The sequence below is a fragment of the Sorghum bicolor genome, chromosome 3 (assembly GCF_000003195.3).
Source record: "Sorghum bicolor cultivar BTx623 chromosome 3, Sorghum_bicolor_NCBIv3, whole genome shotgun sequence".
In the NCBI taxonomy this organism is placed as follows: domain Eukaryota; kingdom Viridiplantae; phylum Streptophyta; class Magnoliopsida; order Poales; family Poaceae; genus Sorghum; species Sorghum bicolor.
In genome coordinates, this window is record NC_012872.2 from 69,735,787 (window position 1) to 69,804,825 (window position 69,039).

Genomic DNA, 69,039 nt, shown 5'->3' on the forward strand with positions numbered 1-69,039 from the left:
ATGTATTACCAAATAGTAAATCCGGTATTTGCACGCTCAGGTTTCTGATTGAAAAAAGGCTTTTTCACTATATATGTCGGCGCCATGTGCTTTCCATCACAGAAGATATCTTTGGCTCTGGAGGCCGTCACTTTGATTCTCTCAAGTATCATCTACACCATGTACATGATCACAAATTTTTACTTTATATAAAAGAGAGAGATGCAGAGCTTTATTTGCTGATCACATAGTTAACTGAAGGTCAAACCTTGGAAGTAGATCCTGAACCTGAATGCACGCAGAAGTTGTTGCCATGGCCTTCAGAAACGATTGTCACTTGACAGTACCAGAATGTGTTGGTAGACAGCATGGAAGGAAGTTGCTGTCTGTGATGAGAAGGGTTGAGCAACTAGACTGCTCACCAACCCAACTGAATGGAGCCTCTCTGGTATCAACTGAAAGGTCACAATAGTCTCTAATTCTGCCAGGAAATTATGAGCTTTCAGGTTCATAGAGAGAGAGGGACTGATCTTAATCAAAGGCGTGCCAAGGTGATTGGGAAGAAATTGCAAGTGCTACTGAAATCAAATGGCGTACTTCAAAAGGAAAAGATGCAGGCAGTGATTGATCATGATCACTTAATGGAAAATTATTGTTCAGACATTCATATTCATAAAGGATTAGTAATCTTTATATAAATAAAGTTAGTAGCATCAGAATGGTAAAAACAAATGGCAGTTGACACAGTAAGCAGATAACATCAAAATACTACAGTAATTTTTTTTCATGAGTAATTTCCTGGACATACGGAAGGCAAACACATGAGCCATATTTGCGGCATAAGATCCGAAATATTTACCAAGAAGCAAACCAGTAAATCACAACGGAGATATATGACTAGCAATGATAGGGCTGTTCGCTGGTCTGAAAAGTCATGACTGAAATTACTGTTGGCAACTAGCATAAAAAGTACGACTGAAAAAAGAAGCGAACAAATTCATTATCTCTTACATTGCCCAGGACTAGATCATAGAACCCATGTGATCCAAGCTACTCGATGTCTAGTTGTTGCATCAGCCTGCTTGCCTTGTGCTTGGGGGGGTGGGGGGGCACGCTTCAGGCAGTTGCAGCATCAAGCCATCAAGGTCGCATCATGGCGGGTCGGCAGGCCGGGCCGAGCAGGAGCAGCGCATAGCATAAGCTGCCATGGGCCCATGGACGTGAGTATTGGGTACTTGGGCCCGCTCGATTGGACTACTACTGCCCACACAAACTTGGCGTGATTCCCTAAAAAAAGCGCGGGAGAACAACACGAGTGTTGTGTGAAAACGCCCGTTCAGTAAACAAACAAAAGGAAACTGTGAAACCTGATAATTGCTGCAATTTGGCCTTTTATTATCCTTAATTTATGTATTTTATTTTTCACTTGGCAATTGGGAAGCTCAAAAATCCACTTACAAGAACTGAAAGAGCGTCTACTGTAGTCTCAAGATAAACAAAAGGTAAGGGTTCTTTGGATAAGAACCGCGCCAAAACAATTATGGGATGGTGGAGGAAACAAAGACTCCCGTAAATCTCAGCTCGATCCAATGTTGGTCATAAAGAAGACGAAGCCAGCTCAGAGCTACTGACTGCTGCATGTGGGGTTGCACGGGTACTTGCAGTCGATCTGTTTCACCACTCGCCTTCTGCCGAAGTACCAGTCCCCAACAGCCTCTGCAACAGTCTGCTCCACACACAAATTTGAAATCAGAAGATGCCAGTCATCAGTCCAAGCAAAGGACGAGGCTGCACCAGACGCTGTTACAGTACGGTTCACTAGTTCAGTGATTAATTAAAATCTCACCTGATTACCAAGCCTTGGGGAGGTGGGCGAATGCCACCTGTCGCTCGATTGAGTCTGGCAGTGGGTGAAGCATGAATCGATGAACAACCCCCAGCCCCTTTCACCTTCAGCAACCTTCAGATCCCTGATGAATTCCCTCCTGAATCCTGCAGGAGCACACGGTACATTTCGCGTCGTCACAGAGATCAGGACGGTCGCCTAGATGAAACCCGAAGGAAAAGAGATTGGCAAGGTAGGCTAACCATGGAGCACATCGATCTGCTTGGAACTGCAGTTCTGAATATTAGCTCTGCAGTTGGACCATGTGTCTCCAGGATACGATCCGTCTGGCGCAACAACATTTGCAATCTGTAGAGGAGCATATCATCATATTTACAAGCTTACAGCAGTTGGGATGTTACCAAGATGGCCAGCAGAAGGAGTAATTAATAAGATTGTAATCACCTCACCTGCCAAGAATCATATTCTGAGTTCACAATAAACGTCGGGGTGCTGATGCTCTTGACAAGTTCAGCCGGGAAGAAACACTGGGAGCAGAGTAAGAAGACATGTTAGCAAATGAGCTTGGCAGCGTATGCCGTATCAAGGAGAACTGAATTCCGTAGAGAGTGAACAGCTACGTACCTCTGTTGGATCCTTCTTTGCCAGACAGTCCTTGGGCAAAACTTTGCTAACATTCTGCAAATAAATAAATAAATAAATAAATAAAATAAAATTCAATCACCATTTAGTGACCGAGCTGCACAGTGTGAAACAGTTCGATCTCATAGATCCTAAAACTAAAAATGGCAGAAACTGAGGAACTCCAGTCCACAACTAACCTGAAGCTGAACAACTCCACTGAACATCGACCTCATATGCCTTTCTCCTGATAAATCCTTTCTGGTGAGGAAAACACAGCTTCGTTTAGTTCAAGTACAGTGTTTATTTCGCTAGTGGGGTACTAACGCTAACCTCCATAGACTTACATATCAAGAAAGAATCCACCATCAGGAAGGCATTTGACCGGAACCTCCTGAGGAAATCTCGCACGAAAATTATCGCAGTGCACTAGTGTAGCTAGACCACCAGCAGAACAACCTGCAAGTAAGGCCTGAAAAGTGCGCGACAAAATGGGGTTGGCCATGATGGCTCTGATGATTGATCACACAATTCACAACTAGTGGTTGTCATGCCAGAAGGCGGCGCTTTTACCGAAATATGAGAAATCAGTAGTTAAATTAACCTGCTTAGCAGTGTCCATTCCTTTTCCCATGAGTTCATCGACGACTGCATCCCAGATGCGTGATCCTCTGAAGAACAGTTTAGTTCCATCCTACGTCAATCAAAGCCAGGGTCAGTTTCAAGAATTTATATTAGATACGCAGCTCAAACTACAAATCTAGAAAAGTCACCTGTGCTTCACCCTCCGCGTCCCCAGAAAATGATGCCCCATCGCAATACCTTACAAAGACTTTATTCCAGTTGTAGAAATCTGATCACAGTTCACACGCTAGCTAAATTAGTGAAAAAGACACGTTGAGCCCTCCGGGCATTGTATTAAGAAGAAGACATTCTCATGCAGGTCGAAAAAACTTTTGAACCCCTGTCTCATCCATAAATGAGGAGATTTTTTTAACATTAACCTCAAAATTCACTCCGACGAGAAGTCAAACCCAGGACCTAAGGAGTGTCCCGGGTTTCTCGGGTCTTGTTTACTTCCACTTTAAAATCTAAAATTTTTCAAGATTCTCTGTCACATCGAATCTTTAGACGCATGCATGGAGTATTAAAAACAGACGAAAATAAAAACTAATTGCACAATTTGGTCGAAATGTACAAGACAAATCTTTTGAGCATAGTTAATCTATGGTTGGACAATAATTATCACAAACAAACGAAAATATTACGGTGTCGCGAAGAAAGTAAACAGGGCCCAAGGCCCTTTGGCACACCCAGTAGTTTCGCCGAAACGAATATACTATGGGCCGGCATGGAAACTGGAAAACTATCTAGCTGTCTAGTAGTGCACTACTGCACTTTCATTTGATGGAGGGCTACACTTACCGGGATTTTGTGGCTGCTGGTCGCTGAATATCCCATCAAAGGTTATTGCTTCCATAAGCTTGGACGAACCATTGGAGGTCATTTTACGCTGAGAACAAGTTTGTGTGGTGTTATTACTGCACCAAGCTCCTCCCTGAGTTCCATCAATGTAAAACATCAGATTCTTTCACGAAATCTATTCTAAACATCTCATCGTGCAAGAGTGAACCCGTCTGGATCTGGCTGCAACAGTGAGTACGTGGACAATTTTTTTTTCTCGATTGCGCGTTTTTGTATTAAGAGGAAGGGTAAAAGTTTTTACATTGCGGTCGGGTTTAGAATATGAAGCAACAAACACCGGCCTGACCCCCAACACTAGAAACACTGCATTAAACTCCCAAGACCCTTGACACCGGCTTGCACCCAGAGTTTGGCTTGGTGCTTGATGGAGGCTATTAGCTGTGTGAGTTGTGTCACGGCGCCGCGGAAGAGCAGGGCATTCCTCTCTTTCTAGATCTCCCATGCCACGAGAGCGAAGATGGACTCTGCCCCTTGCTTGGACTCTCCCGCCCAGAGGCCGCACCAAACCTCCCACCAGTCCAGGACATTGTCACATTGCCGCATTGTGCTTGTCCCGTTTAGTGCTGCCTTGATGTTCCACCAGATTTGTTTGGCGTATGAACAGGTGACGACAATGTGGTCGATGGTCTCCAGATCTTGGTCGCAGAGAAGGCAGTTGGCATGTATGTCCAGGCCGTGGCGACGCCTGCGGTCCGCTATCCAGTGCCTCCGCCTGAAGGCTAGCCAGAGGAACAGCTTCGTCTTGAGTGGTGCCTAGGTGTCCCAAAGAAATGTCGCCCATCGCATCGCTTGCGAGGGTAAGTGCAGCGCATCATAGGCTGAGTGAACGGAGAACGCCCCATCCGAGGTCCATCTCCACCTCAGGCTATCAGGCGTGTCCCAGAGTTGGATGTCCCCCACGGTGTGCCAAAGGTATATGAAATCAGCCATTGCTGAGTACGTGGACAATATAACTAGCACCTATTTAGGTCTTGTTTAGTTCCAAATTTTTTTAGTTTTGGGTATTGTAGTATTTTGTTTTTATTTGGCAATTATTGTCTAATTATGGACTAACAAGGCTCAAAAGATTTGTCTCGCGATTTACAGACAAACTGTGTAATCAGTTTTTATTTTCAACTATATTTAGTGTTTCATATATGTGCCGTAAGATTTGGTGTGACGGAAAATCTTGAAAAGTTTTTGGTTTTTGAGGTAAACTAAACAAGGCCAAGCCACAACGAGTTTTATCTGTATAAGTAAGTCTATCTGTATGTTTGCTTGAAGAAATCAGTATCAGGATTCAGGAACCGTGCAGAACATCAGATTTTTTTGGAGTAGCAAATTGCAGCTGAAAAAGGAAAATGGATGGGTCAGTCAGTCTCAGTCACCTGAAGAAATACGATCCAGCTGTGAGATCCGGAGCCGAAACCTCTCTGAAAGTGGTAACCCGGCGGGCTTCCATCCAAGCACACTGCATATATACAACGCATGAATATATGTAAATAAACCATCAATAAATGAAAAAAATAAAAAAATAAGGAGGCGATCGAGCTCAATATATATAAACCTGCGCCCTTCTCCTTCGCGCCGGTGAGGAGCGTCAGCTCGATGAGCTCCGGAGAAGAGTCCGCCGCCGCCATTGCCACAGGTGGTGAGCGACCGAAGGCGGCCAGCAGGGCCAGGAACATTGCCGCCATGACCGTGCCCCATCCGGCAGGTCGATGCTGCCGGACAGGCAACGACGACGACGACGTGTGCTCGGCAGTCGCCATGTATGGCTGATGTGTTGCTCGCACGGACGCACGCGGTTGCAGGCTTGCAGCAGCTACGAGCCGAAAGTACGGTGGGCTGTTGCCCCGTTGGCGTCGTCCTTGAGTGTATATACTATAAACCCGCGTGATGGATCGATCATGCATGGGATCGGAACTTCGTAAGAAAAGCATGTGGAACCCGGCAAGGGGATACATAGTTCCAGATATATGAACAATAGAGTAGGACGATCGAGGCAACTATGTTTTTTGAACAGGTCGCAGCAACGACAGCGATCGAGCAACTACCTACTTTCAAATGCCGATCGAGTCGTCTATAGAGACCGGAGACTTGACGCAGACTCTGCCGTGCCGCTCCTCCGATCCACCGTGTAGTACAGACTACAGTTGACGACGACGAGGGTCGGCAGCTGCTCGTGACCGCGTGTCGTGGGCCGTGGCCGAAACGTTTCGCGTTCCTGTTCCACACGCTCCCATGATGCATCTTGCCTAAAAATTTGCCCAAGATGGGCACCACGCAGGCATGCACCGCTTTGAAGCTTTGAAACTATGGTCGGATCTCGGCACAACGATGACCGCTGCCATGAAGATTGTGGAGAAAATTTCTCCTCTGCAATTGAAACTTTTTTTTTGTAGATAATGGAAATAAGGGGATATTTACTTCTCTTTTTATCTAAAATATTTTGGGTTTTGATCCATCATTTTGCATATAATGAAACTAATTAAACACCATGCAAAAATTTTGGTAAAAATAATAGTCATTCTCTATTTTAACTTTTGGCCTCAAAAGGCAAAAAAAAAGCCCAAAAAAGGCTCAAAAGGCCATAATAAGAGCAATAAATTCTGCATTTTAGATGAAACTAAATATAATTCTGAAAATTTTAATATTTTGTATTTTGTTTTTCCAAAGTAGTTGACATTTTGCATTCTGTGAGAAACTAAACAGGTCCAAAATCTGGCGTGTGCCATATAGATATCTCACTCAAAACTCAATTCTAACATTATAAAGTCATTGAAAAAAGAAAGAAAAAAAGTTACTGTCGCGGCCACTAGTATTTGGCAGACTTTGAGGACGCGTTGCTTGTCGACTTCACCGGTTCACGCCGCTATAATTTTTTTTTTGCGAGCACGCCGCTATAATTGTGCCCTTTGATGTATAGTAACATATAACCTGTAAAAAAATTGGTCGTCATTTGTTAAAAACAATTTTATTCTTTATAAACGTCACTCTTTTTTGGGACGGAGAGAGTAGTCTTCAATTTGATGTTGATGATGCCATTGGCCTTGTTGAGCGGGTCAGGGTTGCGGGTGAGGTACGGCTGTCAGAGGTGTTCATTGACCTTACAAAGCTTTCTGGAGTAATCAGAAGCTATTCTTCAGTTGGAGTGGTTTCTAGTGTAAAAAGTCTGATTTAGGAGGAACTTTTTTTTTTGAGGGGATGATTTAGGAGCAACTTAGATAAACGTAGGAGAATATTCGGTAAAGCTCGGCCCAGCCCACATTCTGGCCAATGTGAGAAACGGGCTCGGACCTGGGAGGCCTCTTCAACATGGCATGTGGGCTTGGGCTGGTCGGAAGGCCTGTTGGTGCGAGTGAGCCCAGAGCCCCACGGTTTCGCTGTCCCCGCACACCTCGGCGAGTCCGGTGCCGGCGGCGATGATCAGGAGAGCAGCAATGCAAATATGCAATGGCGAGGGGAACTGGAGGAGGACGGGTACGCGAGGGCACAGGGAGGCACGATGAAGCCGATGGACGCGGGGTGGAGGTGAGTTCTCGAGTCCTTAAGTTTGTGGAGGGGATTTCTTTGGTTAATTAGGGTTTGACTTGGTGCCTGGTTCAGAGTAATCGGGCGGATTTAGCAGGCCTTATAAGCTTAAATTGTTGTGTTTTCATGCGAATTAGTGATTTTGGAAGAGGCCAAGTGGTGGGCTCTACTGGAATTTGTTTGCTCAATTGCGCATTTTTGCATTTGTGCCTACAAATCACATCACATCCATATGGCAATGGCATCAGTCCTCTAAAAATTTAGTCCTTCTTATCTTTATCCTTGTCGCCTGGAACCAGATTTGCGTTATCCTGGCTTGTCGCTAATATGGCAACAACTACCGGGCTACAAAGTTCTGGACATGTCGCACTCGCCAGTTTGAGATTTGGGGTCTGCAGAGCTGAATAGGATCATTATCAACTATTCAACTGTACAGTTTCCATGTCGTACTGCAGGCGTGGCTATTATAATCAATCGACTATTGATCTGCAACCTTTCATTTGTGACAGTTCATCCAAGAAATTAGAGATGATTGCTTTAGAGATCTCAAATAATGGGTGGAAGCATCTATATTGTTTGCTTTAGTGTCCTCCTCTATGTTAAAGACCCTGGCTTTCTCATGTTTTTTGGTGATCCGAGACTTTGTAATAATTGGCTGTTTACATCTTTGGATGTGGAGGCCGGATATTGTTTTATATCCCTTATCTAAAAAAAATCTTTCCTCAGATATCTTGTTAATGCCTCAAATTCAGAGGTTCATGCGAGATGTTGTAACATGCTGAATCTCACAATATATAACTTCCATGCTCTTTTTTCCCCAAAATTCCCAATGTCCCATGTTGAAAACTAACTCTGATGTACATTTGAAGTTCAGAACATTCACTGATTGTACTTCTCAGAAACACAATTTTGAAATTCCTGAGTTTGGAAGCAGCTCGAGGCCTTTGAATGTGGAAGTTACAAGGCACACAGTTCCTGAAAGTTTGGTGCTTAACGGTTCTGAAATATAAGTGATGTTGATGGAACTACAACTACTACAAGTCGTGTTTAGTTAATTGCAGGCCTTACCAATAAGTCAAAGTTTCTTTTTGAATTCTCACCAAAACAAATTTGAAAATGACGAAAGACTGGTGATATCAGCAGTGCTGTGTGAATCAAGCAGTAGGCAGAAGACTGCTGCATGTAGGGTTGCATGGGTACTCGCAGTCGATCAGTTTCACGTCTTGCCTTCTACCAAAGTACCAATCCCCAACAGCCTCTGCAATAGACTGCTATGCAAACAACAGAAGGAATTTAGAAAATATCAGTCCCAGTGAAGACATAGAAAACCAACTGTATGCTATTTCAGTGTACAGTTCACATGATTTAAACCTCACCTTGTCACCAAGTCTTGGTGAGATCGGTGAGTGCCATGTGATATTGAATGGTGTTTGACAGTGGGTAAAGCATGAATCAATGAACAGCCCCCAGTCATTGTTATCTTCCGCAACCTTCAGTTCACTGACTAATTTCTTCTTGAATCCTGCAATACGAGGAATGAAAATCTACAGCATCAACGAAAACAGGATCATCACCAATGGATGTAGAAAGCAAAGAGATTCAGAAGCTTGACTGACCATGTAGTACATCAATTTGTGTGCAGCTGCAGTTCCGGATATCTGCTTTGCAACTAGACCATGCCTGACCAGGATAGGATCCATTTGGTGCGAGAATGTTTCGAATCTAGAATGAAGAAGTAGTTACGGATTTAACCATTGGATAACTGGGAAGAAACATAAAGATTGTAGTTACCTGCCAAGAATCGTAATCGGAGTTCAGAATAAATGTGGGGGTGATGATGCTCTTAATCAGTTCAGCAGGAAAGAAACACTGGGAGCAACAAAATGTCAGCAAAATGAGTTGCTTAAGAGAATTCAATTAGATAATGTGAACATACCTCTGCTGGATCCTTCTTTTGGAGGCAGTTGTTGGGTAGAACTTCTCTAACATTCTGGAAGAAATTCATCAAAGCAATTCAATTAACATATACTACCAAACTGTGTATAGTTTTGTCATGCATCCCAGAACAGGATCTCTTGAAAATGATTGATTGTGTTCTAGGACTAACCTGAAGGTGAACTACTCCACTGATGAGCGACCGCATGGACCTTTCACCAGATAAATCCTTCCTGTGGCAGAGAAATGTACTTAATTTAGTAAAGTACAATGCTAATTGGCTATGCTAATTTTTAGGGACTTACTCGTCAATAAAAAATCCAGCATCAGAAAGGCATTTAACTGAAACTTCATGAGGAAACTGTCCACGAAAATTATCACAGTGCAGTAGCGCAGCTAGAGAACCAGCAGAACAGCCTGTAAGCAAGGCCTGGAAAGCAGGGGAAAATAAAGTTGGACATGACTCTTGGTTAGGACTTGTGGTCAAGCTTTGTGCAATTATTGGACAAACTATACAGAATGAATGAAAACCTGTTTAGCAGCGTCCATTCCTTTTACCATGAGTTCATCCACAACTGCTTCCCAGATGCGCAATCCTCTGAAGAAAAGTTTGGTTCCATCCTATACATATGCCAGTACTGCATCAGTTTGAGAAATTAAGATCGGCAGTTCAGATCAGAATTCAAAAAATTCACCAGATCTTCACCCTCTGCATCCCCAGCAAATGATCCTCCGTCGCAGTACCTTATAACAGCTATATTCCAGTTGTAGAAATCTGATGATGACTAACAAAAATTAGTGCAAAGACACATTTATTAGGTAGTAGGATCACAACTCAATTCAAAATATTTATAATAGGAAAAAGACTAATACAAAGCGTCTGCATGTTCACTTGAGCTTATCTGCCAGTCATTCAGCAGTGTTTTTCTCTCACAACAAATCAGCGAACAGTACTTTCAGCCATGGCTTAAACGATAGCAGACTAGTAGGTGCTCCATTAAACAACCATGTTGATGGAGACTAATATAGCATTAGGAAATTCATCCATGACAGAGCCAACTTTTTTATACCAGGGTTTTCTATGTGGTCATTGCTGAGTATCCCATTGAGGTTTACTGCTGTCATATATTTAGATGAACCGAAGTTGGTCATTTTGCGCTAGGAACAACTCTGTGTGGTGTTGCACCAACCTCCTCCCTGAGATATATCAGTGGAAAATCAGTAAGCCTACTAGACATCTCATCCCATTATGCTGGAAAGAACTCATTTATGCTCAAACCAAAATTTTCACCTCGGTTTACTATCTCAAAATCTTAGCAACTTTCCCATAATTTTAAATCTTTTTTTGGCAGATTTCAGTCACTAAAGTTCTTTAAATCATCAGATGATCATTTGTTGAGCTTAAATGATTTTCTGTGACAGTTTATGTAATTGGCATGCAGGTTATACATAACAATTTATACAATTGGGAGAACACTCGGTCACCTCAAGAAAGACGAGCCAGCTGTGAGCTCCGGAACCAAATCCTCTCCGCAGGTGGTAACCAGGCGGGCTACCATCCAAGCACACTGCAATGCCATGATTCCATGGCGATTAGTATCCAGCTCCAGACGTGTTGACGTTGAAAGAAAAGCAGGCTACAGTTTGTTGACTGAATGAATACCCGCTCCCTTCTCCTGAGCGCCGGCGAGGAGTATCAGGTCGACGAGCTCCGGCGAGCTCTCGGACACGGGTGCCGCCACCGGAGAGCGGGAGAAGAAGACAACGGCCAGGAGGAGCGCGAGTAGGGGCGCGGCCACGACGACAGCGAGGGCCCCTTGACGCTGCGGGAGGAGCGGCGACAGCAGCTCGGTCGCCATGGCCGTCGCGCGCGGGAGCAGCTAGAGGAAAACTGTGGTATGCTTCAAAGGCCGAGCCCACCTACCTGCTCACAGGTTGAGGAGTGGTTCTAAACAATGCAGCATAGCATAGCACTTGTCCAAATTCAAAGGATAACGAAGTTTATTATTTGTTTGACTTTGACGGAACGTCGGAACTTCATTGGTGTGCCAATCGAGAGCAACTAATTACGACTCGGTACGCTCCGTTTTCAGACATGCCCTTCTGATCTTTCTTACCAGTTACCACTTTAGGCGTTCCCCACCCAAAAAATTTTCATCCATCCCATCAAATCTTTGAACACATGTATGGGATATTAAATATAGGCCTTGTTTACTTCTAAAAAATTTTGCAAAATAGGAATAGTAGTACTTTCGTTTGTATTTGACAAATATTATTCAATTATGGACTAACTAGGCTCAAAAGATTCGTCTCGTCAATTTTGATCAAATTGTGCAATTAGTTTTTATTTTTATCTATATTTAATACTTCATGCATACGTCTAAAGATTCGATGTGACGGGAAATCTGAAAAATTTTGCAAAATTTTTGGGAAACTAAACAAGGCCATAGATAAAAAATAAACTAATTACACAGTTTGGTTAAAAATCGCGAGACGAATCTTTTAAGCCTAATTAGTCTATAATTAGCTTTAAGTGCTACATAACCCACATGTGCTAATGACAGATTAATTATGCTTAATAGATTTGGACGAGCTATATAATTTTTTTTTGTTAGTTTATAAAACCCTTTCCGACATCCTTACCACGTATGCGATGTGATACCTATAAATTTTCCGTCTCCAAGGCCTACCAGATGGATTCTTGTCGCTATCCTCACGAGTGGTCACATGGCCGACTGCACAAAACTCCATCGGAAAGCAGTTCTTTTCCACCGAAGGTAACCTGTCACTACGCAACGTACAGTTGGATCTTCGTTGAGATTCTTATATATTTACCGAGGTATAGTTGTTTGAGAAGAATTCAGCTTTTTTTTTAATGTACAGTTTAGCCGTTAGGCGTTAGTGTGTCTGCCATTTGCTGTTTTTCCAGGTAGATTGTTAAATACCTTAGCCGACGATTTAAAACACTGATGTTTACACATGACCACAGGTGGCTGCTGTGATATCTGAGAAATTCATAGAACCCTATCTCTTTTGGATTTGGCCTTTTCTGTATCATTTCTGATTTGGAATAGCGAAGATCACTCATTATTACAGGTCGAGCTGACTGCTACAGGTGGGGTTGATGCATGGATACCCGCAGTCAATCTCCTTCACTCCATGGTATTTACTGACATACCAATTCGCAACAGCTTCAGCGATCGTCTGTTCAGCAGGAGAGGAAGAGGGGAAAAAGAAGGAATTGAGACTAAACTATATCAATTCCAATTAATATGCAGCTTACGGTGAAGTGACTCTGAACCTCACCTTGTTACCAAGTCTCAGGGAGATCGGGGACTGCCATGTGATTCTGAATGGCGTTTGGCAGTGGTTGAAGCACGAATCGATGAACAACCCCCAGCCCTTCTTCTCTTGAGCAACCTTCAAATCCTCAACCATTTTCTCCCGGAATCCTAAAGTACGGAGAAGGAAAATTCACATGAAACTAGTCGCCAGATGATGATAGACAACACATAAGAGACTGAAAAATTAGGCTAACCATTCAGTGCCTCAATTTGTGTGGAAGTACAGTTTCGAATATCAGCTTTGCAGATAGCCCATGATTGTCCCGGATCAGATCCGCCTGGCGCCACAACATTTCCTACCTAAAGAGCAGAGCAGTTCGCCAGCTCGTATTTTAGCCATGAAATGTACAGGTAGAAGGGAAAACAAAGATTGTAATTGGTCACCTGATACGAATCATAACCAGAGTTCCGAATAAATGACGGGGTGCTGATGCTCTTAATAAGCTCAGGAGGAAAGAAACACTGCAGCAAAGAATTTTCCTTTTTTAAGAAAACGAAACATCGCAGCTTGTAGTATATACCAAGGTAAACTGAATTTCCCAAGAGAATGAGCGGTTAACCACCTCTGTTGGGTCCTTCTTTGCAAGACAGTCCTTGGGCAAAACTTTTCTCACATTCTAGAAAAAAGATTGAGAAAAGCTAACTCAATATTAATTGTTGCCAAGCTGCGTAAACGAAACACTCTTTTTGTTGCAATGCATTCCAAAACAAGAAGAAAAAAGAGCCTGAAATTGAGGGAATTAGTGATTTTTTTAACTGTATTGGCGAATTATTGAAGCTAACCTGAAGGTGAACAACTCCACTGAAGATGGACCGCATAAACCTTTGGCCTGATAAATCCTTTCTGTAGCAAAATGACAACCAGTACTTAATTCAGATAACTAGAATTCTACTAGGGATACAAGTTTCCGAAGCTTTTTTAGTTAAGAAATTACACCCAACCAAGGATGCCCAGAGCTATACACATCAATAAAGAATCCAGCATCCGAAAGGCATTTTACTGGAACATCCGGATGGAAACGTGCACGAAAATTATCGCAGTGCAGTAGTGCAGCAAGACCCCCAGCAGAACAACCTGCAAGCAAGACCTGAAAATTTCGACATGGCTCTGCTCAGATGCTGTTGTAAGATTATGACAAGTGACGCCATATATACAAACATCAATAGCTCAATTGACCTGTTTAGCAGTGTCCATTCCTTTTCCCATGAGTTCGTCAACGACTGCTTCCCAGATGCGCAATCCTCTGTAGAAAAGTTTGGTTCCGTTCTACATGAACGCCACTACATCATCAGATGAGGAATGAAGCTAGGCAAATGGCCCAAATGAGAATTCTCAGAATAATCAATCACCCGATCTTCGCCCTCTGCATCCCCAGCAAATGATCCCCCATCGCAGTACCTTATGTCAACTATATTCCAGTTGTAGAAATCTGATCACATGCATGCACCAGTCGAAGTTTAAGAGTCAATCTTCAGTCAAAAAAAGTTTAAGAGTCAATCCAACGCGTTAAATCTTAATAGGGGATCATATTCGTATCCATGAAAAAATAAAGTTCATTTACGTACAGGGATTTTCCGAGCAATTGTTGCTGAGGATCCCTTCAAACTCTATTGGTTTCATGAACTTAGACGAACCAAGGTCGGTCAGGCTGCGGCTGGAGCAATCTTCTGCGGTGTTGCACCATGCTCCTCCCTGAATTCATTCATCCATAGAGAATCAGTGACGCAGCAGCACTGAGTGAATGTCGTTGCAGTTTCCAGATTTGCATTCAACACATGAACACTGAAAAAAAAATGGATCGTCGATCACCTCAAGATTGACGAGCCAGCTGCGTGATCCAGAGCCGAAGCCTCTCCGGAGCTGGTAAGCCGGCGGGCTGCCATCCAAGCAGACTGTAACGAGCAACGGAGCAAGAATACGCAATCAGGATTCAGGAGGCAGCCCCAGGACAGACGCTAGTGCAAAATGAACGCAAGGAATTGAAGAAGGTTAGCTGAATACCCGCGCCCTTCTCCCGAGCGTTTGCGAGGAGGGTGAGCTCGACGAGCTCCGCCGCCGCCGGTCGGGACAATAAGGCTGACACGGCCAGGAGCGTCATCGTGATGAGCCGGGGCGCGGCCGCCATGGCCTTCGTGCCGGCGGCGTGCCTACCTGCTGCTGCGAATTTTTTTTTATTTTTAGCCTAAATTTGAAACATATTTCAAATTTGATCCGCTTTTGAAAGTATTTTCAAAACTAGGCCGTTTGGACCCGCCACCATGCATGGCGGGGCAAATGCACAGAACCCCGCCATACATGGCGGCGGGGTACTACTGCTGACGTGACATGGTTTAGGGGGACACCTGCTGACGTGGCTAATACGTGGCGAGGTACGTGGCAAATAGTACCCCGCCACGCATCATGGCGGGATGCAACCCCGCCGCACATCATGGCGGGGTGCTCCCTCTCTGACAAAATGCCCACCCTCTACTTTCTCTGTGTTCCCTGGTGGCACTTTCGTTCATTTGTGTTAATTATTGTCTGTAATTGCACTAATTGTACAGTTTACCTGTAAATCACGAGATGAATTTTTTAAGCCTAGTTACTTTATAATTAGATATTTTTTATTAAATAAAAATAAAATTACTACAGTGTTAAAATTTAAAAAGTTTTTGAATGTAAACAAGACCGGCTATAGTGTGTATGCAGAGAGGGGTCAGGCTTGCCATCAAGCTGCGTGGGAGGCAAAGCGACAGTAGTCTGTGTTGGGCCTTGTTTAGTTCCTAAAAGATTTTACAAAATTTTTCAGATTTCCCGTCACATTAAATCTTTAGACGTATATTTTTAACTTCAAATAAATTTATTCAAAAATTAGATTTAAATATCTATCTAATGATACTAATTTTATATTATAAATATTAATATTTTTAATAAATATTTAATCAAAGTTATTTTCAGAAGAAAATAACAGACATTTAGGAACGAGAAAACTACAGTAACGGGTACAGTGCTGCTGCTGTACAATGCTGTACGTGCTGCTGCTGGCAGCACGCGCGCAGTGCTGTGCGCACGCACATTTCCAATTTTTCATATGAAAAATAACTTTGATTAAATATTTATTAAAAATATTAATATTTATAATATAAAATTAGTATCATTAGATAGATATTGAAATTTAATTTTTGAATAAATTTATTTGTAATTAAAAATATACGTTTAAAGATTTGATGTGACGGGGAATCTAAAAATTTTTGTAAAACTTTTTGGGAACTAAATTAACAAAGCCCAACACCCTAGACTACTGTCGCTTTGCCTCTCACATCAGCAGCTTTATGGGCAAGCCTGAACCCTCTCTCTCTCCAGGTATAACTAATCTTGTTTAGATCCAAAAACTTTTTAGATTTTAACACTATATCAATTTCGTTTTTATTTAATAAAAAATATCTAATTATAAAGTAACTAGGCTTAAAAATTCGTCTCGTGATTTACAGGTAAACTGTACAATTAGTGCAATTTACAGACAATAATTAACACAAATGAACGAAAGTGCCACTAGGGAACACAGAGAAAGCAGAGGGTGGACATTTTGTCAGACAGGGAGCACCCCGCCATGATGCGCGGCGGGGTTGCATCCCGCCATGATGCGTGGCGGGGTACTATTTGCCACGTACCCCGCCACGTGTTAGCCACGTCAGCAGGTGTCTCCCTAAACCATGCCACGTCAGCAGTAGTACCCCGCCGCCATGCATGGCGGGGTTCTGTGCATTTGCCCCGCCATGCATGGTGGCGGATCCAAACGGCCTAGTTTTGAAAATACTTTCAAAAGCGGATCAAATTTGAAATATGTTTCAAATTTGGGCTAAAAATAAAAAAAAATTCGCTGCTGCCAAGACCCAAGAGGCAAACAACCCCGGGGGTGGTTGTGGTGTGGCGTCGTGGAAAGTGCAAACTTTTGTCAAACCGCGGAATGGAATGGTATGTTCGCCAAGGCCTCAACTGCAGCAGACATGACATGAGACATCGCCCTAACTTTTTACAATTTAACCATTTTTTTTAAAAAAAATTACATTTGGCCTCTTAAAAAAACATATACTCATCTTTGGACCCAGAGGGTCGGCGCCAGAACTCGTGGCTCTGAGATAACACGTCTCGGCGCCATAGATCTTGGCTCCGAGGTGTCTACCCACATACAATCTGGCATCCTAAGTGGCGCTGACGTGGCTGGTACCTCGGAGCCATAAATCTTGACGCCGAGTTCGGAGCCATAGATCTTGGCGCTGAGAGTAATAGCTATAACTTTATGTCTCAATCGTGGAGGATGACCGAGGCGACAGGCGTGGGTCCTCTCCTCCTCACTGCGCCGCCCACTCCCTGGCTGGCTTGCGGATGACCGAGGCTACACGTTGCGTGCGTAGGAGTCCTAAGCTGCTAGTTCGTGGGTGACGGCTAAAGGCCTGGTTTAGCGGGCGATTTTTTTATTTTAACTACTTATAGCACTTTTATTTATATTTAATAATTATTATTTAATTATAAATTAATTAAACTTAAAAGAATCGTCTCGTAAATTATAGATAAATAATATAATCAATTTTTATTTTCATTTATATTTAATATTTTATGTATACGATTTACTAAGCAATCTTAAAAAATTTCGTGAATTAAATCAGGCCATAATACTGCTCACGACTGACAGTAGCATGCATAACTCATGAGTAGCATTAGTTTGACCTTATTAGTACATCAGTTTTACTATGAATTTAAAATATTGATGCCTTTTATCTAGATTTACTTTGAAATAAAATATTAATGTCTTTTATAGTCTACTACTCTCTTCGGATAACTTTATATGGCGTAGTTAAATATATCATGATCACCTAAATTACAAGTTCACCATTCATTTATCCTATGATATTTTTTTTATGATTATCAGGTTTATATTGTAGTAGCAAATATAGTTGGAGCCTATATGTATATTTATTTATAAATTTTAAGTATATTCATTCAAGATTATTTTATATTATAAATCTTCTATATATAAATACTTATTTAAAATATTCTCAAGCATTTGAGGACGTCGCCTTTTTTATTGTGCTCTGACGTAGTTTTTTCTTTGTGTTATTATACTATCATAGCTACCTGCTATAGCTACTCTATGCTAGCTTTGAGGCCTAGGCTAGTGCCAGTGTATAGCATGCATGAGCTAGCGCGGCGCGGACTGCTTGCCTGCAACAGCACTAAGACATGTCTTGTCGTGTTGCTCGGCGCCAAGATTTGTGAGGTACCAGCCACGTCAGCGCCACCTAAGATGCCATGCTGCAGGTGGGTAGACACCTCGGAGCCAAGATCTATGGCGCCGAGACGTGTTATCTCAGAGCCATGAGTTCTGGCGCCGACCTCATGGGTCCAAAGATGAGTATATGTTTTTTAAGGGGCCAAATGTAATTTTTTTTTTAAAAAAAGCTAAATTGTAAAAAATTAGGTCTGAGACATCGCTAGCTGCGAGTGTTCGTACTACGCCCAGATTTGAACTGAGACATTGTTCTGCACGGAAGGTAGGCGTCTGGTTTTTTTTTTCCCCTCAAGGAAAACCCCAACTGTTTTGTGTGAATTATAGTTAATCCAAATACAGTTATAAACTCCACACAGATTAAGGGCCTATTTGAATCACGTTTGGATACAATGGTGATCAAAACACTTCAGATTAGGTTGAGTTATAATAATTCAACAAACAGTTCTGACAGTTCTGATTTAAACCTGCTTGGATGAATTTGGCCGGCATCCCTCGGCAGGTGCCATATCTGAATCTGTCTGACATCACCATCCAAATCCCCAATGCGGCAAGTGACGTCCTCGAACTACCGCCAGGTCCAGGGAGGCCGCCGGCCCATATCGACGCGAATAGGAGGTGGCTCGTGGGCCGTGGGCCGTCTCACGTTATCGTTTGGCCCACCGCAGATGCCGTTAGTAAAGTGCGTGTTGAGATCCAGATTTGGTGCGCCGTTGAAGCTGTGTGGGGGCCGGCCCGCTCCTGCCCTGCCGCCCCTGCCGCCGCTGTTGCAACAAGGACGCCCCTGCCGCCGCCGGCGCCACCGTGTCGGCTCCCGAATCTCTCTGTGTCCTGACGGCTGACGTGCCAGAGCCGTTGAATCGGACGCGCCTGCTGGTGTGCGTCGGCGTACAGCTGCGCTTCCACGCGGCCGGGCATGCATCAGCACTTGAGCACCGCGTCGGCCCGTCGGCAGCGACACGCTCATCTCATCTGTGCTGTGCACTGCACTCTTACTGTGGTACCCATTGTTATCGCAACTAATAACGCGAAGGGGGAAAAAAAGAAGAGAAATATAATTCTGCCACGCTATCATGAATTCATGGTGTCATCTCACTTGATCTCGGAGCATTTTCCGGGAAACCCTCGTTGCATTGGAAAATCCCAGGAATCAAGGACAAGCAACACTGTCAGCACCAGTTGAAAACTAAACAGGAGAATCCTGCCTGCACGTGCAGTTGCGTCATGAATCATGACGTAGGAGTAGCACTACTCGTATACATCTCCTCTCCCTAGCCGTCTCCTACATACGTACAATACATACATATATACATACACAAATGCTGCAGTGTCCGGCACGACGGCTTCCCTTGCTCACTTGCTGCACGAGAACAGCCTTTTTGAGCTGTCCAGCGTGTAGAGCACGGGTGTCCAATTCAAGATTACGACGAATTGATGATTGGTTGGCGCCATGGCCATGCCATGACTTGGTCAATTGGTCGTCGACGAAGACCAGTTGGAGCGCTAAAAAAGCAGGGCCATCTGGACACACGGACTGCGACGTGGCATCGATCGTTTGCCCCTGTACTGTAACGGAACGCGGGGACGTCGTCTTCCCGATCCGCGCTTGTGCTCGTGCCCCCATCACAGACGCGTATATGTGGTGGACAACTGGAGAGGCGGCGTTGATTAGCCGTCGCTGTCTGCGTGACAAGAGCCTGCCTGAGAGGCAACAGCGAATTAATCAGCGATGCAATTCGTTCGACCCCCCTCTGCTTTAATGTGTGTCCTCGATGTCAGCGTCGAATCGAACTGTAAAATTGTCCACCCGAAAGTTTTGTTTTTGGAGACATTTTTAACACTTTACGGTGGCAGCGACATGTTCGCCAGCCACAAGAAATTTAATTAAGAACTAGTAGTTCACGCCTTAAGACCTGATCAAGGTTCGAAAAGTTTGTTTCGGGAGGAACTTGGCACTTTGTTATCGAATTATCAAGGTTTCTTCTAAAACAGGAAATGGCATTAATTTTGTTCCCCTAAAACTATAAAACGTTAGGATACGTGTAGTGTCGGCTTTATGCCGAATAAATTGGATGGTGTTTCCGAAATTTTGTGCAAGGATCAAATTTTTTTTCTATGAGAATGTGCAAGGATCATTGTCTAGCTATTAATTACTCTCTCAATTTGAAATTATAAACCATTCTAGTTTTATTGAAAGTTAAAGCATTTAAAGTTTGATCAAAATTAATTATAAAAAATTAAAAAGATTTATGATATCAAATATATACTATAAAAACATAATTAATAAAGAATCTAATAATACTTTTGGTACCATAAATATTATTATTTTATTATGTATATTTGATCAAAATTGAGATTGTTTAACTTTCAAAAAATTAGAACGACTTATAATTTACATGATAGTAACTTGACTTTCAAATATATATGTATACTATGTGAAAAAGTGTGGTACGTACCTCAATCTTCAAGTTGCTGGTCCGTTAGTGTTTCGGCTTCAATATAATTCGTGAGAACAACACAGATTCCGTTCTCAAAAAAAAAGATATTTATTTTCGACCACAAAAGGAAATGGAAACTACCATTTTAGAAATAAGAACCTCTTCTCATTTCCCCTTTTTACTCTCTTCAACAAAATGTAAGATGTTTTAGTTTTGCTCTACGTCAAAGTTATATACACCATTCCCCAAAAAACAAAATTATATATATCTCCGACAAGGTGTATAAAAAATATATTAACACCTACAATACCAAAATAAATGTATTAGTAGGACATATTTGATGATGAGTTTAATAAGACTAATTTTATGTTGGTGTATTTTTTTTTATAAATTTGATGATTTTTTTTGAAAAAAAAACTTAGACCAAAACCAAAACACTATATATTTTTTCTTTTAATTGGGGAGTGAGAAAAAAATTGAAAATAGTTAGGCTTAAGTTAAGAAGCCTTTTCAACCTGCCAAACATACAGTAAAATCAGGTCAAAGATCACTAATCCAAACATCCGTCGAACTCTATTCTGTCACACTCAGACATCCGAGCTGGTGACAACCCTCGTTCCCCTACTCTATTTCGGCTACCATTCCTGACTGTGACAGTTACAATTATTCCCAACGGTATTTTTCAAATAAAACGCGGCAAAAGACTCCCAAGTTACCCGCCTTTATAAGCGTAAACTAACTTTAGCTTTCCTTCGCCGCCCGGGAAGCGAGCGAGGCCTTTCCGCTCTTCACTCTCCTCCGCTCGCCGTCTCCTCTTTCTTCTCTTCTCCTCTCCTCGCTCACGAGGCCCAAGCTTACCGCCAAGGTCTCGATCTCCGCGGGGCTCTCCGTCGCACTTTCTCGTGCCTCGGGGACCCCGATCCGCCATCGAGATCCCGTTAATTTCCCCGGATGCACTGATCGAACTCGTACCTCAAGAGACTGCTTGAATCGGACATGGCGGCAGCGAACGGCATGAAGGTGGCGCTGCACCGGCAGGTCTCCGGGGGCTCGATGAAGCACAACGCCGAGCTCCGGCGGCAGGCGTCGCTCGAGTCCCCGCGGACGGGGCGGGCCACCAGCCGGTTCCTGTTCGGGCGGCAGTCATCCATGGACCCGAACCGGCGGCGCGGCCGGAGCCAGAGCCCCGTGGGGTCGGGCACGCCGGCGGAGGACCTGAGCGTGCCGGAAAACCTCGACGCCACCATGCAGCTGCTCTTCTTCGCGTGCCAGGGCGACGCGCTGGGCGTCGAGGGCCTGCTGCGGAGCGGCGTCGACGTCAACAGCATCAACCTCGACGGCCGCACCGCGCTGCACATCGCCGCCTGCGAGGGCCACCGCGACGTCGTCAGGATTCTGCTCAGCTGGAAGGCCAACATCGACGCGCGCGACCGCTGGGGAAGCACGGTGGGTGAGCGGCGCGCCCGGTTAACCGGCGGCCATTGCCATCCTCACGTCACGCCTGCATCAGAGTTTTCTTTGCCAGCGATTCATTCTGCCTGCGTCATCAGTCAGATGATGATCTCATTCATTCGCTTCTCCGATCATAGGCAGTAGCTGATGCCAAGTTTTACGGCCACTCCAAGGTCTACGAACTCTTGAAAATTCATGGTGCAAAGGTTCCGGTATGTTTAATTTCTAGGCACTTGAACTGAAACTTTTATCTTGTTTGTTGACTGATACCTGATCGTTTCTGCAGAGAACCAAGAGGACACCAATGATGGTCTCGGTCCCAGGCGAGATACCAGAGTACGAGTTGAACCCCGGAGAGGTCCAATTCCGGCGAGGCTGTGATATTACACCGGTGCAATTTTCTTTTCAATATGCAGCTTTATTTGTTTCACAAACATTTTGTTCAAGAATGGAATGCCAGTGAGGTACGGAAAATGGGGCTAATGTTGGTAGGCAAATCGAACAGGGCATGTACCATATCGCGAAATGGAATGGCACCAAGGTTTCTGTAAAAATACTTGACAGAGACGGTTGCTCCGATCAAGAAGCCGCGTAAGATGCAAATATCTGTGGTCAAACTTTTCAAAGGAATACCTGTATTCGGTTACCAATAATGTTTTTTCGTCTATATGAAAAATTGTTTCAGAAACTCTTTTAGGCATGAACTGACTGTACTGGAGAAAGTCCGACACCCTAATGTCGTTCAGTTCGTCGGAGCCGTCACTCAGAGCATACCTATGATGATTGTTTCTGAACTTCATGAAGAGGTAATATTAGCACCATGTCTTTTTCCCCAGGAAAACAAAGTTTCTGTAATCTTCCCACCAAAAGTAAATCTGAGTATGCCACTGTTTATATATATAGTGTATACGAAAATTGTCCTCTGATGGGTTGACTTCATTCATTTTCTGTAAAACTCAGAAAGACTTATCAGTCTGTATCCAGAAGAAAGGAAAGTTACATGCTCACAAGGTGCTAAGATATGGCCTTGATATTGCCAGGTACTCCTAGGTTCTGATCCCAACAACAGCTGAAGAATCCAATATACACCATATAGTCTATACGAGTTGACATTTTCAGAAAAAAAAAAAAAAGATAACAATGTGAAGTATGCTTGCTAACAATGTTTCTTGCTGTTGCCTTCACCTTGTGTACGTGTAGGGGCATGACCTATCTCCATCAGTGCAAACCGGACCCCATCATCCACTGCGACCTAAAGCCAAAGTAAGATGAGGAAATGAAGCAGCCCGAGCCATGCATGCTGTTCTCTTGTTGCATTCTTGGCACTGGCACACAAATTGCTGTTTTCTTTCACGGTTGTGCCGTACTTTACTATTTGAATCTTGGTAAGGTGCCAGACATATCTTCCTGGATAGTGGAGGCAACCTGAAAATTGCGGGATTCGGAGTGATAAGGGTGTCAAAGATCGGGCCCGACAAAGTGAGACTGATCAACCATGGTGCTCTCGTTGATAGCTTCAGTAAGTATCAGACCATGCCATTTCTGATCCATTTTGTACTTTCCCAGACAAGTACGGTCCATATGACAACCTTCCAATCCCTCTGTTTAAATTAGGCTACCACACTGCACCTGAGCTGTACAGAAACGACGCGTTCGACTCCAGCGTCGATGCCTACTCATTCGGCTTCATCCTCTATGAGGTCAGTAAATTTCTGTTCGTTCCAGATGCAGAAACAACAGGGTCGGAGAAGAAGAATATTGGTGGTTGGGGACGTTTCAGTTTCAGATCGTAGCGTACCTATAGCCAGTCATTCATCCTTTTGTGGTGTGTGTAATCATCAGATGGTTGAAGGATCAGTGAGGACGCCAGAGGATTCAGGACACACGATCCGGTTCGAGGGGATGCGGCCACCACTCAAGGGCAAGCTCAAGGGCTATCCTCCAGACTTCAAAGCGTGAGTTTCTGAACTCAAACAACAAGGGCCCTTTCATGGCATTGACACCTCATGAGTGCCACATTTCTTGTGTTCTCCAACCCTTCTTGTTCCCCGGTTCTGTGCGTGCAGGCTGGTGGAGGAATGCTGGCACCCGCAGGCCATGGCTCGGCCGACATTCTCGGAGATCATCATCCGGCTGGACAAGATCTACAGCCACTGCGACAGCAAAGGGAGCTGGAAGGAGTCGCTCAAGCTTTGGTGTGTATCCTCCCGTAGTTCTAAGCGAATTACTAAGTGTCGCTCCGTGAAGAGCAGAATCCACACTGAGCCATGCATGAACAATAATGTTCAGGGAAAAAAAGATCTTTGCATTCGGTGACTGAATACTTTATTTTTTACCCTATTCGAAATTAAACACACTGAAAGTTTTCTCTCTGTGTTGTCCCATGTTTTTACAGGAAATGATCGACATCGCTTGCTCGCCTTCGTCTATGTGTACATATCGCTGCAAACGCGTCTCTTTCCAGGGAAGCTTGAGTGCTGTTATAAGGTGGAGGATCACGCGGCATGTTGATTGTTTTTTTTGTACGAAATTGTAACAGAATGTGAGTAAAATTGGAAAGAACAACACGTATATATATATATACGTCCTTTTTTCCCGGCTGCAGTGTCAAACAGAATGCACATATGTTGTTTGTTTTCTACCGGAGTCGTAGTAGTAATATAAGGTCTTGTTTAGTTCACCCAAAAACCAAAAACTTTTTAAGATTCTCCGTCACATCAAATCTTACGGTACATGTATGAAATATTAAATATAAATGAAAACAAAAACTAATTGCGCAGTTTGCCTATAAATCGCGAGATGAATCTTTTAAGCCTAGTTACTCTATGATTGGACAATGTTTATCAAATAAAAACGAAAATACTACAGTATCGAAATTCAAAAAAAAAATCGAATCTAAACAAGGCCTAAGATCCATGAAATTTGGATAATCGCACGTGGGCACTACTGCTTTCCAGTAGGCTAAATCATTGTGGGAGGTGTAGCCTCGAAAGGGGAAGATGAAACCTTGGGCCCAACAGGCAATAGCCCATCAGTGTGGGCTGACTGGCCGGCCCAAAATTACCACCCTTCTAAACACAGTTCTTCTATCCTCAAAGGCACATGCTTTCATAGTTTCATCCTCCTAGCCAATCCCTGTAGATTGTGTGTTACTTTTTCAGTTTTTAGTGTAAGTGAATTCCTTAGGGTTAGTCATCCGGGTTGTTATGTTTATTTTTTTCACCGTTTCTTCTTTTTTTTTTAAATAAACCGTGCGACCATGAGCTTTTTAATGTTCCTTATAAACTTGGTAACTTCATTTGTATCTATTGTGAATTGCACAATTTCCATCCCCATTACGGAGGTTGCTTTGAACAAAACATTTTGGGAGTTAGAGGGATCACCATGTATAAGCTTACTAGCTTAGGGCCTTTTTGATCACCGAAATAAAGTTTAGTCTGTCATTGAATAATAGCCTAGATGTGGACTAATTAAAATTTTCTTTTTTTAATAAATTCTACTCATCAACTAGCATCTATAAATTTTTATTAATTAGATCATAATAAATTAACGTTCAGGCCTTCTAATTGACATCCAAAACATGGATTATTATGTGCTCCTTGCCTTCAAGTCCTTTCTCTGTACCATGGACGCTGCCAATTTGTTAAAGTTAAACTATGCAGCGATAGTTTCAAACCTTTTATTTTGCAAATCACATAGTATAACATAGACACTTATAATATACGCGTACTTCCCCCTAAAAACGTTCTCCCCACTTCCTCTGTCGGTTTGTCCTACTCCTAGGCCTTGTTTAGTTCGTAAAAATTTTCAAGATTTCCTGTCACATCGAATCTTTGGTCGCATGCATGGAGTATTAAATATAGATAAAAATAAAAACTATTTACATAGTTTATCTGTAATTTGTGAGATGAATCTTTTGAGCCTAGTTACTTCTTGTTTAGACAATGTTTGTCAAATAAAAACGAAAGTGCTATAGTAATCAAAAACGAATTTTTTTGCGAACTAAAGGACTATGTGGAGTGCTATCGACACCGTTGACGGTGCCCTGACACGGAATAGCGACTGCTCTAGCGAAAGACGAAACGCTATCGACGTGTTTGCTTTGCCTCGTCGCAGCAAGACGCTGGCCTAGCCTACACAGCTGTTGGGTTCGCGGAGCGAGACTAGAGACGACGTCGTCTCATCCGCCATCAAAGAGTGCTGTAGTCGCCTGTGTCCATTGCTATTCCTGCAGGCTATACCCAGGAACTTAGAGCGGTCCATTGCTCGGAAAAATGCTGGACGGCGCGGCGGCGGAATGGCTACGCAATACGCATCCGGTCGGCTCCTCTTCCGAAAACTGCTCGGTTTTTTTCACTTGGGTCCTGTTTACATGCGAAAAGATTTTGGATTTAGCTACTATAGTACTTTCGTTTGTTTGTGACAAATATTATCCAATCATAGACTAACTAGGATCAAAAGATTTGTCTCGCGATTTACAGGTAAACTATGCAATTAATTTTTATTTTTGTTTATATTTAATGCTTCATGCATATGATGAAAGATTCGATGTAACGGAGAATCTTGAAAACTTTTTGGTTGAAAATTTTTTGGTTTTTGAATGAAACAAGGCCTTGCCAGCGAGCCGCCGGCCTCGACATGGACATGGACAATTGTGACAAGTCTCCCTCAAAGAGTGGCACCTGTGTCATGGATGACATCGGCGGTGCTGCTGTTCAGCTCTTGTCGTGGAAGGGAACACGACAAGAAAGGTCGGTACCCACCACCCTCTTGCACGGAAGAAACAACACCCAGCACGGAAGGAAAGGTGGAAGAAAAGGGAACCAAAGGCCAGGGTTTTGTTTAATTTCTAAAAATTTTTGCAAAAATTTTTAGATTTTCCGTCACATCGAATCTTGCGGCATATACATAGAGCATTAAATATAAATAAAATAAATAACTAATTACACCGTCTGCCTATAATTTGCAAGATGAATCTTTTAAGTCTAGTATGTGGTTGGACAATATTTATCAAATACAGACGAAAGTGCTATAGTGTCTACTTTGCCAAAAAAAATTGAAACTTTGGTTACCAAAACCTTTTTCTCATTCTGTAATTTCTGTGGCCTGGACGAGTAGTATTTTTCTAGTCTAGGAAAATGATATTCTCTCCTTTTTTCCATAGAAGGAAGAATTGGGATAATGTGCGGTGGTCCTATTGCTCCGAGTTTTGACTGTCTCCTGTAGTTGCAGATCCAAGGACGGTCAATTCATTGGTTCCTGTTCACTTTCATCCGCTGCGGCAGAGGGCAGTCCAGGCAGACCGTACTGTATGTAGACCATACACCCTTTCGGCCAGTGGGCCCACCGCCACACCCCACTGGTCAGTAGGGCCTTGTTTAGTTCCGAAAAGTGAAAAGTTTTCGGTACTGTAGCATTTTCGTTTTTTGTGACAAATATTATTCAATTATGGACTAACTAGGATTAAAAGATTCGTCTCGTGATTTACAGTTAAACTGTGTAATTAGTTTTTGTTTTCGTCTATATTTAATATTTCATGCATGTGCCACAAGATTCGACGTGACGAAGAATCTTGAAAACTTTTTGGTTTTAAGAGTGAACTAAACAAGTCCTAGACCTCCAAGGCAGGATTGAGAAGCAGCTCTCCCTCAGCCTGGGACCACCGTGCAGGCGCCGTGCCCTCTTGTCCACCGGCACCTCGACACGTGGCGCGCTCCTAGTGGCCCGGCCGGCGTCGCGTCCTTTCCACGTGAACGACACGAGAGAGTCGGCGGCCACGTCCGGCTACTTGCCGATTCTTCTGTTTTCTGTGATGGCCGCCACTTTTCCGTGCCTGTCTCTGTGCCTCTCCTCCTCGTCTCGCCTCCGCCTGCCCTCCCCTCCCCGGCCTTGGTTCTTGCGTGGGATCCCACCCCGTGCTTCTTGCCACTGCCACTGTCATGTGGGGCAGTCCATTTTGTAGGGGAACACTTGTCAGGCGCCTTGGCGTGAGTTGGCATAGGAAGAGCGGAAGAGGAAGGCTAAAAAAAAAGTTTCTTGTGGACTGACGACGACGCGGTGGTGAGTGGTGGTGAACAAGCTCCCTTCTCGTTCTCGCCTCTCGCCCTCACTCTCTTTACAGAGAGAGAGGCTTTCGCAGTTTGCGCTCCAGAGGCCAGAGCCTTAGACTGATTTCAGGTGAGCACGCTCGTGCGGTTTCTTGAATACAGTTTTCGATTTGATTCTTTCCTCTGCTACCTTAATCTTCTCTCTGATAGCACAAAGAATCGCAATCGAATGGCTCTTCTTTTTCCGGGATTTGGGTAGTAAAGGTTTTCAGACGAACGGAGTTCTCAGATTTCATAAACATCGATCATTAATTTTCCCCTTTAGACGCCATGCGGAAAAAGCATCAACGAAATCATGTGTAATATCTTTCTTTCAGCTCGTTGTTGGTCGTGGTGGAACGCACTAGGAATCCATATTTCTTCAGTGTCGCTGAGATTTTTTTTTGAGGGATCTGTCGCTGAGATTTTCAGAATCAGAAAGCATCTTAGCTGCTTTAAAGAACAGTGCAATAACCAGCACACAGGAATATCAAATACTCCTGTATTTAGAGACGAATTTATTCGCCTCTACTTTTGCTTTCTCTCTCTTGTGGTAGTTATTTATTTGGAAATTTATTTCAGCTCTTGTTAATAAAAATTATTTCAGCTTGTACTCTCTGAACGTAACTGCTGTAAAGTAAGTTATGTATTTTTCAGTTAACTTTTCCCCTTTCACGATCAAAGCAGGGGGAGCATAGTCGATGGAATGCCTTGAGTTTGATTGTTCTGATTTATTCCTGGATGGCGATGCGATCGACTTCCCATTGGAAATCCATCTTGAGTCCAACAGTTCAGCAGGCGCCAAAGCTGCGCCGGATCATAGGCGGCATGCTCAGCTTCATCGCAGCAAGGCCCCTGATCCGCCACCGTTGCCTGGAACCTCTTATGACGCGTGGAGAATTTCTAGGAAGGCAAAGGCTTGTCGCCGCGTCCCTGAAGGCGTCGTCGATTCCTGGGACAGGTTGTTCTTGCAGGGATACCAATCTGATCTCCGTGTTTGGACAGACGATGACACTGAAATTCTTTCACATTCCTGTGTTCTTGTGAGTACATCAGCTTCTCTGAATATTTTCATATGATTGGCCCTCGTGTTCCTGGAACATAGCAGCTTTGGCCTTATGTTTATGTAAGGCCTTCGTGTTTTCCTCTTCTGCAGGGTGTCAAATCTCCTGTTCTGAGAGCTATGTTGGAGGAAGCCAAATTGAAAGATGGTTTTCGGTGTATTCGTATTTCTGGCGCGCCTTCAGAAGCAGTCTGTGTTTTCATCAGATTTCTTTACTCTTCACGGTATGGTTGGTATTTTGTATAGATAATTCACTGTTCTCTAAAGATCAGCTTTCGGCCGAAACAGTTTGCAGTGACTGAAGCTGAAGACAGTGCAGATTGTTTTCCTCTGATGTGTGCAGTTTTCAGTAAGAAACAAACGCTCTGATTTATATTTTTTTTGTTTGGTGAAGTTTTGAGCAGGAACAGATGAAGAAGCACGTTCTGCATTTGCTTGTACTCTCCCATGTTTTCTCGGTGCCATCTCTGAAGACGGTCTGCATCGACCAACTCGAGAGGAATTTCCTTGCTCCTGACAACGTGGTAGACATGCTGCAACTTGCCAGATTGTGTGACGCGCCTCGGCTCTCGCTCGTCTGCACCCGGATGATCATCGGGGATTTCAAGACCATCTCTCTGACGGATGGGTGGAAAGTAATGAGACGGGTCAATCCTACTATGGAACAGGAGTTGCTCGAGTCTCTTGTCGAAACCGATACAGTGAGTTGTCGTAATGGTTATATTAGTATTGTTTGATCATTTCCAACCCTGCCTTGCTAGTTCTTAGTATTCAGTAGCTAGAAGGGAAGGAAAGGAAACGCCCTTAGTGATTCAGAGTTTCAGTCTGTCCGCTTAGAGTTTTTTTTCTTTAGAAAGGATGGCAAAAGATTTGCCGGTATTTTTATTAGACGAGAAAAAAACAAAAAGAAAGAGAAAAAAACAAACTACAAAAGCAGCCCCCTTATTATTTGCCCCGTCTCCATCACACCGAACATACAACTTAGAGGCCCTTGTCTGAACTTAGAGGCAAAAGGTCTGCTTAGAGTTTCAGACAGTTCAATTCATAGTTTGTCTGAACTTGCACACACCGCAGAAACAATCAAATAACTAAACACTTGCACGCTTCTGCAGTTCCAATGCTTGTAGTGGTTTGAAACCTATGTTTGATAGTCTGAATTGATGCAGAAAAGGCAGGAAAGAGCTAAAAGGATGGAAGAAAAGAAGGTCTATCTGCAATTGCACGAAGCAATGGAGGCCCTTGTCCACATATGCCGAGACGGATGCAGGACGATCGGGCCTCGAGATCAAGCGCTCAAGGGCAGTCTAGCAGCTGCCTGCAAGTTTCCGGCCTGCAAGGGCATCGAGCTGCTCGTGCGCCACTTCTCGACCTGCAGAGTTCGGGTGCCTGGTGGCTGTGCCAACTGCAAGCGAATGTGGCAGCTCCTCGAGCTGCATTCCCGCATGTGTTTCATCCCGGACACCTGCAAGGTTCCTCTCTGCAGGTGAGCGCGGCAAATCTTTTGTTATTGTGTTTGGTTCTACCAAACAGTAGCAAATTTACCAGAGAGAAACTGGGGAGAGAATGCTCTGACGTTTCTTGCTTTCATATAACAGAAGACATGTTTTATAGCAATTTTACAATTTGCAGGCATTTTAAGGAGAAAATGCGGAATCTGGGGAGGAAGGAAGAGACCAAATGGAACCTTTTGGTGTGCAAGGTACTGGAGAGCAGAGGAACCATGGCTTTTATGCCAGAAAGGAGAAAAAAATTATCAATCCTAACACCAGCTGGGAGTTGCCACGTGGCTCCTCTTGTAGGACCTATTTGAAACACCGAAAGTTCGCAGGGGTTTTATGTAAGACGGGAAGGGGATCAGGAGGAGCTGGAACAAAAAAAAAACCGTCAGAACAGTTGTTGCGTGACGATACTTAAAAAAGAGAAACAAATATATATTTTTGACCATCCATCTATAGTTTGAGGAAATTTTGTACCACCAATTACTATTAGTAATGGAAAATTTAAATTTGTCCATCTAACTAGTATCAAAAGTGGTTTTATAGTTTAGTTTCTGAAAATAATAAAAACCAGTTTATTTTCTAAAAAAATATAACTAATTTACTTATTTTATAAAAATACAGAACCAGTACAAAACATATTTCTAATCTAAGAATATAATAATGTGTCTATTGGCGCTAGATTAGAGTTATTTATATCTCATTTGTCATTGTTACTAGTGCTTTTTTTATAGTCGTGCTCGTTATTTATATAAATTATCATGTTGTGCATCATTAAAGTTATAGATAGACTAAGAGAGTCCATACTTAAAATAGACTACCAAATATGCTCAATTGAATTAAATAAATTATTTTGGTATAGGGCTAGCGATCTCATACAATTGCAATGGCTAAATATGATCAATATGCGGTAGAAAATGGCAGCTGCGAGGTTGGTAGTGTCTTCTAGATCTGTTTACTCTCATAGTATCTTATGGATTCCCTTGGTAAAATAAATTCACAAATGGAAGAAGTCGTGAAAAGGAGAGGAGAGGCGTGAGGAAGTAGAGCAAGCCGGTGTACATAGTAAGGAGGAGGTTCGTATCGTAGTTGGCTGTCCACCTAATATAGGATGTGTGCACCTGTGAGAAGGGCCGGAGGTAGTAGCCTTTAGAATTGTAGTGGACAACACATGCGAGCGAGTTATGGTGGAGGGGCATAGGGCCAACAGAGGAGATAGAGCAGCAAGGATGAAGAGGAGAGGAGAGGTGTGGAGTGAAACCAAGGGATGGGGAAGGGTGGTGCCAGTGGTGGCATGGTGCGGAGAGGGCCAGTGCAGGAAAGGGCTAAAAGGAGACGATTATACAACAAAGAGCAATGGTACAAATTGCAGACTAAGGTAAATAAGACATTTTTTGAGGCATATATATGAAATTCATGTTTTTAGAGTCAGATAATGAGGTAGACGATATTTGATGAAATCAATTAGTTATATCAATACTCCAGCTGCGACACTACAAAACCGCCATAGCGGAATCGAAGGTGCCTAGAAAGCATTGCTTCAGAGGCTCCTCCTAGAAGCCGAAGAAGTCAATCGGATGGAGCCCTGCCAAAGCAAACTTTGCTATACAAATGTATAAAGACAGAGTCTGTTTGCTTGAACTTATTTGTCAAATCTGCCAGTTATTTAATAGTGTTTTTCTTTCACAATAAATTAGCAAACAGTACTTTCAGTCATAGCTAACAAATTCAGGGGAAGATCCCTGCATGGCCTTTGTTAGTAAGGATTGAGAAAGAAAAAATATAAAAAAGTTGTTTGAAGACAATTTTATTGTTTTTATATATCCACATGCATCATGGAACTTCGTACAACACTGTCAATGCCATATGGATATATAAGAGTAGGGATGAAAGCAGACAAAAAATCTTGTCTTATCTTTTTTTTTTTACTTTTGTCTCGGTCATTTACATATTTACCATCATGTTTCATATTTATGAAAACGGAAGAATATTTCTTCGGCTGTTTTCTTGGAATCTTGCTTTCATATAGAATGAACCCGTTTTCATTCTATGCAGCATATGCCTAACAATTACACATCCTTATGTTATATTAATACATCTATTAATCACCAATTATACTTGTTAACGCGTTAACACCTATGGCATGCAAGTTAATACTAGACCAATCTTCATACATGTATATTATTTTTGTTTAATTTTATACATGCTATACTCGAAGAATTTTAGATCGGGTGTTTAACTTAAAAGTCTCCAATTCCGTTGCATGAAAACTTTTTTCCCTAAATGACTAGCTATTTCTTACTAATGACGGTATTCATAGGGGTAGGTTGTGTGTGTTTATAGGGACTAGTATAGTGCCCGTGCTAACGCTACGGAAAACAATACTTATAATTGATTAGATAAAAGTTATATATAAGAAGAAATTCACAATTTCCTTTAATAAAGTGTACATTTTAATAAAAATATACCAGAGAGTATTATGGCAAAAGCACACATGAATCACTTATAGATGCAAATGCAAATAATGGCAAAGAACATTCCTTGAAAATAAAAATAAAATTTTCTTTCTTCTAAAGTGGTATTTTGGCATATTGGCAAACTTCCACTGTGCTTTCTTAATAGCAGGAGGTAACAAAAGAAAATGGCATAAGAAAGATCAAATTATTACAAACATTGATGGCTAGCTGCCTAGGAGCCTTTCCTCCAATGAAATTGCTAGAAGTTTACTCTAGCATGACTTCTGTCACACAGTAATGGACCACATTTCAAATATATTAAAAACAAACCTGCAACACAGGAAAGTATTTTTAATCAATTAAAACATCAAAAGACCCTCATGAACAAGAAGAGTGAATTTTGAGTCACTTATTCTAGTAACCAGTTTGAAGATGTACTGTAGTGTAATCCTCTATGGAAGACAACAATGATCTTTACTTTATGTCCATGTAGCCCTAAGGGCTAAGGAACATATTCCGGCTAGTTACAACTGCCAATATGTAGTAGAGCATAAACATAGAAATGTAAAATGAGAAGCAACTTAGAACTGTCTTTCTAATATTATAAGTATCTAAATTACATTCTGCCTAACTCCTTAATCGTGCATTGCAGATCTTCAGGGATGCTATCGAAACATTCATTTGCATGACTCGTCAAAACGTCTGCCAAGAATTCTATCCTCAATGAAGTTGAGAGCTGTGCACGGTATGCATAATATAATAATAAGTTATTATTTATATATATAGTGTACATTATATATTTAGAAACTATATATGCTTACATTGTTGATCTGTGATAATCTTTCGCCGTCCCACAACTTCATGAAATTGTATACAAGAAAGTCTCCTAGTTTCCTGGACAAGATCATGTTTATTTGATGATATACATAAATGAAATAACTATTTTTTGTGATTTAATAGGTGACATGTATTTTAACTTATTTATTATGTGTAACCTTTGTTACACATGTAGGGTATTCTCTCTTTTAATTATAAATAATATTGCCGTTCCACTTAGAATTAGTCAGCCCCATGGCAAGACAGAATATTCTAGCAATAGTGTGAAATGTAGGTACATATGCCATTCTTTGATCATAACCCTTCAAACATACACATCTTTAAGGGGGTCCATAATATACACGGTTTTGTTTACCATGTCTATTATGAATAAAGTGTACAATCCGCTTTGATAATATGGTAGTAGAATTGAAAAACAAACATAGCGAATATAAGTGCTAAACAAAATAAATTAATTTTGTACAGTACTATACATAACATAATTTACGTTGTTATAATCTTTAACTTTGTACTCCATGTCTGGCCAACACTCAAGTACTTTTCTTAACGACACTTTTCAGTCAAAGCAGCAGAAGTGCTACTATTTTGGGTTGCGACCTTCTTCTGTTGTCGGTATTCATGTTGTTTCTTATTAATCTCTTCCCTTTGTTCGATTTTCTTATTAATCTCTTCCCTTTGTTCCATGGACATATCAGCTCGATGTTTCGCTGCTGCATATTCCTTTCATCCCTCTTACGCGAGGCCTCATCTAAAGTGGGCGTGTTTGGACGATACTTTTACTCCAATTAGTATGGCATTGCGTAAAGTGCAGTATACGAAAATATTATAAGCATACATGTGACGTTGGTGATATCGCTTAGTGCTCCGCGTGTATCTCTCGACGTAGACATTTCGCTCTGTGCTCGGCATATATATCTCGGCATAGACATATCGCTTTTTGCTCCACGTAGATCTCTCGGCATAGACATATCGGCTTAGTTGGTTGGAGTTTTCTGCTCAAATAATTTGGGTATAGAAAACACTCAAAAATCATATTACAATATCCAAATAAATGCAGCTGGTCAAATTCCTTTTGTACAACGCTCTTTAAATTCATTATTCGTACTACTGCATACAGTGTGGTTGCTTACCTAGCGAGTGAAATCACGGAAGAATTTCAGGCATTGTTGCTATAATCTAGTCATGTCGTCTATTCTACTCTGTCCTCAGCCGTGGCCAATGATATTGTCTCGTCGATTGGCTCGGCAGCTGGCTTGATCTCTGTGACAGCGGTGGCAAGATGATCTATCTCGTTGTCTCCTCAACTCAATCTAGATGGAACTTGGACACCGATCTACTGGTATGGTAGATTGCAGTTTGACAGACCTACGCTTGCAAGAGTGCCCTCACAGCTAGTTAAAAACCTTGCCTGTCATTAATGATTGGATGAGATAACTGAATTAAATATACAATGACGGAAAGAATTGTGCCGCTGCTGCACATGAGATAACTGAAATTAAATAAACATTAATGAACTCTTGAATTGTCAAATCATTGAGATGAGAGTAGTTTCATAGTTTGTGTCGTTGTTGCTAATCGCAGGGCTAGCTGCGCCTGCTGCCTGCAGCCAAGAAACTGGAACGATAATTTATTAATCCTTTCCACCACGGTGAACTAATGAACTAAAATCCATCGATCGCTTAACGGCAAATTATTAATGCTTTCCACCACTGTGAACTATCGAACTTAAATGCATCGATCGCTTTCACGCAAAGAAGAGAATCCATTGATGAAGAGATAATCTAGGAACTAACCGGCGTGGACGCAGGCGGCCTCGCAGGTCGCTGATCCAAACCACGGTTGCGTCTCGGTCCTGGGTGCCCTACCCATCGTTACTGCTTGGTCCGCTAGATCTGGCAGGAGCCGCGCGGCAGGAGGAGGAGGCCGGAGATCGGGCGACGACGGTTCTTCCTTTCCTTCTCTCGGTGATTGATTGTAGGTGCGTTGAAGCTTGGCGTTGAGGCCCGCAACCGATCGTGGCTGCACGATTGGGTTGAAGCCTCGCAGGATGTTCCGTAGCCTTTGATTTTAATAGAGACGATTCCGTGTGTATATTTTTCTGGGTGCACAGAGGTTGGAGGCTCTCAGCGGGAGAAGTTTTATTGGGTGTACCTAGTATAATTTAAAGTGTTCCATTATAGTATAAATAAGTGTACGCTTGTATTTGTGAGCGTCTGCCTGCGTAATTCAGTCTCGAAAAAAGTATGCATAAAAAATTCTATTTTTTACCACGGTGACATCTTGTGTGTGCGCATTATTTCTTTTTCAATTTTCCACCGATACCACTATGATAGCTTGTGTGTGAGCATAGAAATTTTCCAATAAATCTAAAAAAAATCGCAATTGCAAGAAAAATAAGTGAGAAATAATTAGTTGCATACTCATCCAAACATTATTGTCATCCAGACATAAACCGATGCAAAGCCCTGCTTGCCGCCAACACGCTTGTGCCTGGCCACTGATGTTGTCCTGCTCATCCGCGAACACGGTTACGCGCCCCACGGGCACACGCCTCATCTGTGTCGTTCACTATCGCCACCTTGGATGCGCTCTCTTAGTGCGCCCTTCATGTTCTAGGGTTTGGGATGACTGGGACCGAGACCATCGATGAGAAAAGAGTCGGCGATAGTGATGAGCAAAAGATTCATGTCTAGTTTGGCACCCAATTATGTTAAAATCAAATCACAGGGGATGACAGTGATCATACATATAGCTGTAACACTCTCGTGTTAAGCGAACTAAAACATGACATGTCATCATGAGCATTGCATAGTTTAGTGTTAAGTAAACCCTGATGCATTAACCTAAAATAAGTTTAATTTGGATGAATGTGTTTAGGAATTAAAGTGTGTTTATTTTATGTATGGATGCTTGTTTGGAGTTTAAAAACCTTGGGTGATAGTTTTCCGAGAAGTTTAAGGGGGGAACCCTAATTTTAAAACCCTGGATTTGCCCCCTTTTGTGCAATTCAAAAACCAAGCACAATTTGAAGTTGAGTTCAAAAGCAAAGTTGTAGATCTTGTCAAGATGTACAACTTTGGTGTTTTGAGTTTTTGAAGTTTCAGTACAAAATTCAAAGTAATTTTGAAAATACAATTTTCCAGAAATTGTCCCCTTTTCTAACTTAAATCTCCAATTCAAAATCTGTTTGGAATTTTGAAAAGTGGTCAACATGAAAGTTGTAGAGCTTGAAAAGTTGAACAACTTTCATGTTGGAAGTTTTTCAAGTTGTTATGTAAAATCAAAAGTAATTTTAGAAATTCTGTTTTGCCCCAATTCAAAAATTTGGAATTAAGCTTGAATTTCAAACTGTTTGGCTCAAATTCATCCCTTTCCATTTCAAATCTGTCTTTGGTCATTAAAGATGTTTTGTAGCTTACAAAATTTTGCACAAGTTTCTTTTTGGTGAAAATTTGACTTCTGTTCAAATTTTGGTTGTTTTTCGCTAAGGACAGAAAGGGCTTTTGGGGAAGGAGGGGGTTAGGCTCGAGCCCCTGTTCATGGCGGTGGACAACCGGGCGTTGATCGACGTTTGCCAGCGCGTGAACCACCGTTTCATCTCGTCCAAGCACGTGCTCGCGTCCGTGGCAAGGTGAAGCAGCTGCTGTCGAAGTGGAGCGCGACGTGCCTTTCTCTCTTGCGCTCACCGACGTCGTTTTGCCACGAAGCACCGACGGGCAGCACTTCACTCCAATCCAAAATTCACCGCCACGGTTGATCTATATCCAAATTCACCGTGGACATATCTTTGGCACATCCTTGCGCATCTCCAGAACCCACCCTTCTGTTCCCTTTCGCACCTGAGTGCCGGATTTCATCGTTTCCTCCTCGCCGGAGTAAATCGCCGCCGAGCTCGAGTCTTCCGTGGTCAGCCCATCCGGGCAACTTTCTGCTCTCTCTTTCTCTCGTCTTTGCTTCGTCATGACCTTGTGATGCTCATCGGCTCATTCTTTTCTCCGTTGCTTCACAGCTGTCACCGGAACGTCGGCTTCTTCGTCGGAGCTCGCCGCCGGAGTCACTGGCCGCGTGGACGAGCAACACCCGACTGTTCTCCGCTCCTTCTCTCTGCGTCATCACACCCAGGGTGAGACGCCGATGCATCCTGACCTCTCCATTCTTTCTCTACCAGTCTAGAGCCACCGGCGTAAGCACCGCCGCGGCCATGTCCGCCGCCGCTCGTGGCCAGAGCTCGCTAGAGCAGTAGAGTGCGGGTTTGCTAGCTTGTTCGGTTGCGGGTTGCTTGCTGGTGCTTGTGCTCGCCTCCGTTTGGTCCGGGGTGGCCGGAGTTGGCCGGCGTAAGCGGCGCCGCCGCGAGGTGTCGCGCTCTGGACGGCCGGGTGCATCGGGGACCTTGCAGTTGTAAAGATGAGAAAGGGGAGGGGTTTGATTGCAAAGCCGTAGACTCATGTGAATAGAAGCCTGGTCTGCGGGTTGGTTTCTAAGAAAGCCGAGGGCTTTTCTGCAAAGCTGCCAGCGCGCGCGGGGGAAGGCCGGCTGGGCCAAGTTTCACGCGGGCTTGGGCCGAGCTCCTGGCCGCAGAAGCACAGTGTTGCTTTTCTTTTTTTTTTTTGTTTAAAAATGATTGATGTTTGAATTTATGCTATGAATTATCTGCTGATCCAAAAATTATAAAAATTTTTGTATGGCTTCCTTAAAATGAGTAGAACACATGAAAATTATTAGATTCCATTTTCTGGCAGTTTGCATATATATGAAAATTGCTCCTGTTTAATAATAAATAAATCTTCCATGATTTTTAGTAAATTATAGGTATATCCAAAAATCATGAAATTTAATATGTGAGCTTGTGTTAATGTTATTTAGCTTCATGATTAATTTCAGCTCTGTTTGATCAAGTATGCTCTGTTTCTTGATAAAGCTATTTAAAATGCATATAAAAGAAATAGAAATAATTAATCCCTTTAGGATTTGGGTGATATTTTGGATTGTTTGACAACCATGGTTACTTAGCATGATATGCTCCCTGGTTATGGTTTATTTTCGTATAAATAATCTTTATGGTATGATAGATTCACAATTATTGCTTAATAAAAATAATAAAGTTTGTTTAGTAGCGATTTATGCTTTGATAGCTAGCTTTGTTTGTTTCTTTACCATGAAGGTAAATTGTACTCGAAATAGTCATGTTTATTGTTGTCATCCAAGAACATGTAACCTGTCTTTATCATGCCATGAGTATATTATAATCATGCATATGCACTTTTACGTATAGAATACGCTCCGGAAGAATCTGATCCCCAGTGGGTTTCTTCCGAGTTTGTGGATCCTTCGAGTGTTGTTGAGTTGCCGAACGTCCCCTCCGACCAAGGCAAGCCCCGGACATTAAACCCTATCCTTGTATTTTCATAAAGTTATTTATATCACTTGAGTTAATATGATGCATTAGGTGAGTAGGAGTTGAGTGAATCCTATTTGCTGCATTACCTACCTTGATGATTTCCATATTAACCTTGATACTTGTTTTATGAAAATACTTAGTATGCTTAGCCCTGCTTATGAGATAGGTTTTCAAATGAGAAAGTTTGAAGGGTTGTTGTGAAATACTTTTATGGTTAATGATGTTCAACTTGAGACCGGTCGGTGGACTTGCTTTAAGAATGGAGTCTTAAAGTAGTGTCTCCAACTGTGTCGATTAAGGACCGTACCGTTGTTGGCCTGTTGTGATTGAGAACTTTGAGTACAGCCCACATGCGGCGGTAAGCCTTACCTATAGCTATTCCGATACTTGAGAACGGCTAACCGCGTACTGGGAGTGGAAAGATGGCGAGAGTAGCGTGTACCCACCTTACGGATCTGAGATGACCGGGAAACATCTAGATTGGCTGTAGGATGGTGGTGTACTGTACTCTCGGGTGACGCTGGACCCGTTCTTGTATGGGAGGATCTATAGAAAAGGTTGACATATGCAAGATTAAGTTCTACATATGTCGTGTGGTACTGAATCCCCAGCTGGGTTTAATCGATTCGAATCGCCGTGTTTCCTCGGATATGGAGCCTCAATCCTCACCCCATCATCGTAGTTACAAGTGAATCTTTAGTATAAGAAAGAGATGATTTGCTTATGAAAGTTTGATAATGATCTTGGCTAGCTATAATTGATAATCTTGAGTTAAAACTTGAAAGTAGGCTTTACTCTTAGTAAGCTTTTGTGCAAAAGAAATACTTGATCTTGACTAAGCCTTACCTTGGATCCCTATAGCCTGCATACCTGAGTCTCCTCCTCTTTTATAGTCGGTTAAGTCTTGTTGAGTACTTTTGTACTCAGGGTTTCTTAACCCATGTTGCAGGTGAACCTCTTGATTATCCTTTTGATGGTCATGGTTATTTTACTCTTGTGGAGGAGAGTGATGATGATGATGATGAACCTGATGTGTGACCTTGGGCAAGTAAAAACTTGTTGTGTGATCTATGGTTTATGTAATATAAAGTTCCGAAGTTTTTATGTATCAAATACTTATGGTTTGTAAACTATGAACTTAAGTTTCAATACATGTTATGTAACCTTTCCGCTTTTACTCTGATTTCTCTTATCTATGAAATGTTGTAATACTGTGATGCTTGATGAGGGAATTCCTGAAAAGATTGTTACGTGGATGATTCGGGTTTCCCGAGGACACCCGACAGACTTCTTGAGTCATTTGGAACTCGTGCACGTCGATCAGAAGTCTTTGGGACAATGATGTGTGCATGTGGGCCACTTAATTCAGGAGGTTCTGCCACAATAGAAAAATAAAGATCTTTATTTTTTTAGTAGCACTGTAAGAATTATAATATATTAGATATAATGTCCGTATGTTGCATTAGGGTAAATTTTTTGAATTAAACCTATGATGTGGACGTTTTAGCTCTGAGAACTATGCGGGTACATGGATCTGAGCTAGAATATGATTTGTATTGGACACAAACGCGTGAGCAGAGCATAAATCAAGATTTGATATCAACATGCATTTCTTAGTGTAGAGAGGTGATTTTATAAGAGCATCTCCAAGAAATTAGCTAAAATGACTAGCCAAAATTACTTATTTAGCTACTCTCTAAAATAGATTTAACAAAAAATATTAGAGTACTCCAACAAACTCTATAAAACATGACTAGTGAGGTAAGCTATCTAAAAGTAAAACTACTAAATTTTAAAAGTTCTACATATTTATCTTTAGAAAATATTTTTACTAATCTCTTGGACATGCCCAAGGCACAAAAGACATGAGTTTCTTTTCCGCTCAGGCCTCTCGGGGGCCATAGGTTTGCACGGTTCGTATGTAATTTGCGAGACGAATTTTTTGAGTCTAGTTAGTTCATAATTAGACAACAATTATTAAATACAAACGAAAATACTGTGTTTTGCAAAATTTTTCATCAAGTAGGCCTTGTTTAGATGTGATTTTTTTTGGATTTTGGTACTGTAGTACTTTTGTTTGTTTGTGGAAAATATTGTCCCATTATAGACTGATTAGAGTCAAAAGATTCGTCTCGTGATTTACAGGCAAACTATTTAATTAATTTTTATTTTTATCTATATTTATTCGATGTGACAGGAAATCTTAAATTTTTTTTTTATTTCTGAGGTGAAAGGCCCTACTCTCGTGCTGAAAACGTAGGGCTTGTTTACTTCCTAGATTCCCCGTCGCATCGAATCTTTAGACGCATGCATGGAGTATTAAATATAGACGAAAATAAAAACTAATTGCACAGTTTGATCAGAATTGACGAGACGAATCTTTTAAGCCTAGTTAGTCTATGATTGGACAATATTTATCAAATACAAACGAAAATACTACAGTACCCTTTTAAAGTTGTTAATAATTAGGGGTTATATGTCCACCTAATTGTAAAACTCTATCCTTTAACCTTGGAACATATATAGTTCTAATATTCAAAATAAAAATATTTTGGCAGATGGCTCGTACCCGCCTAACCGCTCGCAAATCCACCGGAGGTCGTGTTCCCAGGCATCAGTTGGCATCAAGGGATCCGCCACCCTCCGATAGCAGCGACAGCAGCACTGACAACTCCATCGACGGAAACGGGAGTGACACCAGCGGAGGTCCTCCTTCGCCAAGGACCTACAGGCTTATGAAGAATGATCTGCGCCTGATGCTCACTGACAACATCAATATGGAAGTTCAGCTGTACCATATGGCTGGGTATGTGGTCACTCTTGAGGCCTATGCCAACACCCTCCATGAGGAAGTGCACCAGCTGCAGGATGCCCTCAATCCACCCGAGGCTCCTGAAGCAGCAGAGGAAGGACCAGTTGTCATCCAAGTGGATAGTGATACTTCTGAGGATGAAGCAGAGGAGCCAGAAACTCCCACTCCAGATGAGGGTGTTACCACCAGTGAGTCGGAGATGGATGACGACTAGGTGTTGAGAAGGCACGAAGTATGACCTAGTGTGCTCTTCTGACTTTGTAACTTAGTTAGTCAGAAAAACCTCTAGTATGGGAAGTGTGTAAGATAGTGGTTTCGGAAGTCCTGCCCAGGAGCGGACTTGTATGATAAATAAGATGAACTGTTTGTGCTATGTAAGCCATGATGTATGATGGATAAGTAAGTATGTTAATTAAAGTGTGATGTGTTTTTAAACAGATGTCTGCTAACAACCATGGAGCTAGTTCTTCCCAGGGTGGGGATGATTTTCCTAATGCACCACCAGTTCCACCCTCTTTGGCTGATGCAATTGCAGCATTGGTCAATGCAACAACTCTGTTAGCACAAAACCAGAATATTGGTCAGCGTGGCCGTGGTCGCCATAACCGAGAGGAAACCACATATGTTGACTTCACAGATACTCGTCCCCCAGTATTCACAAAAGCTGATGAACCTCTTGAAGCTGAGGATTGGCTCCGCACTATGGAGCAAAAGTTCAGTCTCATCAACTGTACTGAAACCCAGAAGCCAGTTTTCGCCGCTCAGCAGCTGAGGGGAGCAGCAGGGGTTTGGTGGGAAAACTTATTGGCTGTTCAACCAGCTCGCCACCGAATCACTTGGGGAGAATTCAAGGAAGCCTTCAGGGCTCATTACATTCCCAAGGGAGTTATGAAAATGAAGCTCGAAGAGTTCTTAGCTCTCCGTCAGGGGGATGACTCAGTTATACAGTATATTGGAAAGTTTAATCATCTGTCCCAATATGCAATTGAGCAAGTCAATACTGATGAAAAGAAGAAGGATTGTTTCATGAGAGGCTTGAATACAAAGCTTCAACTGATGATGGCATCATGTGGCAATATATCTTATCATGAGGCAGTGAACACTGCTATCTCCAGTGAAGAAAAGAACCGCAAACATAAGGAGGCTAAGAAGAAGAAGGGGTTTGTCTCAGGGTCTGGATCATCTGGCGGCAACAAGAAGCGCCAGAGGCTCGTATATCATCCAGCTCAGCAGTTCCGCCCATCTTATCGCCCTCCTTATCAGCCACCTCAGCAGCAGAATATGCAGAGGAATTTTGCAAGGCCGACAATGCCATTCAATGTTCAACGCCAGCCAAATGTTCCTGCCATTCGTCCGCCAGTGCCACAAGCTGCAAACAACCCTTGTTACAATTGTGGGAAGAGTGGACATTTTTCTCGTGAATGTCCATATCCAAGGCAAAATGTTCCAAATGTCAACGCACCAAGGCCAGTTGGAAATCAGCAAGCAAATCAAAACAAAGGTAATGCCCAGAATCAGCAGAAGGGTAAGGGTACTCAGAAAATAGGAAGGGTTTTCCATACTCAAGTTGAAGCTATACCTGAGGGAGAGCCAGTGATGCTTGGTATGTTCCCTGTTGCCCAACAACCAGCACTTACACTTTTTGATTCTGGTGCATCACATACTTTCATGAATAGAGCATTTGCGGAAAAGCATAATATACCTATTGGTGCAACCAAAGATGAGTTCTTTATACAGTCACCTGGGGGTCGACTATGCACTAAGGAAATGGTACATCAGGTACCAATAGACTTGGGTGGATATATATTTCCAACATCCATGATAGTGTTAAAAGATCCGAGTATAGATGTGATCTTGGGTATGAACTGGATGAGTCAGAGAGGTGCAGTTATAGACACCTTAAATAGAACTATCAGGGTCAACTTACCTAATAGCAAATCTCAACTTCTTATCCATCTTCCTACCCTTAAGAGAGCAGTTGAGCAAGTATGTGCTACCTCTGTTAAGGAAATCAAGGATATTCCAGTGGTCTGTGAGTTTCCTGATGTGTTTCCAGAAGATTTACCTGGTTTGCCACCGGATCGTGATGTGGAGTTTGAAATAGAGCTCAAGCCAGGGACAGCACCAATATCTAGAAGAGCTTATAGAATGCCACCAAAAGAATTAGCAGAATTGAAAACTCAGTTGCAAGAATTGATGGATAAAGGTTTTATTCGACCTAGTTCATCACCATGGGGTTGTCCGGCAATCTTTGTGAAGAAAAAGGACCATACCTTGAGGTTATGTGTGGACTATCGTCCTTTGAATGAGGTAACAATCAAGAATAAGTATCCTTTGCCCCGTATTGATCTTCTCTTTGATCAACTAACTGGTGCTAAGGTATTTTCAAAGATAGACTTGAGATCTGGGTATCATCAAATCAAGATTAAACCAAAAGATGTTCCAAAAACGGCATTCACTACCAGATATGGCTTGTATGAAAATCTGGTCATGTCTTTTGGTTTGACAAATGCCCCAGCACATTTTATGTATTTGATGAATTCAGTGTTCATGCCAGAGTTAGATAAGTTCGTGGTGGTATTCATTGATGACATTCTCATCTATTCCAAAACTAAAGAAGAGCATGAGGAGCATCTCAGGATAGTGTTAACTCGCCTGAGAGAACATCAGTTATATGCTAAGTTTAGTAAGTGTGAGTTCTGGATAGATGAAGTTCAATTTTTGGGTCATGTCCTGTCAGCTGAAGGTGTTGCGGTAGATCCAAGCAAAGTTCAGGAAGTTCTTGACTGGAAGTCACCAACTTCAGTACATCAAGTTCGGAGTTTCTTAGGATTGGCAGGGTATTATCGCAGGTTTATCCCTGACTTCTCCAGGATCTCTAAACCAATGACGACACTGCTGAAGAATGATACCAAGTTTGTGTGGTCATCCGAGTGTGAAGAAGCTTTTCGGACTTTGAAAAAGTTGTTGACCACTGCACCAGTGTTAGCTCAACCTGATATTGAAAAATCTTTTGACGTGTATTGTGATGCTTCAGGCAAAGGCATTGGGTGTGTACTAATGCAAGAAGGCAGAGTCATTGCATATGCTTCACGACAACTTAAGCGTCATGAAGAGCATTATCCAACACATGATCTAGAGTTGGCAGCTGTAGTCCATGCTCTGAAGATCTGGCGACATTATCTATTGGGCAATACTTGTCACATATATACTGATCATAAGAGTTTGAAATACATCTTTACTCAGTCAGAATTGAATATGCATCAGAGAAGATGGTTAGAACTGATAAAAGATTATGATATTGAAGTACACTATCACCCAGGCAAAGCCAATGTAGTGGCAGATGCACTCAGCCGAAAGAGCCATTGCAATTGTCTGGAAGTTAAGCCGATAAACCTTACCTTGTGTTATGAATTTGAGAAGTTAAGTCTTGAAATGATTCCACAAGGAAGTCTTGCAAATATGACAGTTCAGTCATCTATCAAAGATCAGATTATTGCAGCTCAGAAAGAAAATAAGGGTATGAGCTTTTTGAAAGAAAAGATCCAGTCTGAGCAGAATTCCAAGTTCAGGATAGATGAAGCTGGAGTAGTTTGGTTCAAGGATCGTTTAGTAGTTCCAAAAGTCCCTGAACTCAGAAAACAAATTCTTGATGAAGCTCATGCAACAAGACTTTCAATCCATCCAGGCAGTCTAAGATGTATCATGATTTGAAACAAAGATTCTGGTGGACTAAGATGAAGCTTGAAATTGCTAGTTATGTGGCTAGATGCGATACTTGTCAAAAAGTGAAAGCAGTTCATCTTAGGTCTGCTGGAGAATTGCAACCATTGCCAATTCCATCTTGGAAGTGGGATGACATCAGTATGGACTTCATAGTGGGTTTACCTAGAACATTGAAAGGGTTTGATTCCATATGGGTCATTGTTGATCGTCTGACCAAATCAGCTCATTTCATTCCCGTAAGAAAGAAGTATCGAGCCTCCATCTATGCTAAGATATACTTTAACAGAATTGTAAGTTTACATGGTATTCCAAAGACTATCGTATCTGATAGAGGGACACAGTTTGTAAATGCTTTCTGGAAGCATCTGCATAAGTCTTTGGGTACTAAACTTTTGCATAGTACAGCTTATCATCCACAGACTGGAGGTCAGACTGAAAGGGTCAATCAGATCTTAGAAGATATGTTAAGATCTTGTGTGCTCAGTTATTCAGAGAAATGGGATGAATGTTTGCCTTTAGCAGAATTCTCTTATAACAATAGTTATCAAGAGAGCATTAAGATGGCACCATTTGAAGCTCTATATGGCAGAAGGTGCAGGACACCTTTGAATTGGTCCGAACCTGGAGAACATAGTCTCTTCGGGGTTGACTTAGTCAAAGAAGCCGAAGAGAAAGTCAGGCTCATTCGAGATAACATGAAGATAGCGCAGTCCAGGCAAAAGAGTTATGCTGATAAGAGACGTCGATCTCTTAGCTTTGAGGTTGGTAATTATGTATACCTCAAAGTGTCACCTATGAAAGGAGTCACTCGTTTTGGAGTAAAAGGAAAATTGGCACCTCGATATATAGGTCCATATCAAATCCTTGAAAGATGTGGAAAGGTGGCATATCGTCTAGATTTACCACCACAGTTGTTATCAGTACACAATGTGTTCCATGTCTCTCAATTAAAGAAATGTCTTCAAGTGCCTGACCATATCATTCATGTTGAAGAAATTGAGTTACAGCCTGATCTGACATATTCAGAGTATCCTATCAAGGTTTTGGATCAAAAAGATCGAGTTACTCGTAGAAGAACTATCAAATACTACAAGGTGCAATGGAATCAACATACTGAAGATGAAGCCACGTGGGAATCCGAAGAGTTTCTCTTAGCAAGTTTTCCTGAGTTCCTTTCTTCTGTGCTATCCTTATAATCTATAGCGTAGTGATCTACCCCTGTTTTTGTAAAGTTGGTTTTGGAAGTGCTTGATGAACTTCCTTTTTCATTAGTTAGTCTTCAAGTTAAATCTCGGGACGAGATTTCTTTAAGGGGGAAAGAGCTGTAACACTCTCGTGTTAAGCGAACTAAAACATGACATGTCATCATGAGCATTGCATAGTTTAGTGTTAAGTAAACCCTGATGCATTAACCTAAAATAAGTTTAATTTGGATGAATGTGTTTAGGAATTAAAGTGTGTTTATTTTATGTATGGATGCTTGTTTGGAGTTTAAAAACCTTGGGTGATAGTTTTCCGAGAAGTTTAAGGGGGGAACCCTAATTTTAAAACCCTGGATTTGCCCCCTTTTGTGCAATTCAAAAACCAAGCACAATTTGAAGTTGAGTTCAAAAGCAAAGTTGTAGATCTTGTCAAGATGTACAACTTTGGTGTTTTGAGTTTTTGAAGTTTCAGTACAAAATTCAAAGTAATTTTGAAAATACAATTTTCCAGAAATTGTCCCCTTTTCTAACTTAAATCTCCAATTCAAAATCTGTTTGGAATTTTGAAAAGTGGTCAACATGAAAGTTGTAGAGCTTGAAAAGTTGAACAACTTTCATGTTGGAAGTTTTTCAAGTTGTTATGTAAAATCAAAAGTAATTTTAGAAATTCTGTTTTGCCCCAATTCAAAAATTTGGAATTAAGCTTGAATTTCAAACTGTTTGGCTCAAATTCATCCCTTTCCATTTCAAATCTGTCTTTGGTCATTAAAGATGTTTTGTAGCTTACAAAATTTTGCACAAGTTTCTTTTTGGTGAAAATTTGACTTCTGTTCAAATTTTGGTTGTTTTTCGCTAAGGACAGAAAGGGCTTTTGGGGAAGGAGGGGGTTAGGCTCGAGCCCCTGTTCATGGCGGTGGACAACCGGGCGTTGATCGACGTTTGCCAGCGCGTGAACCACCGTTTCATCTCGTCCAAGCACGTGCTCGCGTCCGTGGCAAGGTGAAGCAGCTGCTGTCGAAGTGGAGCGCGACGTGCCTTTCTCTCTTGCGCTCACCGACGTCGTTTTGCCACGAAGCACCGACGGGCAGCACTTCACTCCAATCCAAAATTCACCGCCACGGTTGATCTATATCCAAATTCACCGTGGACATATCTTTGGCACATCCTTGCGCATCTCCAGAACCCACCCTTCTGTTCCCTTTCGCACCTGAGTGCCGGATTTCATCGTTTCCTCCTCGCCGGAGTAAATCGCCGCCGAGCTCGAGTCTTCCGTGGTCAGCCCATCCGGGCAACTTTCTGCTCTCTCTTTCTCTCGTCTTTGCTTCGTCATGACCTTGTGATGCTCATCGGCTCATTCTTTTCTCCGTTGCTTCACAGCTGTCACCGGAACGTCGGCTTCTTCGTCGGAGCTCGCCGCCGGAGTCACTGGCCGCGTGGACGAGCAACACCCGACTGTTCTCCGCTCCTTCTCTCTGCGTCATCACACCCAGGGTGAGACGCCGATGCATCCTGACCTCTCCATTCTTTCTCTACCAGTCTAGAGCCACCGGCGTAAGCACCGCCGCGGCCATGTCCGCCGCCGCTCGTGGCCAGAGCTCGCTAGAGCAGTAGAGTGCGGGTTTGCTAGCTTGTTCGGTTGCGGGTTGCTTGCTGGTGCTTGTGCTCGCCTCCGTTTGGTCCGGGGTGGCCGGAGTTGGCCGGCGTAAGCGGCGCCGCCGCGAGGTGTCGCGCTCTGGACGGCCGGGTGCATCGGGGACCTTGCAGTTGTAAAGATGAGAAAGGGGAGGGGTTTGATTGCAAAGCCGTAGACTCATGTGAATAGAAGCCTGGTCTGCGGGTTGGTTTCTAAGAAAGCCGAGGGCTTTTCTGCAAAGCTGCCAGCGCGCGCGGGGGAAGGCCGGCTGGGCCAAGTTTCACGCGGGCTTGGGCCGAGCTCCTGGCCGCAGAAGCACAGTGTTGCTTTTCTTTTTTTGTATGGCTTCCTTAAAATGAGTAGAACACATGAAAATTATTAGATTCCATTTTCTGGCAGTTTGCATATATATGAAAATTGCTCCTGTTTAATAATAAATAAATCTTCCATGATTTTTAGTAAATTATAGGTATATCCAAAAATCATGAAATTTAATATGTGAGCTTGTGTTAATGTTATTTAGCTTCATGATTAATTTCAGCTCTGTTTGATCAAGTATGCTCTGTTTCTTGATAAAGCTATTTAAAATGCATATAAAAGAAATAGAAATAATTAATCCCTTTAGGATTTGGGTGATATTTTGGATTGTTTGACAACCATGGTTACTTAGCATGATATGCTCCCTGGTTATGGTTTATTTTCGTATAAATAATCTTTATGGTATGATAGATTCACAATTATTGCTTAATAAAAATAATAAAGTTTGTTTAGTAGCGATTTATGCTTTGATAGCTAGCTTTGTTTGTTTCTTTACCATGAAGGTAAATTGTACTCGAAATAGTCATGTTTATTGTTGTCATCCAAGAACATGTAACCTGTCTTTATCATGCCATGAGTATATTATAATCATGCATATGCACTTTTACGTATAGAATACGCTCCGGAAGAATCTGATCCCCAGTGGGTTTCTTCCGAGTTTGTGGATCCTTCGAGTGTTGTTGAGTTGCCGAACGTCCCCTCCGACCAAGGCAAGCCCCGGACATTAAACCCTATCCTTGTATTTTCATAAAGTTATTTATATCACTTGAGTTAATATGATGCATTAGGTGAGTAGGAGTTGAGTGAATCCTATTTGCTGCATTACCTACCTTGATGATTTCCATATTAACCTTGATACTTGTTTTATGAAAATACTTAGTATGCTTAGCCCTGCTTATGAGATAGGTTTTCAAATGAGAAAGTTTGAAGGGTTGTTGTGAAATACTTTTATGGTTAATGATGTTCAACTTGAGACCGGTCGGTGGACTTGCTTTAAGAATGGAGTCTTAAAGTAGTGTCTCCAACTGTGTCGATTAAGGACCGTACCGTTGTTGGCCTGTTGTGATTGAGAACTTTGAGTACAGCCCACATGCGGCGGTAAGCCTTACCTATAGCTATTCCGATACTTGAGAACGGCTAACCGCGTACTGGGAGTGGAAAGATGGCGAGAGTAGCGTGTACCCACCTTACGGATCTGAGATGACCGGGAAACATCTAGATTGGCTGTAGGATGGTGGTGTACTGTACTCTCGGGTGACGCTGGACCCGTTCTTGTATGGGAGGATCTATAGAAAAGGTTGACATATGCAAGATTAAGTTCTACATATGTCGTGTGGTACTGAATCCCCAGCTGGGTTTAATCGATTCGAATCGCCGTGTTTCCTCGGATATGGAGCCTCAATCCTCACCCCATCATCGTAGTTACAAGTGAATCTTTAGTATAAGAAAGAGATGATTTGCTTATGAAAGTTTGATAATGATCTTGGCTAGCTATAATTGATAATCTTGAGTTAAAACTTGAAAGTAGGCTTTACTCTTAGTAAGCTTTTGTGCAAAAGAAATACTTGATCTTGACTAAGCCTTACCTTGGATCCCTATAGCCTGCATACCTGAGTCTCCTCCTCTTTTATAGTCGGTTAAGTCTTGTTGAGTACTTTTGTACTCAGGGTTTCTTAACCCATGTTGCAGGTGAACCTCTTGATTATCCTTTTGATGGTCATGGTTATTTTACTCTTGTGGAGGAGAGTGATGATGATGATGATGAACCTGATGTGTGACCTTGGGCAAGTAAAAACTTGTTGTGTGATCTATGGTTTATGTAATATAAAGTTCCGAAGTTTTTATGTATCAAATACTTATGGTTTGTAAACTATGAACTTAAGTTTCAATACATGTTATGTAACCTTTCCGCTTTTACTCTGATTTCTCTTATCTATGAAATGTTGTAATACTGTGATGCTTGATGAGGGAATTCCTGAAAAGATTGTTACGTGGATGATTCGGGTTTCCCGAGGACACCCGACAGACTTCTTGAGTCATTTGGAACTCGTGCACGTCGATCAGAAGTCTTTGGGACAATGATGTGTGCATGTGGGCCACTTAATTCAGGAGGTTCTGCCACAATAGAAAAATAAAGATCTTTATTTTTTTAGTAGCACTGTAAGAATTATAATATATTAGATATAATGTCCGTATGTTGCATTAGGGTAAATTTTTTGAATTAAACCTATGATGTGGACGTTTTAGCTCTGAGAACTATGCGGGTACATGGATCTGAGCTAGAATATGATTTGTATTGGACACAAACGCGTGAGCAGAGCATAAATCAAGATTTGATATCAACATGCATTTCTTAGTGTAGAGAGGTGATTTTATAAGAGCATCTCCAAGAAATTAGCTAAAATGACTAGCCAAAATTACTTATTTAGCTACTCTCTAAAATAGATTTAACAAAAAATATTAGAGTACTCCAACAAACTCTATAAAACATGACTAGTGAGGTAAGCTATCTAAAAGTAAAACTACTAAATTTTAAAAGTTCTACATATTTATCTTTAGAAAATATTTTTACTAATCTCTTGGACATGCCCAAGGCACAAAAGACATGAGTTTCTTTTCCGCTCAGGCCTCTCGGGGGCCATAGGTTTGCACGGTTCGTATGTAATTTGCGAGACGAATTTTTTGAGTCTAGTTAGTTCATAATTAGACAACAATTATTAAATACAAACGAAAATACTGTGTTTTGCAAAATTTTTCATCAAGTAGGCCTTGTTTAGATGTGATTTTTTTTGGATTTTGGTACTGTAGTACTTTTGTTTGTTTGTGGAAAATATTGTCCCATTATAGACTGATTAGAGTCAAAAGATTCGTCTCGTGATTTACAGGCAAACTATTTAATTAATTTTTATTTTTATCTATATTTATTCGATGTGACAGGAAATCTTAAATTTTTTTTTTATTTCTGAGGTGAAAGGCCCTACTCTCGTGCTGAAAACGTAGGGCTTGTTTACTTCCTAGATTCCCCGTCGCATCGAATCTTTAGACGCATGCATGGAGTATTAAATATAGACGAAAATAAAAACTAATTGCACAGTTTGATCGGAATTGACGAGACGAATCTTTTAAGCCTAGTTAGTCTATGATTGGACAATATTTATCAAATACAAACGAAAATACTACAGTACCCATTTTACAAAAAAATTTGCAACTAAACAAGGTACAGATTCGGGTCATCGGAGGCGTACTGCTCTCGTGCTGAAAACGTAAAGATGCGAGGGGCATTTTTGCTCGAGCCTCGAGGGGACGAGATGACACATGACAGACGACAGAAATCAGAACCGCAGTCCCGTTCTGCTCTTGGAGTCCCCCACCCCTGCGTCTTCGCCATGGAGACGCGCGGCAAGCGGCTCCTCCCCTTTCTACTGGTCCTCATCGCCGCGGCGGTGGCTCCGTCCGCCATGTCCCGTGACGAGAGAGAGGTGGTGAAGGTGTCCGGTGCGCCGGACGGGGTTGTGTGGGCGGCCCAGCTCTCGGATCTCCACTTCAGCGTGCACCACCCGGAGCGCGCCTACGACTTCCGGCGGTATGTCGGCCCGGCGCTGGCCATGGTCAACCCCGACCTCGTCCTGATCACAGGAGACCTTACTGGTATGTCGTAGATCCCTCCCTCTCTCCCACCGTCCCTCGTCAACCTGTTTGATTCCTTGGCCTCGCGGTTTCAGGGCTGATCCAATGCTATGAAATTACTCAATCGGCAAATGAGCTGATGTTTTCACTTTTCAGTGCTTCTCATTTCTCAGTTCAAGTGAAAACCCAGATGTTTCGGCACATTCGGTATGAAATCATAATGTAAGGCAGTACAATACTACAATCCATACAGGGGGCAGTGGCCGGTTTTCTCCCAATTGACCAACAGGGCCGCTTAGGGTATGGCTGGTCTCAATTTCACCGTCACAACAAACAATCCATAGAACAGATACAAATTTTCTCCAAATGAAATACTAGGTGGTAACCACAGATTGCCAAGAGCTGTAAACCATCGCATATGTTTTGGCTCTTGTATTGTTGAGGGATTTGTATTTGACTGTGTTACTAATGAGCATCGTCTACTCTTTTTTATATTGAAAAAACTGATATGGAGTAGTAACCAAACCAATAAATTTGAACCTCAAAGGCCTATGCAAATGCAAAATTTAGCGAAATGAACATATGATCTTCCGTTACCTGTTTCAGCAAATTGGAAATGACAGCCACCTGTAAGTCTGTAATATCGATCAGCATCACACAAGTTGATCTATCCAGCATAAAAGGATGTAACTAACACCTCTGAGAAACGAGCTACATTCATTTCAGAAGGTGGAATAGTATTGCGGAGGGAGTCCTCTCAACCCTCAACGTTCTAATAGATATCTTTGTTTTCGTTAACAGATGGGAAAAGCAAAGATTTGTTAACAATGAAACAGAACGAGGCAGAATGGGTGGAATATGAAAGTACAATGAAGGAAATCATTGAAAGTAGCAAGCTTCCAAGAAGGATTTTCTATGATCTGAGAGGAAATCATGATAGCTTTGGTGTACCAGCATCTGGTGACGACTATGACTTTTATAATAAGTATAGCATCAATGCCAAGTTAAGACGGCAGGGGCGTGTCCAAAGCATTACTTTGGAGGTCAGTAGTTTCTCTATGTATGATCCATACTTATCTTGTGCAGGAAGAAAGATCTCGTACTCCCTCCGTTCCAGATGTTTTGGATTTTCTAGATACATAGCTTTTGTTATGCACGTAGTGTCTAGATAAATAACAAAATTAATGTATCTAGAAATATCAAAACGTCTTATAATTTGGAACAGAGGGAGTACTTTTTATTTCGTCACCATCTTTTAGTTCAAGTGTATTGTTATTTGTTATATATAGTGTTCTCACAATTGTTTTTAAAATACACTTGAAGCTGCATTTATGAATGATCTGCAGAATAGTGGTCGGAAGCATCTGTTTGTTGGCTTTGATAGCACAATGGAGATTGGTCTTAGAGGTCCAACCAATCTATTTGGACATCCAACTGACAAGCAGGTGATTGAATTGGATCAAGCGCTATCACAGTGGGATACTGACTTTGACAAGGCTCCAGTGACAAAAATTGCATTTGGGCACTTCCCTTTGTCTTTCTCAGCATTAACAGAGTCAGGAAAAAGTATCAAGGATGTTTTTCTAAAACAATCATTGGCAGCATACTTGTGTGGGCATCTTCATACAAGGTTCGGGAAAAACTTGAAACGATACTACCATCGGCAAGTCCAGGAACCATCATTATCAGAGCATTACTACCAACTTAACATGCACCAAGGAGATGCAATCCATAGTAATAAGGAAAACTGTTCTGAAGAAGCAGCTCATATTGAAGAGTTCTGGGAATGGGAGATGGGTGATTGGAGAAAGAGCAGAAGTATGAGGGTACTAGCAATTGATGATGGATATGTCTCCTATACTGATATAGATTTCAGATTAGGCTCAAAGAGCATAATCATACTACCTACCTTTCCACTTGATTCAAGATTCATGCAGAGAGCCTCTGGTTTTCGTGATTTCAAATGTCATGTCCCGGGGGCATCGTCTTTTGATACCGTGAGAGCTCTTGTTTTCTCTAAACATGAGATAGTATCTGTTTCTATAAAAATATATGACTCAAGGCCAGGAACTCTTGAAGTAGTCTTTGACTCTGAAATGAAAAGGGTGGATTCCAATGAAACTCGAGGAAATATGTATTTGATACCATGGAACTGGAGGGCATTTGAAGATTCCTCTCCCAGCCGATATTGGCTCCAAATTGAAGTGATGGATATAACAGGTGACACAAGTGTCAGCCAGTTGAGGCCATTCTCTGTTAACGGCTTGTCTGCAAGAGTGAACTGGACATGGAAAGAGTTTTTTGTGATGGGTATCCAGTGGGCTTCAATATATCATCCTGCACTGTGGTGTGCCTTTTCTCTAATTTTTTCGTTGCTTCTTGTTCCACAAGTTTTAGCAGTGGTATTCAAAGATCAGTTCACATATAAATGTCTATGCACATATGGTAGGCAGAGGACACTGTTGAAATCTCTAGTTGGTGGTTTCATCTGTTCTTTTGTTGAACTCGCCAGGGTGATTCTTGTATGGTTATTGCTCCTGCTATATGCTGTCTATTTAGTTTTTATACCTTGGTTATTTGGTCACCCTGTTACTGAAGATGGTAGCCTGACATTCATGACATATAAAGGTTGGATTCTAAAAGGACCCAATAGTAGCAACAAAGTAGTCCATGCTGGGATTCCAGATGTCATGGTCATTGTTCTACCTCACCTTTGTTTTGTGTTACTACCCACTATTGTGATTTTAGCTGCCATGGCTGCTGAGAGAGCTGCATATCGAGAGCATTATCTTTCTCGATCAGGAAAGAAGAAAGATGATTACTACCAAAAGAGCAGGAGACAGATAGAACATGAAAACTTTTGGAATGGTCGCTGGATTAGAAAATTTCTGTGTGTTCTTTGCGTGGTGGTTCTATGGAAACATTGGAAGGTATAAAAGCACAAGTACAAGTTTATGTGCTTGCAGTTATTCCTATTCCAAACAATTTTCTGACCCCTTATCTTTATGCAGCTTTGCAGAGCGCTTGTGAAGGCTTATGCTATGAACTCTTTGCTCCATGCGCCAGTACTTTTCTTCTTCATTCCTTTACTCATGGTGTTTGCCATCTACAAGACATGGTCCATTTAGCTGTTCAGGAGTTCCGAAGGTATGCTGCACTGGACTGTTTACAAATGGTCCTTCATTTTGTGAAGACTAACTCACAACTGAAGGTTTACTACTTCCATTTTCTCTCTCTCATTCAGAGAGCATTTTTGTTAGATTGTTTAACACATATAGCTTTCAGCATTGTGCTGCGTATAAATGAGAGACTACACAACATTTCACTAGAATGGACGGTTAGGATCTAGACCAAGTGAGGAAGGGATATACTGCTCAATATATAGTTACTCCTCTTTCTTTTGTGAAAGTTCTTTTTTCCTCCTTTGTTGAGCTACTGGCTTTGTTTTTCGTTACATTTATCCTTGTGAGACTTTGGCCATCTACAGTTTAAAAAATGTTAGCATTGTCGTTTGAGGAAAGTTTGTTATACTGCTCTATTCAAGCCTGGATGCCTTTTTCCTGTTTGGAACATGTCACGCAAAATTTGAAATGAAGAGGTAATGATTTGCGTAGCTCCCAGCTTTGACCATCATATAGATCATGGTGTTAATATTCTCCTTGGAGAAGTGTGAGTACAACTCTGCTCTCTAGTCTCTAGTAAAATATTCAGTCGATCTGGAAATATGCAGCAAAGAATGCAGAGCAGGGGCGATTGGAATGCTGCAGGCTAAGGCGCCACCAAGAATGTGTTCTGCTGAAGATGGCCACACCATTCTGTTGTCATCAGTGAGACCACACACCCTGCTCATCAGAGCTTGCATACATCTCATCAGTGATGACTGATGATCACTATTTCACACGGTTCTATTGCTTGTAGTGATTAGTGAAGCTTGTAGCAATGCAGCATGTCTGGAAGAAGGTGAGCTGTGCCTGTGAGGCTGCTTATGCCTGCAATCGGCTTTTGCTTATTCCTGCTAGGTGTGTAGTTACTCAGTGAAATGAAATAGTCGACTGGATAAAAGTAACTTGAGGAATGAAGGCTATGTTCCTTTCCTCTTTCGGTTTTCACTCTTCAGAATTCAGGAAAACTCCCTCCGTCCTAAAATAACTGTTGTTCTCGCTTCTCAAGAAACTTTGACTAAATATATATTTTAAAATATTAATACTTATGATATATAATTAGTATCACCAGAAAGATCTTTAAATCTAGTTTTTTAATAAATTTATTTAGAAATATAAATATAACATGTATTTTCTATAAATCTAGTTAAATTTGTGACATGAAAATCTAAAACTGATAGTTATTTTGGGATGGAGGGAATAGCTTAGAGCAAGATCAATAATAGAGCCAAGTGTTTGGCTATAAGCCAAGTGATTAGAGCCAAGTTATACAATAAGTTGTCTCATATTTGTTTCTAAAACATCTCTTTCATATTTTTCTCACAACACTTGTTATTTGGGTCCACCATTACCTATGCATCCGTTCTCAGTTTGTGAGAACTAAGCTATCATCTCTCTTCTCTCTTCTCTCCTCCGTATTAGTATTAGCTTGGTTATAAGTATATTATTGTACCTGCTCTTAGGCCCGGTTACAGTACAACATAGTATAAGGCACATTGATACGATGCCTCATCGGGTCCACTTACATATTGTACAGACTTGCAGAATTTCCCGCTGGGCCGCTTCATTGCTTGGCGCCTGGGCCGCTGGGCCACTACTCCGAAAATACGGGATTTTTCCGCGGGAACATTCCCGCTAAAAAAATGGAACCGAGAAAACAGTCCAGTCCGGAAAACACCTCACCCGAATTCTTTCATTTCTATATGAAATTTTTTCTAATTTTGTTTTTCGAGTTAAACAGTATCAGTCTGCGGTTTACGGTGTCGGTTGATATGGGATTTTCCCGTACCGTTTTCATCCGTAGTCACTGAGCCACATCATCTATTAAAATTTATTCTTCATCCTCATAGCAAGGTACGCGGTATGCTCTACTACTAGTCTTTTTGCGCGCGCCCATGCGCGCAGGAAATTGGCCAGTCGTGTGTAAGACCATTGAAACAAAACAGAGCCGGTTGGATATGTGATCATAAGGCTGGAGGACTATACCAGTAAAGATATCTAGCCATCGCAGTCACTTAACATGAGAACACACGCTGCAATAATGCAATCCTTAGTTGGATACGGGTCCAAATTTGTGCACACCCATGTGCGCGTGATAATTTTACATGATAGTTTTATAACTATTTGATTAATAGAATAATAGATATACATATGAGATATAACAAAGAATAGATATGACTCAGAAACATATTTTGGTGCCAGCACATTACATTGATATATAATAGTTTGACTTAAACACACGTTACACAAGGCACTTGTCAATAAGCCAACATAGATAGGCTATAGCTCTTCACAAGGTAGCATGTCGATACAAGAATTTGAATGGTTAGTACAGGATACATTTGTTGGGCATACCCAGCCCTGTACACACTAACTTTGTCAATGGAGGCATTCATCGCATCAAATTCTGGACCATGTAGCTCCATAGCATCCTGAGTATATACTTCCTGTTTGGAATGATAAAGAACATGATGACGCCACTACAAATGCGCAGAAAATATACAATGACCTATAATAGATGTCTAAATTGTTACAATATTTGCTGCAGCTTTTGGATTGTAGAAGGTTCCCTCTTCATCACCCATTCTATTCCAAGGAAACTAACATAAATGTAGCTTCAGTTTGCAGCTAAACACAAGGATGGGTTGATAGCAGCCAGCACACATTAGAGAGTTGACATATCGTTTTCTTCTTCCATCGAGCATGTGAGCAATTTTCTTAACTGTGACTTAGATAAATAGTTTCCTCGTGTTAGAAAATCATGGAGGTATTATAAGTCAAAGTAAACCTTTTAGCTACCAGATCATTCTCAAGGTCTAAATCTCTCAGTCTCAGCTGCCTGCACGAATACAGGGACAGTAGAGCTTATAGAAAGTAGCAACGTCATAGCTCATAATAATAGTGAATTGGTGTTGTAAACAATATACCTGAAGAGTATATTTTGAACATGTTTTCATCTAATGTATGCCTGACTGTCCTAGGTCAAATTACCTATTTATCATCAAATGGTAAGAATATAAAGTATGAATCATGTTAGGCACTATCAGTAAGCGTAGTAGCTCTGAGTACCTTCATGTTCAGTTAGTTCTGGTAGCAGATTATGTGCACTCTAATCTTCAGTGCTGCCAAAAATATTCCTCTTGATACATGTATTATATACTATGACAGAGCAAAATCACTACATATTTGGTTTAGGAAGCATGTAGGTAAGAAAAAAAACTGAACTGAAGGTAGGGAGGCTTCAAAACAAGGAATTCACATGTCGTGCCAATAGTGCTGCAAAAACAAAAAGCAATATAAAACACCACAAAAAAATTGCGAACCTCTAAGCAACTGGTAAGTATTTAATATACCCCTTGCCAATATCAGGAACAGAAAAAGAAAAGATAATGAGACAACAAAATATAAGACCTGAAAAACTTGAATATTAATAAACTCTGAAAGAGAGCTATGTTAGGCATATGCAAGACAAACAAAGACGCCGGATATGACAATTTCATATAGATAGCAGATACCATTCCACACTCTTGGAAAACTGGAAATGAGCTATAAATGTAGGGATGAAAACTAAACAACTTCCAGAATATGCCATGGACACTGAAGTAAATATATTTCAGTAGCCTTTCAGAAGCTTCAAAATGTTGTGAGGTTGAGGAACAATCAGAGACCAAAGGAACAAAATTGCATCTTCAGAAACAAGCTTCCTATTAACAAATGCGCTCTATTAGAGATGCCTTCATGGCTAGCCTGCAGAAGTGGAAGTCTATCAGAAACCCAGGATCACAAATTGCTAAAGATAGATATTCAAAATCCAATATTATAAATCCTCTTCTATCTTTCATACAATTACTAACATCAGTTTCGTTGTCAGAAAGTTGCATGATCTTTTCATGAAGCATTAGTTGATTTTGCTCACCACTTAGATTAGGTTGGATATATATTTTTCAGAAATTTGCTTAAATTATAGACTAAATGGAAATACAATAGCCTCCATTACTTGGAAACTAAAGGCAATATCTGGTCAATTATTATTAACTGAAAATACAGAGTCTCAACTGACCAGAACTGAAGCCCTCCTAATAAATCGAGTATCATTCGGTACTTAAGCCTGAATAATATGCTAAGAAAATAGAACACATGTTTGCTGAGAGAATCCTAAGTAACATAATGTAGAGAACGGTATGGCTAATAATGAGTCCCTAAGCCAAGCTAACTCAGTCAATATATACATACTCCGTCGGCGCAGCTCGGTAGATATGTCTTAACTTCCACTCCGTGTCGTGTAGATCCTTGGCGTTGAGCTCCTGAAATGACCTCTGCTGGTTGTAGTTCTACATGCGACACTGAACAGAGTCAGTTAAGCAACACATACCAAATTACTCAAATCATCAATAACAAATTAGAAGATATATTTATTGGCCATACATTATGGCATGCCCTTCCACTGCAGACCATGAGACCATCCTTGCCGGCCAACCTTCCGTCGTTACATCAAACAAGAAAACCACATCACCAAAGCACAGTAATTTGTTCAACAGGTAGATGATGTAGAGAAGAACGAGGAGGATGATAGTGTGACAACTGACCTGGGCGAGGTGGACAGCCTCACCGGCACCACCCCTGGATGTGGTAGGCATATCAACGGATCCGTCCACGGAGGCACCAGATCCAGTAGTGGGTTCACCGGAGCAGCTCCAGCAGGCTGTGAGACAAATAGGGATGGAAGCCAAGTAGAGACGGCACCGCCACGGCGCTGCCCGTGTTGAGGTTGCCACGTCGTTGGGAGGTCGGGCTAGGGGCAGCCGCGCGTCTGGGGTCGCCATGCCGAGGCATCGCCGCGCCGCCGTCCGCCTGCCGGGACGTGTGCAACGGAGCGCACCCTAGTGTCGAGAGGGGGATGGAAAAGGAGAAGAGGTGGAGGGAGAGAACTAGCCACCGCAGAGAGAACTACGGCGCCCTTGCTCGGAAGCCCGCGCACGAGGTCAGCACTAGCCACCGCAGAGAGGATGCAATGGGAGGAGGGTGAGAGAGCTAGGGTTAGAGCCGGTATATATATATATGACATGGGAGGAAACAATAGCACCGTCGATCACCAAATCCAACGGCCTTCATTCATTTCACTAACGTGGCCACCCTCGGACAGCGTCGTGGCCACACGTTCTCTTATCTTTAGATTTATAATAATAGAAGAAGGTCTCCACACATCTAGCAATTTTTTTCAAAAGAACAGCTTACGCAACATAGCAAGAAGCGGTAAGTGTCATGTCGTGTGGACCATGTGGGCATGTGCTATATTATAGATCCGTAGATGCAGAGTTTTTTTTTAATTATATGCCCTTTTCAAAATGTCCTGTGAAGTTGTGTGGTAAACTGGTAACTTGTCAGCCAACAATATATGAAAGAGAAGAGTGGAATGACTCAACCATCTTGCTTACACAAAATACAACCCGATTTTTTATTTAATAAAAAACAAGAGACAATACAGTTCATTTCCCCCTTTCACATTGTGAAATACTCCTACATAACCTTCTTTTACATGTCTGATGATGACATACTCCGTTATTTAAGAGAAAAATAGATGGAACACAAATGATAATAACTTTATTATTGGGGGACTGAAGAGAGCAACTGCTGCGGCTTCCGTATGGACCTCGCGCTCAGAACTCAGAACTCAGATGGAGATGCTGTTTGGAATGCCCTTGGCGGTGATGCCGGCGGCATCGCCATTCTTGTCGGAGGTGTTGGGGTAGAGCAGCGTGTAGGGGAACTTGGCCGGCCCGTTGCGGTTCTTGAGACTTGGGTCGGCGTTCATGGTCATCACGCGGCTCTCGATCTCGGTCAGCCGCGCCCCGAACCGCCGGAACGCCTCCTGCGCCTTGGCGTCCGACGTCCACTCCGGCGTGTCGCGCTGGCCGAGGTACACCTCGTCGGAGGAGTGGCTGGACAGGATCTCCAGCAGCGAGATGCCGACGAGTGTCTGGAACTGGCTCGTGATGGTGCGCACGAACACCTTCTCCGGGTTCTTCCCCAGCTCCGCGTACTCCTCGCTGCCCGGCGCCGGCATCGGCTTCCGGCTGACCGACGGACGGTTGGGAATGTACCCGGCGTACGGGTACTGCCCGAAGTTGACGGCGGCGTGGAGCGCCGACGCGATCCAGATGATGGTGGTGCAGGCCTTGACGAGCTCCGCCACCGTCTCCATCTTGGGCCACCATGGCTCGTCCTTGAGGTCGGCGTGCCCGACCTCGCGCACCTCCTTCCACCATGCCTGCAGCTCCACGTCCGCCTGCAGCACGCCGTCGTTGGGGTAGTAGATGCCCAGGTACTCCGTCACCCACTGCTCGATCGCGTGCCAGATTGCCAGCCCGTCCGACGCGTATGGGTAGTCCTCCACCAGCAGCTTCACCTTGTACGGGCTCGATGCATCGGCAACCGCCATGCCCCTGCATATTATTGCACATTTGTGCGTTAGTGTTGTTAGCGTCACTGTGCGCAATGCTAGTTAACTACACACGCCAGATTAACCTCTTGATTAGGTCGTCAGGGAGAGCCTGCTCGGTGAAGTTCCAGTTCTTGTAGATGACGGCGGACATCTCGAACGCGTACTGGCGCGGGAAGACGGTTGTCTCGAAGAGGCCGCCGGCGTTGACGAGCATCTGGCGTGCGTTGGAGTTGATGTTCATGGTGTCGCGGTAGTGCGGCAGCAGGAGCTTGTGGACGGGGTGCGTCACGCTGAGCTGCCGGTTGGTCGCGATGATGAACGGCTCCATGACGGCGTGCGTGTTGAGCCAGTGGCTGACCAGCTGGTGCCAGCAGTAGTCGGTGACGTTAGCGAAGGCCTTGGCGAGGTGCCACACCCAGGCCTCCGCGCCGGTGGTCGACGTGGGCGTGTACACGGTGCTCTTGGCGGTGGTCAGGCCGTCCCGGAGCTCCGGCAGGCTCAGCTCGATGGCCACCGGCACCAGCGTGCCGTCGCCGCGCAGGAACAGCACGGTCCTGGTGGCGTAGATGAAGTTGCCCTCCAGGTTGTTGATCCTGATCAGGAACGGCATGAAGTTGTCGTGGTGGTCCAGGATGTAGAGCCGGTTGCCTTCCAGCGCCTGCTGCACGGTGAGGCCCTCCAGCTTGTTCTCGAGGTGCGCCTCCGTGATGGTGCTCGTGTGGTCACCGTACTTGCTGGGGTCAAGGGTGCTTCTGGGAGGGAACTCCTGAAAACACGGCCGCCCGGGTAGAATTATTTAAGTCATATATACTAGCTATATATTATTCTTGAGTTGCAACTTTTCCATGTTCCAAGTCTACTGAGCGAGGATGCATTGTTGTTCCCTCACCGTGAGACGCCTGACGATCATGGGGTTGACGCCGGCGAGAATCTCCCGTCCAAACTCCTCATCGGTCATCCAACCTGTCTTGTCCTCTGCATATATAGCCAGAATAATCGAGATGACATTGGTAATCATATATATATAATAACGACTACTGAAGTAAAGGCAAGCTCCGCATCATTTGCACGCAGCGATGATCGACCTTTGATGATTTGCGGCATGGGGAGCTTGAGGAGGTAGTCGCCGCCGACGGGGAGGACGTCCTTGACGAGCTCGAGCGGGAACTGCTTCCGCAGGTCTTCAAGGACTGGTATTTTGGGCAGCTGGATGCCGCCCTCGTAGAGCTTGATGATGTCCTTGAAGGAGTTGAACTCGCCGGGCGACAGGTCGACGTAGGTGCGGATCGCCGGGATGACGGCGTTCACGAGCGCCTTGATCGCGTAGCCGTAGAAGTCCGACTTCTTGATGTGGCCGAAACGCTCGTCGCGCGGCACGTAGACGTCGCCCTCGACCACCGTCAGCCTTCTCTCGCTGTTGGGGTCTGTCGTCGTCGTGTCATCATCAAAATTAAGTTAAAATTGCTGCCGGCCGGCGTCCGTAGGTTAAAATTAACTTAAAAACGGGGAAGAAAACGAAGGAAAGGGATCGGAGGACACGCACCGGTTCTGGTGGGTTTCCGCCCGGTGCGGCAGCGGCGCGGGTAGGGGAGCTCCTTGTTGCCGCCGAGGACGGGCCGCGGGTTGCCGCTGTCAGGCAGGCCGAGGTCGTTGTAGACGTCGTAGCGGTAGACGCGGTCATGCTCCTTGTACGGGCCTTGCTGGTCGTCGCCCCTCAGGTTCCGGAGCTCGTCGTCGCGGTAAGGCTTGAGCGCCGCCGGCATCTGGCTGGGCAGGTACGTCTGTTCGTGCAGAGAGGAGAGAATTCATGTCAAGAGACTCTGCTCAGATCCTTGGTTTGCTGACGAACATTGGAATAATGGGCGGCGCGCTACTCACGTCGTTGGAGAAGAAGACGCGGTTGTAGCGGTACTTGGACTGCGGGTAGATCCATGAGTTGGCGACGAAGACGACGGTGCCGTGGCCGGGGACGTCGTCGAGGGTGATGGTCTTGAGGAAGAACTCGGAGGCGTGGTTGTTCTTGACGATGATGGCGCCTGGAATGCCCTGCTTCTCCACCTCCCAGTCGAAGGTGACGTGGAACTTGTTCTCGCCGGACAGAAGCGGCGGCGGGTTCAGCAGCCACTTCTCCAGGCTCGCCTCCGCGCCCACCTTCCCGCGGTTGCCATTGTCTGCACGCGCGCGCCACAGTACCATGGATTCAGAGTCCCACAGACGACCAACGTGTAAAATGTGCGCTCCTAATATGTTAATAAAAAGCATTATCCGATCTTTTTTTTGCCTAGATCCGGTTTACTATACTAATAAGTAGATTTAAAGTGGATTGATCTTCGTTTTCGTCATATTATATTGTTTTTGAAAACGACATTTTTTTTCACTCTGTTGTTAGTTGTTACTGATGCATGCAAGAGAACTGAGAGGGAGAGAATTAAGGAAGTCCGGCAGGGGAGGGAGGGTGCTGTCTGTGCTCACTGGGGTCGACGACGGTGGAGCTGATAAGCTGGCAGGTGACGCCGCGTCCGAGGAACTCGCCAACGCCGTCGAGGAGGGAGCCGGCGATGCTGGTGACGTCCAAGCCGAGCACGGTCTTGCGCACGAGCACCACGTTGCCCTTGAGCTGCGCATGCTTGTTGCTGCCCGTGATGTCTCCGATTATCTTTCCGATCATCTTCGGTTCTACCGGCGGAGCTAACTGCAAACTGCTACTTGTTCCTTGGAGTGGGAGTGGCTAGCAGCTGTGGGTATTGGCTGTGTGATGAGTGTGAGTGAGTGATGGCTGAGCGGGCAGGCCAGCTATTTATAGAGCGGGAGACACAGCTGGTGGCTCAGGAAGATATATTGAAGTCGTCGACTGTTATTAGAAACAAAACGTGTATCACGTTGCCGTGTTTGAACTACTCCGATCCCACGGTAAAACATATATACTTTCATCAGAGAAAGTTATGTTTTTGTAAAGCTTGACCAATGTTTAGTAAAAGTATTTGAGTTTGAGACTTATAACTTGGATCAATAGATCTGTGTTCGAATGCCTTTAAAGTAATATTGGTTTTCTTTAGCAATTGATGATATAATAAGAGAAATTAAGGGTCGAAATATATGTCATTTCACTTTTGCATGTCTAGTACAAACACATAGTGGATGTTGGTGAAACTTGTAAGACTATCCCCACACAAATAGCACAGATGACTAGTTTCTTTCCATTACAATATTCAGGTTTTTCTTGAAAATATTTTTCATTTATAGTTTTTTTGTTTCATTGTATCATTTCTGTACATACACCTGTTGCGTCTATGGGCATGAACTATGTACAGATATCATTGATCAATACCTTGGCTTAAACTTATTATCATCTCTCTTATCTTCCATTTCTTCTCACTCCAGTCACATGGCTATACAATTTCTATCAAAGCCAAATTAAGGTACTTGATAAAACCATGACTTAAGTCTTCTTGGCCCTCTTCTAAATGTAATTTTTGAACTATCTTGTGCGTTTTTATTATGGAGTCATGGTTACCTTTTTTTTTCGCGATGCAACTCTGTCTATTGGAGCCAGTACTACCTCAAGTAGTTGCAGACCAACCCTTTCATTGCGCCAACATCCATCCGTGCCTCAAGTCTCTCCCCCCCCCCCCCCCCCCCCAAAAAAAAAAACCGTTGAACAATCATTGGTGATCTACTGAGATCAGGCATGTAGCATGTTACCCATGCGCACTCTACAAGTCATCGGAAATGATATGACCACACCATATTTGTTTTCACTTAGGCCCTGTTTAGTTCTCCACCCAAAAATTTTTCATCCATCCCATCGAATCTTTAGACACATGCATGGAACATTAAATGTAGATAAAAAAATAAACTAATAACACAGTTTAGTTGAGAATCGCGAGACGAATCTTTTAAGCCTAGTTACTCCATGATTAGCCTTAAGTGCTACAGTAACCCACATATGCTAATGATAGATTAATTATGCTTAATAAATTTGTCTTGCAGTTTCCTGACGAGCTATGTAATTTGTTTTTTTATTAGTCTGTAAAAACCCCTCCCGACATCCTTCCGACATATCCGATGTGACATTCAAAAAATTTTCGTTCCCAATCTAAACAGGCCCTTATGACAACGTCTTGAGAAGAAAAAAAAGCTAAACGATTTCTATTGCGTTCCTCACGAGCTTCTCATGCATGAGTACGGAGGAGTAGTCATAATATACAAGTAGGCGTTTGTCTTGTTAAAGTTTACTACTCGTCATATCGAATGTTTGGACATATACATGGAGTATTAAATATAAACTATTTACAAAATTAAAAAGACAGCTGAAGAGTAATTTGAGAGACGGATCTTTTAACCCTAATTAGTTCATGATTGAATACTAATTATCAAATAAGACAAAACTGCTACAGTACATGTTAAACTTTAACATCCCAACAAAACACCCCCTAGACCTATTTCTCTCCAAGGTGACTGCCATGAAAGTTATCAGATTGAAACAATGATGGTTGGAATCGATAATTTGTTCGGTTATTTTCATTTCTAACAATGCCAATACTGATGTAAAACTTAGTGGGTGTTTGGTTGAGTTGTTAAAGTTAACAGGTACTGTAACACTTTTATGTTATTTGACAATTAGTGTCCAATCATGAACTAATTAGGCTCAAAAGATTCGTCCTGCAAATTACTCTCTAGCTGTGTTTTTAGTTTCGTAAATAGTCTATATTTAGTACTTCATACATATATTCAAATATTCAATGTGACGGACGATAAACTTTACCGTCTATAACCAAACAAGCCCTTATCATTAGAAAGACTTGGAAAGAGCGACTCGGCGAGTAGACATGTCGAGATAGCAATGCATAGAACACCAGATGTGGTGGAAGGTAATGGGGGAGTGACATGGGGATTTAAAATGCTTAAAAAAAATCCTTGGCGTATTAGTGTGTGACTTGGATAGCTCACATGCATATATGCAATCCTTCCCTTGGATGATCCTTGTAGTTTTCTTGTCTTTATTTATTGCCGTGACAAAAGTCCACAGTTTTAACTAATTGAACTGTAAACTACTATCTCTTTTCAAACCGCATAAATAACACATATAGATACCTTATTTTTGTTACAATATTTAAATTGTTTACTTGAAAATAATTTGTTTTAGATCATTTTGTTTCTTTATCTGTGTGTATTGCTTCTTTCATCATGTGACCCCTCTCTTGTATCCATCAGCAAAAACCTCACATGCCATCGTTAATCAATTTTTTTTTGGTTAAAACTAGTCGACTTTCTCTCACCTTTTTTTAATTCCTATCTCAGTTTATGTACTTCCATCAAATCAAGGTAACCTTTTGGAAACAAGCTTTAAGTTTTTTTTGGTAAACTTTATTTTTTTAATAATTACATTATGTAGACCTCTTATAAATTATTTACTTTCACCATGTTTCTAAAGAAAGTCGTTTTGAGATTGTCCTCGAGCAAGGGCACGTCGCCGGTGCCGCGGCTGTCCCACCTATGGCAGTCCTCGAGCGAGTTCTGCGGCTCATGGGCGTCGGCGGCACAACACCGTGCCTCGACGGTGGGGGCGCGGCGTTCAACTCCTCTGCCCGACACTGCTTCCGTGAACTCGCGCACGGTCACCATTAGCTCCGGCGCCAGCTTGGCACCTACGGCCACCTCCGAGAATCTTGTCGAACATAGCTCGAAAGTTGGCGTCCTCGTCTACCTCGCCTCTGAGGTAAACAACATCATAATCTGTGTTTACAATTAAACTATTGTGTTGATTTTTTCAAAGAAAAAAACATTGTGTTTGAATCTAATCTTCCAATGGTGTATTGATTAATTTCAGGTGCTGATTCACTTTGCTTCCTTTTTGCTCGTTTGGAACGCTGCCAGGGACAACAAGAAGACGCGCATCATTCCCCACCACGGCGCCACGTGCTGGCGTGCTGCTGGCAATCCAGTGATCCACAATGGCCCTGTTTGGATACTCTAGCTCGGCTAGAAGTTAGAGTTAGTTTCTAGCTCAAGACTAGCCTTAAACTAGCTCTAGCCGAAGACATGTTTGGATGCAAGGGTTAGAATGACAATATCTAATCATTTGACTCATTTAAACCATCTTTCTATTCGGATTTGGTGTGGCAGGCTCTCGTGTGGCCTCCCCCGCTTACAAATGACACAAATAAATTATTTTTACAAATCAAGCATCGAAACCATATTAAATTTTAAATTGTCCATACAAATGACATGTCTCACACGAACTTACAAGTCCTCAATCAAGTTAAACAAAAAATTTTACACTCCATGAAACAAAGCATGAGCTAATTCATCACGGAAGGCATTCATGTTGACATCTTCAATAAGAGGTTCATCTTCTGGCCATGTTGATGCCGCAGAACTAGGCATTGGGTTATAATTTTCATCCGCATCACAGGCAGCAAATTCTCTATCCGCAATTCTGCTCTCTCGAATAAAATTATGAATAGCCATACAAGCAACAATAATTCTAGTTTGCTTCTCTTCTGAAAATCTTGGCATGTTCAACATAATCCTAAATTTCATCTTGAACACTCCAAAAGTTCGCTCAATGACATTTCTAACTTTGGCATGTGCATGGTTGAAGATTTCTTTCATACCTTGTTGAAAGGTCCTTGTTTAGTTTTGGTAATTGAGTGACAACTTAGGTGGACTAATAGTGTTTATGTGAGATACACAGGAGATTAGTCCACAGGTGATTTTGTGATGATGGAGGAGCTCATTGCATATGAGACATGACATGGAGTCATGTGACCGAGGTGGAGAAGATCAAGATGAGGCTTGGCTCGATGGACCGGTTGCAAGAGTGAAGGGCAAGTCGGAGGCTTTGAAGCGAGGGACCGCGTGTGACGGTGAAGCTTGAGCAAGACTTGGCGCCGATGGAC

The 69,039-nt window shown here is 42.6% G+C and overlaps 7 protein-coding genes, 2 long non-coding RNA genes and 1 pseudogene across 10 annotated transcripts; 6 read left to right on the forward strand and 4 right to left on the reverse strand.

The window, feature by feature from the left end:
• LOC8057426 (pectin acetylesterase 5) lies at positions 1,354-5,901 on the reverse strand. Of its 2 annotated transcripts, XM_002458857.2 has the most exons (12): positions 5,478-5,901; positions 5,299-5,381; positions 3,872-4,004; positions 3,220-3,299; positions 3,051-3,140; positions 2,794-2,918; positions 2,647-2,707; positions 2,450-2,503; positions 2,275-2,352; positions 2,068-2,173; positions 1,826-1,971; positions 1,354-1,705 (listed from the first exon to the last, which is right to left on the reverse strand). In XM_002458857.2, the coding sequence occupies exons 1-12, from the start codon at positions 5,875-5,877 to the stop codon at positions 1,604-1,606; spliced, it is 1,458 nt and encodes a 485-aa protein (XP_002458902.2). In that variant the 5' UTR covers positions 5,878-5,901; the 3' UTR covers positions 1,354-1,603. The 2 variants fall into 2 exon arrangements, with proteins under 2 accessions (XP_002458902.2, XP_021311462.1); XM_021455787.1 differs by lacking the exon at positions 3,872-4,004.
• LOC110433306 lies at positions 7,280-8,169 on the forward strand. Its single transcript, XR_002450672.1, has 2 exons — positions 7,280-7,444; positions 7,954-8,169. It is a non-coding gene; the product is annotated as an uncharacterized LOC110433306 (long non-coding RNA).
• On the reverse strand, positions 8,303-11,549 carry LOC8057427 (annotated as a pseudogene).
• On the reverse strand, positions 12,352-16,662 carry LOC8057428 (pectin acetylesterase 5). Its single transcript, XM_021455136.1, has 13 exons — positions 16,591-16,662; positions 14,726-14,885; positions 14,534-14,616; positions 14,290-14,416; positions 14,074-14,153; positions 13,901-13,990; positions 13,687-13,811; positions 13,507-13,567; positions 13,287-13,340; positions 13,108-13,185; positions 12,918-13,023; positions 12,686-12,831; positions 12,352-12,583 (listed from the first exon to the last, which is right to left on the reverse strand). The coding sequence occupies exons 2-13, from the start codon at positions 14,847-14,849 to the stop codon at positions 12,470-12,472; spliced, it is 1,188 nt and encodes a 395-aa protein (XP_021310811.1). The 5' UTR covers positions 14,850-14,885; positions 16,591-16,662; the 3' UTR covers positions 12,352-12,469.
• Positions 21,176-24,484, forward strand: LOC8057429 (serine/threonine-protein kinase STY8). Its single transcript, XM_021455548.1, has 12 exons — positions 21,176-21,874; positions 22,018-22,092; positions 22,167-22,271; positions 22,386-22,471; positions 22,566-22,686; positions 22,841-22,920; positions 23,081-23,143; positions 23,278-23,399; positions 23,495-23,580; positions 23,723-23,835; positions 23,947-24,075; positions 24,276-24,484. The coding sequence occupies exons 1-12, from the start codon at positions 21,425-21,427 to the stop codon at positions 24,280-24,282; spliced, it is 1,437 nt and encodes a 478-aa protein (XP_021311223.1). The 5' UTR covers positions 21,176-21,424; the 3' UTR covers positions 24,283-24,484.
• LOC8078663 (BTB/POZ and TAZ domain-containing protein 3) lies at positions 27,711-31,042 on the forward strand. The gene is made up of 6 exons (XM_002456726.2): positions 27,711-28,057; positions 28,654-29,009; positions 29,123-29,253; positions 29,424-29,730; positions 30,196-30,512; positions 30,659-31,042. Exons 2-6 carry the CDS (start codon positions 28,668-28,670, stop codon positions 30,837-30,839), a joined length of 1,278 nt encoding a protein of 425 aa, XP_002456771.1. The 5' UTR covers positions 27,711-28,057; positions 28,654-28,667; the 3' UTR covers positions 30,840-31,042.
• LOC110434211 lies at positions 31,911-34,742 on the forward strand. The gene is made up of 3 exons (XR_002451680.1): positions 31,911-32,138; positions 33,634-33,726; positions 34,379-34,742. It is a non-coding gene; the product is annotated as an uncharacterized LOC110434211 (long non-coding RNA).
• On the forward strand, positions 52,162-56,062 carry LOC8078664 (putative metallophosphoesterase At3g03305). The gene is made up of 4 exons (XM_002456727.2): positions 52,162-52,555; positions 53,336-53,577; positions 53,881-55,464; positions 55,546-56,062. Exons 1-4 carry the CDS (start codon positions 52,177-52,179, stop codon positions 55,660-55,662), a joined length of 2,322 nt encoding a protein of 773 aa, XP_002456772.2. The 5' UTR covers positions 52,162-52,176; the 3' UTR covers positions 55,663-56,062.
• On the reverse strand, positions 61,123-64,921 carry LOC8078665 (linoleate 9S-lipoxygenase 2). Its single transcript, XM_002458860.2, has 7 exons — positions 64,610-64,921; positions 64,016-64,308; positions 63,681-63,918; positions 63,223-63,561; positions 63,027-63,112; positions 62,221-62,903; positions 61,123-62,138 (listed from the first exon to the last, which is right to left on the reverse strand). The coding sequence occupies exons 1-7, from the start codon at positions 64,803-64,805 to the stop codon at positions 61,367-61,369; spliced, it is 2,607 nt and encodes an 868-aa protein (XP_002458905.1). The 5' UTR covers positions 64,806-64,921; the 3' UTR covers positions 61,123-61,366.
• LOC110433772 lies at positions 67,560-68,114 on the forward strand. The gene is made up of 2 exons (XM_021456342.1): positions 67,560-67,856; positions 67,968-68,114. Exons 1-2 carry the CDS (start codon positions 67,560-67,562, stop codon positions 68,112-68,114), a joined length of 444 nt encoding a protein of 147 aa, XP_021312017.1.

Excerpts from the sequence above, each read along its gene's own strand:
- LOC8057426 (XM_002458857.2), bottom strand. The coding sequence starts at position 5,877 with ATGTATCCCCTTGCCGGGTTCCACATGCTTTTCTTACGAAGTTCCGAT. Across the intron at positions 5,382-5,477 it reads CGCGAAGGAGAAGGGCGCAG|TGTGCTTGGATGGAAGCCCG; the intron begins GTTTATATATAT and ends GTATATATGCAG. Across the intron at positions 2,708-2,793 it reads GGTGGATTCTTTCTTGATAT|AAAGGATTTATCAGGAGAAA; the intron begins GTAAGTCTATGG and ends TTTCCTCACCAG.
- LOC8057428 (XM_021455136.1), bottom strand. The coding sequence starts at position 14,849 with ATGGCGGCCGCGCCCCGGCTCATCACGATGACGCTCCTGGCCGTGTCA. Across the intron at positions 13,568-13,686 it reads GCTGGATTCTTTATTGATGT|AAAGGATTTATCAGGCCAAA; the intron begins GTATAGCTCTGG and ends ATTTTGCTACAG. Across the intron at positions 12,832-12,917 it reads ACAAATTGAGGCACTGAATG|GATTCCGGGAGAAAATGGTT; the intron begins GTTAGCCTAATT and ends TCCGTACTTTAG.
- LOC8057429 (XM_021455548.1), top strand. The coding sequence starts at position 21,425 with ATGGCGGCAGCGAACGGCATGAAGGTGGCGCTGCACCGGCAGGTCTCC. Across the intron at positions 22,472-22,565 it reads TGCTCCGATCAAGAAGCCGC|AAACTCTTTTAGGCATGAAC; the intron begins GTAAGATGCAAA and ends AAATTGTTTCAG. Across the intron at positions 22,921-23,080 it reads TATGGCCTTGATATTGCCAG|GGGCATGACCTATCTCCATC; the intron begins GTACTCCTAGGT and ends GTGTACGTGTAG.
- LOC8078664 (XM_002456727.2), top strand. The coding sequence starts at position 52,177 with ATGCGAGGGGCATTTTTGCTCGAGCCTCGAGGGGACGAGATGACACAT. Across the intron at positions 52,556-53,335 it reads GATCACAGGAGACCTTACTG|ATGGGAAAAGCAAAGATTTG; the intron begins GTATGTCGTAGA and ends TTTCGTTAACAG. Across the intron at positions 55,465-55,545 it reads TTCTATGGAAACATTGGAAG|CTTTGCAGAGCGCTTGTGAA; the intron begins GTATAAAAGCAC and ends ATCTTTATGCAG.
- LOC110433772 (XM_021456342.1), top strand. The coding sequence starts at position 67,560 with ATGTTTCTAAAGAAAGTCGTTTTGAGATTGTCCTCGAGCAAGGGCACG. Across the intron at positions 67,857-67,967 it reads TCGTCTACCTCGCCTCTGAG|GTGCTGATTCACTTTGCTTC; the intron begins GTAAACAACATC and ends GATTAATTTCAG.
- LOC8078665 (XM_002458860.2), bottom strand. The coding sequence starts at position 64,805 with ATGATCGGAAAGATAATCGGAGACATCACGGGCAGCAACAAGCATGCG. Across the intron at positions 63,113-63,222 it reads CATGCCGCAAATCATCAAAG|AGGACAAGACAGGTTGGATG; the intron begins GTCGATCATCGC and ends CTATATATGCAG. Across the intron at positions 62,139-62,220 it reads CCTGACGACCTAATCAAGAG|GGGCATGGCGGTTGCCGATG; the intron begins GTTAATCTGGCG and ends AATAATATGCAG.
- LOC8078663 (XM_002456726.2), top strand. The coding sequence starts at position 28,668 with ATGGAATGCCTTGAGTTTGATTGTTCTGATTTATTCCTGGATGGCGAT. Across the intron at positions 29,010-29,122 it reads TTTCACATTCCTGTGTTCTT|GGTGTCAAATCTCCTGTTCT; the intron begins GTGAGTACATCA and ends CCTCTTCTGCAG. Across the intron at positions 30,513-30,658 it reads TGCAAGGTTCCTCTCTGCAG|GCATTTTAAGGAGAAAATGC; the intron begins GTGAGCGCGGCA and ends TACAATTTGCAG.